Source organism: Etheostoma cragini, chromosome 8, assembly GCF_013103735.1.
Source record: "Etheostoma cragini isolate CJK2018 chromosome 8, CSU_Ecrag_1.0, whole genome shotgun sequence".
Classification (NCBI taxonomy): Eukaryota; Metazoa; Chordata; class Actinopteri; order Perciformes; family Percidae; genus Etheostoma; species Etheostoma cragini.
The window spans coordinates 25,955,526-26,026,565 of record NC_048414.1 but is presented as its reverse complement, the minus strand read 5'-3'; the positions used below and the strand labels follow the sequence as shown (position 1 = coordinate 26,026,565).

Sequence of the window (71,040 nt, the reverse complement as noted above, 5' to 3'; positions counted from 1 at the left end):
ATGTTGTGCAGAATCTTGGATTGCTTCATGGTACAATATTTAATGGTTTATGGCACACAACAGGAGAAGGGCTGCTGTTTTTATGGGCAGTGGGAATCCATACTGTCAGAGATTCTCACAAGGGGCAGATGACAGATGGCGCAGAAATGAAAATCCATTCCAACATTTTCTTTGAAAAAGGAAGCAGATGTTTATGTGTGGTCATGTTTTTTTGGATAGACTAGAGAGAGAAGGCAGTCATTCTTAAAAAAAAAAAAAAAGACAAATTATATACTAAAAGAGGTTGACCAAAGTTTAAAGTTTAAAATCTCCCTCAATCTGGATAATTTTGTGGTAAAATGAAATAAAATCCCTATTTAGGGACTGTCAACAAATTGTAAAAGCGGGAGGAGAAATTAAAAAAGGGGAAGATTATTTTGCATTTTGCATTAGAGACGTTTGAATAAGAGAGCTTGATTTTCTGGGAGTCTACAGAAAGTCCCATGTGTTTTCTAACACTCAAAAATTATATATAGGGTTAGGAAAAAAAAAGGAATCACATGATCCCCATTAATCCCCATTAATGCCGTGGTTCTAACGTGGCCAGTGGGTCATAAGGCTGCTGTATCTACATCTCATCCACTTATCATTAGCACTGAATGAATAAAAGTCAAATCCAAATCAAATCAAATCAACACCTGGTGTGACCACCCTCTGCCTTCAAGACAGCATCAATTCTCCTCGGTGCACTTGCACACAGTTTTTGAAGGAACTCGTCCGGTAGGTTGTTCCAAACATCATGGAGAGCTAACCAAGATCTTCTGTAGATGAAGGTTTCCTCAAATCCTTCTGTCTGGACACACTGGATAATGTGGGGGCGGTACCATCACTTCCGGGTCATCTTCATAGAATATATTTACACTGAAGACAGTTCCCAATGACCTCGGCTGTATGTTTGGGGTCCTGGTGCAGAATGCATTTGGGGCCATCATGTGCCTCCCTAATGGTATTGCATGATGGATAAGTATCTGTCTGTACTCCATTTGCAGAAATGCAGCCCCAAACTTGCAAGGAACCTAAACCATGCGTCACTGTTACCTGCAGACACTTATTGTAGCGCTCTGCAGCCCTTTGGCCAACAAACTGCCTTCTGCTATAGGCAAATATTTAAAAGTTTGACTCATCAGTTCATTTTTCATAGTTGAGTCGCTTGGCCTTGTTTCCATGTCGGAGGTCTGGCTTTTTGGCTGCAGCTCTCACATGAAGACCACTTCTGGGCAGACTTCTCCAGACAGTAGATGGGTCTACCTGGGTCCCACTGTTTTTTTCCTGGTCATCTTCCGGTTCCTTAAGGAAAAATAAGTTACCTTGGCCGACCACTGTGTCTACGATCCTCACCGTTGCCCGACTTTTTGCAAGTGTAGCTATAAGAATTGATGCTGGTTCGAAGGCAAAGGGTAGTAACACCAAATGTTGATGTGATTCAGATTTTTCTTTTGTTTGCTCACTTTGCATTTTGTAAATTAATAAGAAGGCAAGGTAAGGCAGCTTTATAGGGCAATTCAAATTGCTTTACATAAAAATGATTAAAAGAAAAATAAAAACAGGTACAAGACCTGTCCCAGACCATCTGAGAGGTCTGGGTGGGTTTACCAGCAAATCAGAAATTTATTTTGGACCTAGACCATTTGGTGATCCATAAAGATTGGAATTTGATCTTTGAACATGGAAAAGTTATTGAGTTACTGACAATGATTTTGTGATATACTGAACTATTATGAATTGCAGAAAATCAGCTATACTACATGTACCTCTCAACTACGGCTTCCAAGATCAATAATGAAGATTGCAACCTCAGAGATAGATGTAGTCTTTGGTTGTCCAAATGTTTAGGAGTCTGGCTTGTTTCGCACCATCCCGTGATGCAGTTCTTGTCCTCTGCCCGCAGATGGCACTCTTTGCTACACCTGAGCTTTGCCTCACACCACTGATCTGTGCTCACATCAAGATCCTCAGGTTTCTTTTCAAACTCTGACAGATAGTTACTTCGTTCCCTCCCTGTGTGGCTGAGTGCTCGGCACTCTGCTCTGCACGGATGCACCACACCACCTCCCAGAAATGCTCTGGCCGCAGTTTATCATTGACTGTATTGGGGAGCGTTTAATGGCACAATCCTGATGGATTCTGAGAACAGTTGATTTATTGATCCCTGTCCTCAGCTAAGCTGTGAATACTCAAATAGTTACCAATCACCTCCAGAAATCCCCCCCCCTCACACACACACATTAAGCCTTTCTTTTCTAAAGTTGTAAATGCTTTTTGTTCTGCGCCACAGGTGACTTTGAGACAATTGATTGACGTTTTGTTGGGGATTACACAACAACAACTGAAACTGTGGGGTGTTCTTGAGTTGAATGTGTCCATTTGAGGCTGTCAGGGTCTTGATGCATTCATCATAGAGGAAGAGGAGGGTCGAGGAGAACGACAGTGGTGGAGAGGAAGAGGGGCGAGGCAGAGGGCGCCTGACAGATGGGCTTAGTGAGTGAATCATTGACAGGGGCCTGCTAGCCGATGCTGGCACCATCAATAGCTCAAAGCCCGCGTGATGAATTACTGCAGACAAATGCTGACTAGGCAAATGCGTTTTAAACAAAGCCAGGTGGAAATATTACTGCTTCTTTTCAGAGCTTCAGACATCAAAATAGAAGCTGTATTCATGTGTGCATCTTTTTTGGGGGAACACAGAATGAGAGCACACTGCTAAGCAATGGCAAAGCATAAGGCGTACCATTTTTATTTTTACATCACATATATTTCTATATTTTTTAATACTTCTAGTTTTACTCTTCTTGTAATAATATTTCTTTGTTGCACACTATACCTTTCAGCCCCGCTTTATAGGCATCTCACCTTGTAATTGTAACTGCACCTACTGTATGTGAAAAATAAAACATTTGAATCTTGAGCTTTATTTAAAAATGATCTTAGAGGATTAAGGTTGTAATGCACCTACTTTTCTATTGACTTTAACATTATGTAACTAAATGTGGTAATAATACCTACAATTTAATGATAATACTAAGACTAAAATACAACAACAACAAAAAAGCACTATTTTCTATTGTAGATTCAAAATGCCAACTTATGCATACCTACTGTGTGTTTGTTTGGTTACACTTTCAGCTACTTGATCTATTGTATTCATGATAAAGCCGCTGCTCAAGGAGTGTTTGTTGCCCTCAGGATTGTGGGACACGTAGTATGAAAGCAAACTTGCACCACCAGTGACCCCACGTGTTGAAAAGATTCTTACTCAAACAGAATCAAATGTCTTGGAAATACAACAGAGAACTAATATCAAAATTCAAACTTAAGTTTTGTTCCAAATTCAGAAGTACTAGTACTAGTAGCCTAGAAAATGTTGACACCTCCCTTTCCAAACTAATCCTCTCCTCTCTCTGTGCGTCTCCTCCTCCCCATTACTGCAGCCTGAACTCCACCAGGTGCTCCTGGAAACAATGGCTGGCCCATGCAGGGATCAATGCCAGGCCACTGATGGGCTCTCATTCCTTCACCAGCAGATGTGATAAATGACAGGGCACATATGTTTCAGCAGCCTAGACTCTTGCCGCCAGCCTCCTTTGTCTCCACATCTATAGGGAGTTGTGCTGTGAAAAACGTAAAGCTCACACACGTTAAAACAATGCACACTTGGAAACACACACGTTTTTTGCTGCATTAACTGTATTGTGTATCTCTGTTTAGACAAGAACTGATGACAAAGACTCACTAATTGGAGGCAAATCCCCATTGTTTATAATAACAGATTTTTTACCAACTTCAGTGTGTGATCCTTTCGAAAGAATTGCATATGCTCTCCTCCTCCTCCTCCTCCTCCACACTTCTTTCTTCTCCTTGGCAGCAGTAAATCCTGATGTCTATACAGGTAGCAGTGCTCTGGCCCCTGCCTGCCGTGTCCCAGGTGTCTTGTCAGCTGTCAAAGACGTCCGACAGCAGACAGGGATGGCATGACCAGCGGGCCGGGCCGTGTTGGACGGGTCAGCCGTCAGCGTTGTGGACAGATAGGCATGTGGCAGTGATCTCCCCGTGACAGGCTGTCACAGCCACCGGAGAGCCACCAAGTAGCACTCGCCCCCTGTCATCCCACCTGACTACAGACAGAGGGGAAGCTCTGAATTCTCAACTTGGCACCCAGACTCCACTGCTTCCTCCCCCGCTGCTGTACAGTGCATCCATTGTGGCTTCTGATATTCAGTAGACTTTATCTGTGAAATACATTGGTGTGTTGGCTGGCTCAGTAATATTTAGAAATTCCAATTGAATATTGTGAAAGGGTGATTTAGTTCGAGGGCTTTTGCCTGCTTCACCTCTTGAAAATGTATAACTGCAGGGCAGACATGGTGAAGAAGACATTCTACAAGAGGAGGAGATGCAAACCTGTCAAATAACATAATTGCCATTTCATAACAAGACTCTTCAGCTGGTGATCCTTTACCCGTGATAGTGGTTGCTTTTAGTGTGTGTGTGTGTGTGTGTGTGTGTGTATGGATGTGGGTGTTTAGTCCAAACCACTCTCTGTCCCCCTTCACTATGTCCCTTTCTGACAGGTGACATTTGGAGCAGTTAAGGAGATGTATGTGCCATTTGTATCCGTGGTGGGGTCAGAGCACGTTACATGACCTGCAGGACAGAGAGCTGGAGAAAAGATACTAATCTCGCCCAGGGAATCAATAGGTGCACAGAGAGGCACTGATAATTGACCACTGTCAATCAATCGGCCCTGTGTTTGCACAACCATTAAAACTTCTCTTTGTGCGAGGAGAAAGTACTGAAGGCAGACCAAAAACAAGGAAAAATAAAAGCTTGGAGATTCTCTCTCACCAGTTATGTGTTCCAAACTGTAGTGGCAGAATGAGTATTTAGATCCTTTATGTAGGTAAAAGTAGCAATACTGCAATGTAGGTATACTCCATCATGAGAAAATGTGGAGCAGTGGGGGAAAATACATTTTTAGGCACTTTTACTTTATTTTAGTAATTCAGTTGTATGCTACGGTATTTTATACTTTGATTCACTATATTTGTTGTTTAGTTACTAGATTTAGAATCATATTAATAATACAAAATATAATCCACAAATGAAATATGTGCCATTATTATAGAAGTAGTTCCAATGAGTTCCAGCTTTACCAGATGCAACGTTTAAGTGATCATCAGTAGTTATAATCCAAAACTGAGAGTACTTTTACTTTTGGTACTTCAAGTATATTTCGATGCCGACACATATACTTTAACTCATGTAGCATTTCCAATGCAGGAGTTTGTCTTCACTGTGGTTTTGCTACTTTGACCTAAATAAAAGATCTGAGTTCCTCTTCCACCGCTGCACACTAAAAGTATAAATATATTAGGTAAATGTACTCAAAGTATCAAAAGTATTCATAATGTGTATGCATATATTGTCTATCATTTATATTTATATTACTGGATTATTATTACTGATGCTAATAATGTGCAAGCAGCATTTTTACTGTTACATTTGGACTTAATTTTAACAATGTCCTTTACTGTTGGGCAGTTAATTTTAAACAATGCATCATATCTTAACAGCTGACTACATGTTTTGTTTATCTATACCTCAATCTGTAACTAGTAATTATAGTTTAGATATAAATCTAGTGGAGTAAAAATTAGGATATTTGCCACTGAAATGGATTTAAAGTAGTTTAAAATGGAAACAACAAGTAGCCCAAAAGTGTAGTTAAGTTCAGTATTATGACCTGAATGTACTTGATGACTTTCCAGCAATGAAAATCAAACAGATTTATGGCTTAAAATTGCCTGAACCATCTTTTTATTTTTGTTTCTATCAAAGAAATGTCACCTCAGAGACACATGTTGTGAAACTCACAATGGGAATTTCAGAATACAATTCCAACATTGTTTCATGATTTGATAAACACAGTTTCTCACTGTCGGGTTTGTGTAGGACAGAACCTCAGTCGGGGGTTTTCGTCACTAATTATCTGAGGAAAGATGCTGCGTATACACTCTGCAATCATGAAGGCATTACTTACATAAACAAGAGCATTTCCATAAACATGTCTGTGACAAGAGGGATTGAACACCGGTCTGTTCCAGCTCGTATGTCTGACTGTGTTAATGTGTGGTTTAGCCAGCTATGGCTGCAGTGTTGTAGGACACACAAATGTAGACCTGCACAAACAAAAATGCCAACACACTTGGACATGCACACACGCACACACAGACGCAGGCACACAGGCAGGCAGGCACGGACACACACAGAAACACACACACACACACAGAGTACACCAGAGGCGTGGTTAATGCATGTGATGTTCAGAGAAGAGGTGACATCAGAATATGCAAAAAAGACTTTGCCGCAGGCCAGAGATTTTTAATGACGAATCCATTCATTATAGAATAAGGTCATTATGCTTTTGTTGTCATCAAATGTACACATTCATCATGGGTCTACCCAGGACCGAGTCCATTGTCCCTCTTCTAACGGTCGACCTTGAATGGAAAATGTATAAAGCGAAAAAATAACAAACACACTCAAATACAAACACAGACGCAGCACAAACAGGAATACTATATTGCACGCATCAACATCCCCAAGGACAACAAACATACACACCGTGAAATATTTCACTAAACCACGTTCATTTCATCAGACCGTTTATGCAGCGAGAGAAGAAATGCAACAAAAGGGGGTGTTGTTTGTGTGTGTTGTTCAGCTGTTTCCCATCCTTACCAGAGACTAAACCAGATCTTTGAGCCTGTAATGAAACATTTTATGCTAATTGTATTTGTTTATGAGCAAATTAATGGCAGCCGTGCAAAACGGATGATGATGTGAGCACATACACAACATGATAGGATTCCTGAGGAATTCATTAGCTGTTTGCAGGTAATTAGAGTAAATAATTAAGGTGATTACAGTGTGTCACGTGCACATATACACACACACACACACACATACATTAACACACACTTATACAGTTTACATCAAAAGATCTCCCCTACAACCCATCGATGGTTTTCTGCGACTCTTTGTAGAAAGTGCTGACAGTGCTGTCTAGAATAACCCAATCACTGAATACAGAGAGATTTTGATCCCTCTTTCTCCCTTCATCTTCTCCTCCCTCGTTGGTCTCCTGTTTGCAAGGTTCCCCTCCAGTTACAAATCCCTCATACCGGGCCGGACCACAATCTGACACATGCAGAGGTGGCATATTGGTGCACCAAAGATACAATCGAGTGGCGAGCTCTGGCAACACAATGCAGGAGTGATAAATCAACAAGCTGGAGCTCCCCAATATAGTCAGCACATCATCACAGACAATAGTCCACTGTCCATCTGAATAGCAGGGCGGTAATATACGCACACAAAATATATAGGTGTGTGTGTGTTTGCATGTGTCTGTGTGTGTGTGTAAATATATATAACACACACACACCAACACAACAGAGACCTTATTTATTGATATTGATTGATTTCAACATTCGATTCAACACCAAAGATTCTTTTTTACGTTAAAATACAAAAAGGTTTCAGTGGTTCATTGACTCGTTCGAATTAGACATGAGAATAATGGTACTGGTAACAGTCATACACAATTCCGCTTCCAACCTGTAGGGGGACCAAAGAGGAAAAGTGCTTGTGGTGCCTACTGTAGAGGTGCTGGTTGACAAGTAGCTGATGCTAATGTGCTTGGCTTATAATGTTAGCTAATTAATGGTGGGTAACATAAGATCACATCATCGTTCAACATGCTAAGTTTCAGTATGATTGTTTTGACCAACAACTCTGGGCTAACCCACAAATTCATCAGTAACGTTACTTGCATAGAGAGATGACTAATCTAATGGTAATTTAGTTGGCTAGCATACCCCTCAGTCTCCCGGAGCTTCAGTCGAGATGAGAGCTGACAACAGCCCAGGTCGGGGACACATCCACAATCAGGCCCCAGCCAGCTAGCAACCATCCAATATCATTACAGACCCGCCACAGGGACACATCCACAGTCAGGTCCCAGCCAGCTAGCAACCATCCCCTATCATTACAGACCCGCCACGGGGACACATCCACAGTCATCCCCCAGCCAGCTAGCAGCCAACCCAGTCCGCACTTAACTCCGGTGCTGAGGACGTTAACGGTAGTTTACTGATCCGTCGTGAAACAGACCCAGGTACTCGAGTCATACAGCGGAAGAACAGCTGGAAGGGTTGTGTTGCGATTCTGCTTTCTCACTGCGCAATACAGGTTCGTGGATCTGTGTATCGTGATTTTGGTTTCATATTGCATATCTAGAATATATGTTAGGGCTTTAATAGGAAACTGAAATCGCAACACGATCCACAAACCTGTGTTCCAACTCTTATCCTTCCCATCCAGATCCAGTAATACCACATCGGTAAATTTCTTTTAGTAATGGTACTTTTTGTGCCTTATCCGCAATTTGTCGGGTAAATTTAACTAACTGTAAAGACGGCTAAAAACGGAGACTGCTAGCCGGCTGGGGGCTGATTGTGGATGTGTCCCCAGGCCTGGGCTGCAATGATAGTGGCTGGTTGCTAGCTGGCTGGTGACTGTGGATGTGTCCCCCGGCCCGGGGTTGTTGTCTGCTATAATCCAGACTAAAAGCCTTGCAGTGCCGGAAGACTGAGGCAGACAAACAGGGGTGTGCTACCTGGCTAAATTACCTTTATATCAAACTATATGGTTAATGTTACTGATGATTTCATTTATAGACCAAGCACATTAGCATTAGCTACTTGTCAACCAGCACCTTTACAGACCCCCTATAGGTTGGAAGCAGAATTGTCCATCACTGTAACCATAACCATTATTCTTACGTCTCATTGTAATGTGTTAATAACCACTAAAACGCTTTTGGAAACATTATATTAAGGTACAAAAGAATCTTTGTTGTTGGATCGATCAATATCAAAATCACTCTACATCTAGTGGCATGTAATCAATGACAAAACAATGCATTGAGGGGAGAAATAATAACTCTCTCCAACACATGTATGTATGAATGCAGCACTCAGTTATGCACGTCCTGCAAAAATCCAATGTTCATGTGTGTAGCAGGAGCTTTAACATGGAGGCTAAAACCCGCTGATTATCTGAGTGTAATAAGCAAGCAGCCTCTTCTCCTGTGTAATTGGTCTGCAGTGGATCTGCAGCCGAAGCTCGTTAGTGTCACAGCAGAAATAATCACGCAGTAAAAACCCCTCCTGTGACTGATCACCATATATCATACACATACACACTTACAGATGCATGAATGATTCTCTCTCTCCCTCACACGCACACATATACACACACACACACACACAGGCTCTTAGGTGGAGCTTTAGTGTTTCAATGCAGATTGGTGCATTATTGCAGGATCTAGAGAGCGAGCGTAATAGGTTGCCATGTGAGTTGGTGGCAATTTCATTTAGTTGGATTGTTTGCTTTTTTGTGTTGCAAAATAGTTTAAAATACTGATTTCCTTTTGAATCTCAAGCCAGAAGTGCCTGTGCAAATGCAATTTTAAGTTTCATCTTTTTCCCCAATAAAAAAATCTTCTGGTGACATAGAGTGTATTTGATTCTCCAAAACAGTCAAATATCTTCTGTCCTTCAACTTCAAGAATATGAGATTTTGTTGATGTATGACTTAACACTGCCACGCATTCCACCAAACTAAGATGTATTTCTCTCCTTTTTCTTTCTTTATTTACTTCTTTCATATTCTTATTCTGAAAGTGAATGTCATTTATATCTGTAAGGATGAAATTGTATGTCAGTACCTTAATGAGTGTGGAGAAATTCCTCCCAATAAATTAAGGTAAATTATTTATTTTCTTTCTTTTCAAATGCACCCTCCTACATGTAAACAAGTTATATGCTCCATCTGGTTGGACTGCTTCAGAAATACCTCTGCATGTATCTGCATGATGGTCTACGTATGGGAACAATAAGAAAAACCTGCTCCCGATCCCAGCCTTGCAATTGCAGAAAAAAATCACGGAAGCCGCTGATGTGCCTTAGAGAGAAATAGTTCTACGCGAGCGCTCCTACGAGAAGAAATACTGAGTAGACGCCACTGGAGCTATTACAGTTAAAAGAGTGTAGACCATTTCATTGTTTAAGATGAAGGAGAAAGGCAGTAAGTGTGTGTGTGGGCGGTGACTGATGATCATGATTTAGAAAGGCGACCTACACACCATCTGAAACAGAATCAAACCCAGGCACCCAGGTATACACCACCTGCAACAGAAGTCATTTAAATTTCCTCCCGGGCCATCGTAGCATCAGGAAAATTCAATCACCCTGTCTGCTGTTAGAGGGGGGACAACGTTCTCTGAGATTACTTGCAAAGAAACTTAATAGCTAAGAGCATTAAATGCTGGTTGTTGCTAGCACTGCTGCCAATAGTGAATAAATGATTTTGGCAGTGTGTACAGACAGGGAAATCAATACCAGAAGGTTTTCTGTGGCGTTGTGCTTCTGTATTCATGTAAACATGGGAAGTGGTTTTCTCCACACCTCAGAGTGAGATTACCTCTCACCACTGGAGGTTTGCCCGAGTGCAGAGGAAGATGCAGCTCTCAGCTTGAGTCTGCCACCGGCAGGAATATAATATCTGAATATCACCTATTCCAATACGAGGCATGCAAATATCAGGCAATGCTTTTTTTGTTTTTCCGGTTGCCCTCACTACATGTCAATGTTCTGCTTTGATAAGTAAGTGTTCAAGCAGAATAACTGTTGAACAGCTGCCTAGAAGGCTTGAAAACGTGTGATCATCAGTAATAAGCTAAAGCAATATTTCCTGAAGTGTCTCTGTTTTATCAATGTTTAGTCTAAGCTGTTGGCTACCTTGCTCCTTTGCTGTCCCTTCCTCTGTTGTGACCCCTTTTTCCTTATCGCCATCCAGACATCAGTTAGGGGGCAAATGGAGGAATGGAGACGGGAGGCTGAGAGGAGGAGTAGAAAGAGGAGGAGGAAGAGGAGTAGGCGGTGGTGTGAGGGGGCTACTGCTCAGCCATAGTGACCGGGTGAAAAGGCAGTGCAGATGTAATTTGTCCTCAATGGCTGTTTGGGAAGAGTAATTGTGGTGACATTGGCGGGTCGATAGTATGGATTTTTTGTTTGGAGTGCCCTGTGTGTGTGGTGCTAAGGGGAGGCCAGGAAATATAACACTGCTGCTCAAATACAATAAAAATGGATCGAGGGTGTGGTGGTTGTTTGCAGAGCTGGTAGCCATCGTTTGGCTGTGGATGTCATACTGTAGCTGCTGCGGTTATCAAATACACCCCGCCGTTCTGCCCTATTAACACCAAATGTTCGAGGCTTCAAACCGGTCTTTCACACAGGTTTAAACGCAGGAACAAAACCATCACTTAAGACGTGTTTTACAGGAGCAAATGTGTGTCCAAATAAACTATACAAAAAAGCAGCTGTGCGCTGAAACCAATACAGATTTGTTAAGGACTTTTAAATGTACATCCCGGGAAATCACGACACATTGATGAAGACACATAGCAGTCAAAAAGTCTGTTGAAGAAGTGTCTGCATGTCCAACTCTACAGTGTTTTGTTAATGTACAGAATGTTAGACTTTGACCCTTGTTCCGGTAAATGTACAGTAGCAGTAGAGGGTAAGGAAGAAGCCTCAGGGCAGGCCAGCACAATGTGTTTTGTCCACCCTAAGAAATGTAATGAGGGAGAAGAAAAGGGGTTATGACACAATGGAGAGACATACACTGTCTGTCTGGCTTTAAATGAAGCCTCTTGGGGGGGTGGGTCAGCATGTACACTATTGTGCATTTAGAAATGCTCCCAATGAAACAAAAACAAGTTAAATTAACCTTCCTTTAACCATATGCATTTATTGAGCAGCTCTCTCTTGGAAAACAGATTTCATTCTTAAAGAGATCTGGCCAAAAAATGCACATGCCGGCTAACTCTTACAACAATCTGTGACCATGACTGTCCTTCTGCAGGGTGATTCTGTGTTAGATCTGTCTGATGTATCCCTTTTAAGATGACTGTACCTCCTTGTTGCCTCCTCAGTGCCCTCTGCTAATCTTGAGGATTCAGCAACACATTTGCACACCTACAGAGAGATCATTTCTTTGGCATACATCCTGGTTAATGCGCTCCATCCCTTTGATAATGAGCAATGTGTGCCCTGTCTTGATAGGGCACTTCCGACCGAGCCAGGGCCACCTCGGCGAACACAGCCATGCCAGTACCGTCTGTGTCACCCCTGTCATCTCTCATCAGATCCTGTTTCACTCCGTAGCAGTGCTCTTTGGGTAAAACCATTAACCGAGTCAACAGACACAAACAAGACCACATTTTGACACTCAGCCGCCGCCCTGACGTAACCGAGCACGACACCTGACGTGGAGAAAAGGTCACACGACTCACCAAAGAGACAGGGGTGCCTCAGATAGAGGACGCAAGGACTCAAAAACGGACGCCTCCCGACGGTGATGATGGACACATGGCTGAAGCATGGCCTTATGGGAGCGGTGGGAGGAGTGGATGTCCTGCCGGGAACTGTCCCTTCAAGGTTCCTCCGGCCTGCTGACGAGTGGTGTTCTCGCTGATCTCACATGATGAGATGCTAAGAAGGCAAATCAAATGTGGTTAAGTGTGGACAGTTTCACAGAGTAATCAGAGCGGGTATGACTGTTGTCAGTGCTGGCAAAAGTTTGGAAGATATTACATGGTTGCTAATCAACCTTACCAAACAGTGCTTTTCCCTAAAATGTTAGATGATAAACATGATTAAGTTAGATTTATTGCTGTAATTTTTCCATTGTTGCAGCTTGGGTAAAACATATGATATCCCACAGACCTGCAGCAGCTTAGCTATTAGCTATTGGCTAAGCTAGCTTGGCTGGTTGTAAAGAGGATTTTTGAAAGTAATACTCACATACCCGAATGTGCATGTATGTAAAATAGATATTCTTTGAACGGTTTTCTCAGTTTATTTATGTTTTTGTCTTCTTGGCCAGTTCTCTCTTAAAATTAAATTTGTATATTTATAGACTTTTAGCTGGAAAAAAAATACAAGGAAGGAGATATAAGATTATATGAAAGGGGAAAGTGTGAAAAGTTCAAATATTTACAATGCTATTTACATTTTGTCGAGAGTTAAATGAGAAGACTGTTACCACTCTCATATCTGTCTGTTATATGATTGTAGAGTGAACAGTTAGTTAGCTTAGCATAAAGACTGGAAACAGGTAACCAAAGGTGCTATACCAGCATCTCTAAAGCTCACTAATTAACACGTTATGTCTCATTTGTTTAATCCTCGCAAAACTGAATTGTAAAAACATCACAGTGCAAGGTTGCAGGCAATTTTGTTACCTTCAGAGCCAGGCTAGCCACTGCTGCTGCTAGTTAGCTTAGCGTAGTGAATGGGGATCCTCTATTGCCGGTTAGCATGTTGTGAGTAAAAGTGAGCTAACAAAAAACAACCTAATTACTTCTTATGGCCTGCATATTCACAACGAGTACAAATAGAAATGTGTATTAAGTCTAGATTATTTTACTAGTCATTTTCTGACTCGGGACAGTGCTTTGGCTGTGCTTCCACCCAATATAGTCCTATAGTTCCCAATATAGGTCCAGTCACTACGCTAAGCTAACTAGCGGTGGCGCTGGTGGCGTGTTCCTTTCAACATTCACTTCATGGCATCTTTGATCGTGGGCTTTGCATTGTATAGCTATAGTTTTGTAATTTACTGTAATGGTAGATTCACAAAGTGTAAAAGGAGTATCAGGGGCAGATGACACAGAGAGACTGGCTATAAAGAGCTAGTGAGGCAGGGAGAGAAAGAGAAAGAGGGTGAAAGAGAGTTAGAAAGTCCCTGGGGCCCCATTAGAGGCAGTTCTGAGGGCCTGTGACATCTGACTGGATCAGTGTTCCTCAGTCAGAAGCTCTCCTCTTATCCACTCCTCTACTGGAGTCAATAAACACATCACCTACGCACAAACACATACACACACAATAACCAAGCCTCTAGGGTGAACACCAGATTAGTTCATTTAGTGAGGGTTGGATTCTTTCTCCTTGAAGGTACACAGCTTACTAAGTACTTAATGAGAATGAGTCAGTACTATTGCATATATGTGCTGCACCTGGAATTGGATTTTCTTTAAAAGGCGTAGTCATTTTGGAAATTGTTTTGTTCTTTTTTGCCTGTAACTACAAATCTGTTTGTGTGCTGTATGGGATGTAAATGTTTGGGTGAAACTTTTCTGTTTGTGTAAAGAAGAGGCAGTTAGAAAGGCTCGGCTAACTTGACAGAAAAACCAACTGACGAGCCGTAAACACTTTTCTCTCCGCACTGACAGTGCGGTGGCACCAAACAGGGTGAAACTTTGAAAGTCAAGCGGTCCTTTATCCATCCCTGCTCTGACCTTTCTGCTAGGCTGCCCTGTATTCACTGGCTGTCAGTGTGAGTTTGTCAGGAGCCATCCGTCTCTGTCCACCTCCACCCCCCTCCCTAAATCCCTGCTGACCCATTAGCCGCTAGGATCCGGGGGAGCGGCGGCATGGCCGGCCTATGGGGGCCTCTCCTCTATCCCTCCCTCCTCCCGCTCAGTGCTGGTATCCACGTAGCACACAGCTCATCCAGGTACCCCAGAGAGACAGAGCTAGCTGGCTATATATATACAGTATGTAACAAAAGCATCAACACAGCACTACTGGCTGACGTGTGGCCCTTGGGAGCTGCAGAGAGGCTGATAGCTGCTGGGACAGAGAGAGAGCTGGTGGCATCACTGCAGGGGTAATGCTGTTGCGCCACACTGATCTGTAGTGTCTCAACTCTAACAGTCCACATCTTTATGGACCAGACACCAGTGGCAACTGCTCTTTGTAAGTTCAAACTCACCCCAGAATTAATGGACGTGTTTACAAGAGATTTACTAACCGCACAAACCAGTTCTTAGGCAGAGTTTAGTTCTCTTTAAATATTTAGACTCAGTAGTAACTGCCAGGTGAACTGCTGTGTAATCTCAATAAACAGATGTCTGCATATGGATGTAGAATGTGTGACATGTCAAGATTTTAATATCAGAAGTCTTCTGGCTTGTAGTCCATGTGTAGTCCAAGAAGTATTGACCAATCATGTTTGAGCAGGCATTGGTTGCATGCCGGTAAACAGTCCATGTGGTGTGCAAAAGAGTCGGAGCCCATTGGCCAAAATGCAATCTCAGTGTCCTTCTGCTATCGTCTGATGATGATTTAGCTTTTTATTAGCGTTTGTATTCATTTATCTGCATTCATGTGCAGATTTATAGAGGTTAGCTGAAATGTTGTCTGCCCGGGAGAGGAAATCTTGGTTCAGATTTCGGCTGGCTACACCGGAACCCCCGAAATATTAGCCATGGACCTCACATGCTAAATGGTCGTCAGACCGATAGCCGATGCGTTCTGAGATTGACTGTTGTGTAGTTATCTGAACTAGTTAACTGACAAAGCTAACGTTAGCTAACATTGAGCCGCTATTATGAGATATATTATCCAATTATTGACACTTGATCAAAATGTCGATGTCACAACTATATATATTTTACACTCATTCTAAACTGCATAAACACTACTATCTCTGAAACACATATCCATGCATACAATAGATGTATAAATAAAACAAATTAATACCCACATTTAAAAATGTATGTTACATAAGGTGAATATTTCACTGGACATCCTAAAACTATTTTCAGATGGGGTTATAGTTTGTGACTTCCTGTTTATGTAGCTTGATGCTTTTGATTAGACGGTGGCACATAAGTTTCTTTTACTAATAAGACATACGTTAAATTGTGGTGGTGAAATGGTGAAACCCAATTTAGCAAAGTGAAAGTAACGAAATCACAAAAAGCTTGTGCAATCCAATCTAGTAGAAGAGTATTTTCTTATTTATGCTGAAATAGAATGTGATATTAAAGGTTAATTCTGCTTACATAATGCCATAGGCCTTAATATTAGGGAGGAAGCAGCCAACTAGAGACAGTCAGGACTTAATAGGATGATAGAAAAGGGGTGTGTGAGGAAAAGAGGGAAGTGAGAGTTTGTAAAAGTGATGCAATTGTGAACGATAGAAGGATAGATGGATAGCTGGAGTGATGGAGGAGGAGTATAAAGGTGGAGGAAGGAGAAATAGACAGTGAGAGAGGGAGGGAGGAGGCAGTAACATGTGATTAATGGATGGGTGGCAGTGGGGAAGTTGAGGCAGACTGGGAGAGAGCAGAGTGACAGTAATAAAGTGAACCTGCCTCCCATTCATCTCCCTCAACCCATCTCCCATCTGACTGGTAGGGCTTTACACACTCTGACTAATGCCACGCTACGCATGCACGCGCGAACAGGAGTGCCTCACACTGCTATACGCTGCCACATAAATGAACACATACCTGTCCATTGGCCTCCCATCGTCGGCTTCAAGCCCGTCCCGAGCTCAATCCTTCATCAGCGGCGATAGCTGTCTGAGAGATCAACACTACCTCATCGCTTTTTATGGCTTCTAAATCATATTGTGTATCAGACTCATCTGGCGTAAAACAATTGCTATCGTTACTTTAACAGCAGGTCAAACATGGCGGTCGGGATCGCGGTTGGGACACCCGCTTACGACCTCAAATGGAATGTGAACCTAGGTGCTTTTTGTATCTGAGTCATACCAACAGCGTGATGATTTGCTGGTGTTCTGGAACATTTCGCCCTGCTTTTTCAGTAATGAGTCTGTTAAGCGGCGGGCTAAGGTAAACAGTGGTGTTTAGTGACCTTCCCTCTGGCTGTGGTAATGAGATGCATATCCCAAATGTAGCCTCATTAACCTGTCCTGAGCTGTTTCAGGTCCCATGTTTTACATTGATTCTGCAGTGGGGGAACATAACCCCACGGTAATAGGGTTATGTTGGGGTTGTTACCTCTGCTCATAACACACTGCCTTCACCTAGACTTTCTGTAATTATAATGAATTAGACATGGCTCACAGTGGAGAAGATGAACCTAAATGTTCTTCCCTCTGGGACTGTACGTTGCATTTAAAGCGAACCTTCCCTGACCTTGTTAGTGAGCCGAGAGCCTGCACCCACATCCCCCAACCCTGCCTGCCTGCCCAAATGAATGTAATCCTAGAGTCGCTCCAGCATATGTGCAGGTGTACGCAATGTTGAAATAACTAGTAGATGAGCAATCATTCATCTTTCAGTCTGCTTCCACCACGCAGCAGTAAATCACAATGTTTGAAACCCTGAAGCCTCCAGCGAAAATAAAACGTATGACTAAATTGGTTAAATTACTTTGGCAATGACTTGATAAAAGACCCTGTATGTTATTTCAATCATTAGCGGTTTTAATTGCTCCAAGGTATAATGAACACATTACTAATTGATAAGGAAACCAGTAACAGTAAAAATCCCTCTCCAATGGGCCCCACCTGCATGGGGTAAATCTGTCTTCATATCAGCCGCATGACTTTTGCCCGGGCAGACAATAGATTAAACAATGAATGAATGATTTATTAGCTGTCGTTGTCATGCTATTTAGATGGATGGGTGTACATGCGGCGTGACCTCACTTCCTTGTTCTCTACCTTGTATTTGAGGGTATGAAGAGAGGAGGGGGGTGGACGGGGAGATGTTGGCAAGGCGGGGCGGGTCAGGCACACCACTGGCCACTGACAGGACCCAGCCACTTGATCAATGATCCCTGGATTCGATATTGTGCCGGGGTGCAAGGCAGCTGCGTCTGAACTTCAAATACATGGAGGGACAAAGGTGTGTGTCTGTAAACTGCATCTGTCTGTGTGTGTGTGTGTGTGAGTGCGTGTGTGTACATGTGAGTGCAAAGCCAGAAAAGTAACTACCTTTACTCTCTCCAACCTTACCTCCCCTCTCTTCCTCTTTCTCCCTCTCTCGAATGGGTTATTCTGGCGATGGCCCTGACAGGCCATGGTTTGGATTTTGATTTATGTTCCTGTGAAGCTCAAATCAAAGATTCCATCTACTGCTGCTTTATGGCAGCTGGGATGATGAATGGTGCAGTCTCTCGGTCAAACCAAGCCTCTGTGTCTTTGCCCCACATTTTAATTGCTAAAGTAGCCAGTCATCGCTCAGCCCTCCTACCCTCTCCCTGCCTCCCAACCTCATCCTTTCTGTGCTTTTCAGCCCATTGTCTCTCACCCTGTCTCATTCACGCACAATAATGTACCTTCATCTCTTCAAAATGTCTGGACGGCATAACTTTCCTTAACAAAATTTCCCGTTTACCCCTAAAGAGTAACCATGTGAAAAAGACTCAAAATCAACCCAGTTTATTCAGATATTTAAGCAGTCAAGTCTAACCGATATCCCTTAATATTAAGAAACAGTATCTGTCTTTTAATCTCGGCTACATTACTTTACACCTCCGGCGTTAGTACATGATATACAGCAAACAAGTCTGATGAGGGGGAAAATTCATTCCTGCATCAACATAAAAAGCCACTTTATTTGGAAGGAAGAATGCGCAGATGTCAAGCTCTGATAGAGTTTATGTTTTCTCACTATTTTTCAAAAGTAAACACATTCTGCGGTACATGACATTACTAAGTAGGTTAAGTATAGCCCCGGGCAATCATCCATCAGTACAGAATGAAGCGAGCATATTCTGCTCGATGAGAGGTGAAAGTTTTCCACTGTGCCACGATGACATTTAATTTTTCACATCTCCTGCGTGTTCCTGGGATGAATTTTGGCAGACCTGGTGCAATTTAGCTGCTTGGCAGTTTGAAATTGGGCGATGAATCACAACGTGGATTCAATGGGAGCCAGTCAGCGAACAATATTTTCTCTGTGTCAGAATGGAAAAAGAGAGAGAGAGAGTGAGATACAGAGAAAAACAGAGAGAGAGAAAGTGAGCCGCCGAGGCTTTAGATTGTGTTCTCCAATCATCTTCCGCTCACACGGCCTATCATCCCTTCCTCCCCCTTTCAAAAAAACAAAGAGCAGGAGTTGACCATTAGAAGAGGAGCGGCGTGTTGCTGCAGATGTCGAGCAATGGCGGAGGTCTTTAAGGTCTGCAGTTGGATATTTTGACAAAGAGCAGTGAAGAAAGAAATCAATAAAGTCAGGACTTTGCCAGTCACTGAGCAGAGCGGTGGAGAATGCAAAGCTCCACTCCGACCCCGAGACAAACTCAAAATGAGCAACCAATAGACTGACACTGCCTCTGACACAAGCCATTTATTAGCCTGGCAGCAGAATATGGCGGATTGCACAGCTGATGGTCTGTATCTGGGAGGACCACACCTGAGGAGGAGACGTGGTGGAGAGGACAGCTTGTGTTCACTGTGCGATAATGACTTAAAGGGAACACTGTAGTAACCAGTACAAATACCATACTACAGCCTAATCTATATATCACAATGCACTGTAGTTGGACCTAAAGGACTGTGTTTAAGCCCCCCGTTTGCATCATCTGCTCCACTGAGCACTGAAAAATGATCACCTTCAGTGTTGTGCGTGGGACTGTGCCCTTTGACCTGTCTGTGGAAAGGGCGAGAAAAAGCAGCAGAGCTTTTCTCTGGCAATCACACACATTTTAATGTTGTTTTTCTTGTCATAAGAGAGAAATGATCACAAATGGATCGACAACCGTGCAAGTAAAATAAAAGTTAGCAATTAAACAGACACATTAAACAAGCAAGAAGAGTAACACATGGGTTACATCAGAATGCATAATTTAGTACAATGAGCACAAACCAGGTGAACAAATGAAAGTTTTAATCTCTTACACTGATTATTTAGTCTAAAATCCACATGTAAAGCATCTCGAAGCCTGAGCAAATTAGTAGTCCCTAGTCTATACTGTTTCTTTTTGGGAAGACATTTGTCCTCGTCACATGATGTTCCTTTCCTTTCAATGTATTCAGCTAAATCTTTAGGTTACACCTTACTTGAAGGTATCTACATAAGAGTGACGTGACAGTGTCATGAACGTGTCATGACAATTATAAACATTTCATAAACGGTTATGAGTCATGACATAACGCTTCTTTTAGTAAGTGCCATTCAGTTTGGTTAGGGTTGAGTTAGGGATGGGTTAAATGTATTCGACCGGGATGGGCGCTACCAAATAATTAAATTAAATTAAATAATAAAAAAATATATATATATATATTTATATATATATAGAGAGAGAGAGAGAGAGAGAGAGAGAAAGAGAGAGAGAAAGAGTTATATATATAAAGAAAATGCCCGGTGTCACAATACAAAAGAAATTCTATTTAAATATGTTAAAATCATTGATTGACATAAAATACATTTAAAATAACATTTAAAAGTTCTAAAATACTGTCTGAATTACTTACACCCAAGGATAAAAAGTTAAATAAATAATTAAAATTATTAAAATATATAGAGAGAGTTAAATAAATAACCCGGCGTCTCAATACAAAAGAAATTCTATCTCAATATTAAAGACATGTTGTTTAACCCAAAAAAATAAAAAATAAAAACATGTAAAAGGTCTAAAATACTGTGAGAATTACTTGCCCTTACTTGAGGATAAAAAGCAGGGTTGTTAGGGTTAGGGTTCATGTGTCATGACTGTCACTCTTATATAATTACCTTCAAGTAAAGTGCTACAAATCTTTATATTATTCTTCATTTTAACCAAATTTTTTTGAAAATTGAAAATAAATACAAATAAATTATCACATAACATTTGCATACATAGTCTATTTTCGGATGTTGTATATTCAACTTAACTTTATTACAGACACACAGGTCCATATCAGTAATCAAAATATGTAAAACACAACAACACAATTACCTGTTTTATTATAAGCAATATTTTTGTGGCGCTTTTTATATGACTACTATATTACCCGCATATAGGCTACCTTTGTTGTCGATCAGCTTCTAACTACAAGCATTGGTCCTATATGAACACAAGATTTTTCCATGAAACTACATTTTGGGTTATTTCATACAAGAGATTTCTGTGTTTGTATTTGTATCTTTGTGTTCTTTTCATGTACATTTGAAACAGAATCAATTCAGATGCTGGTGTTTTGTTTCTTATCAAAGTACTGATGTGAAGAGATGGTGTGCGGGGTCTTCCAGTGTTTAGCTGTTATTTAACACGTAAGGATGTTTGTTGAACTTTAAATTTAACTTGTTGCTTATCTGGTCGTGAATATTTAATTTTATAGAGAAAAATTAAAGAGTTGAAACAACAGGTTTTGAGGCCCTTAATTTAGAAGCTTGCGGCATAAACCACACAGTCATCATCTGAATAAATGTTCAGAATTGAAATGTCCCATTGACGTAGATGGCAAATATAGCATTCGCATTACTAAAAAAGGAATTTTTGGTCTCCTCACGTTCACGTTTTCTCCTCACATTAGACACAAAACATATTGGGACAATTTTTTAACGACTCTCTCGACTTCCACTGAGTCGGAACTGTGCATTATACGGCTCTGTGAATTCTTTTGGAGGACCTCAGTGAGAACAGGAGCCACCCCATTCGCTGTTATTTCTTGTAAGCCTCTCAACGTGTTAGCCACATCTGGCCTGTCTGCTCAGCTCACTGATCCCCCAGACCGGGATGCGCGAGAACCTCCACCACCACTGGGTAAAATCACATTTCCCTAAAGGGGATGCCGAATGAAAGGATAGTGCTGTGGAATGGCCATAGACCAGTGAGTTGTCAAAGCCATTTATGTTTGGGCGAGAAAGACAGAAAGGGTAAGCGAAGATGGAGAGAGGAGGGAGATAAGAAGTTAGTTCTTTCCAATAATGTTATCCCTTCTGCAGATCTTTCCAATTCTAATACCCCAACACCGGCATTTATGTCTCTCCTTTGAGTGCTTGTATATCATTGACAAACAAGGCATTACTCCCCACACCCTCGTCCTACAAAGTGACCCTGTGTCTTCTCCCCACCTCTTGTACTTGCATACTATATATGACATCGGGCTGGAAAATGTGAAGTGAAATCTCATTGTGCGTGCCTGTGTGTTTGGATGTGTTTGCGCGTGTCATTGTGCGTATACACGTCTGGGGACGTGAGGATGATTCAAAGTGCCATTTGGTTGCGTGAGGACAGCCTTCACAAACACACTCGTCATGCAGAAGATGTTGTCATCCTCCGCCTCATTGTTTGTGTAAGTGATGTCTCCAATCACCATCAAACACGTGCAGGTTTCACCCTCCCTCTGTCACTCTCCTTCTCTGCCTCCTCCTCCGATTGTACAAATTGTCCGATTGTCCTTCTGCTCCTGCAACCTCACATCTCTTCTATCGCTAAGAGGTTTGACTTGATGAGGTTCATAAGAGAAGCAGTGGTGTACAGTATAAGGAATGATGGTAAAGTACGGCTTCTTTATTGACCACTGTGCGTCTACGTTTCCTGTACTGGAAGGCCTACTTGGGCCATGGCGCCCGGTATGAACATGTGCACTATGACAGATAATCATATTCATACGTGCAGTCCAGTTCAAGTGTCTTTGGACTTCGGGATGAAACCCAGGTGAGCAAATTTCACACAGAAACAAACTCTTTACCCTGAGGAGACACGGCTAAGCACTGAGCAACTGTGTCGAAATACAATAGCATCCTATGTACAGTACGTTCACCTCATATATTTTCATATGTACAATAATAACTGTGTACATATGTTGCATGTAAGACCACATGGGCGGAAATATACAAAACAAGAATAAAGATATCATGTTCACAAACATATATATCAGTATACTTAAGAATAAAGTACATTGGTGTTTACATACTGCATGAAGATATACTGCAACAGAGCTATTAATTTACAGCATATTACAGTAATTGCATGTATGGCAAATATACACACCATATATGCATGCAGCATACTGTATATTGCAGTTACACTAGATATAACATATGTGAGTAACAATAAAACAATCAGATTTAGATAAAAATATGCAATATTTGTGATTTAATGAATGTATAGTAGTAGTAGTTTAGTGTATAGCCATGGTACTGTCTAAAAAACCATGCATCTCAAGATATAGACATTTGGTATTTTTCAGATTAAGGATTAGGATGTTTTGATGATTTGAGAAAATTATCCTATTCCTTACATTAAAGCATTGAAAAAAACAGTAGGTTAGGAAATATTTCACTTTGCACTCCACTACATGTGTCAGATATACTGTATATAGCTACTGTACTTTGCAGTTTAGATTTTACATATGCACATGAATGCAGTTGTCATATCAATTCAATAATAGGATATATAATAAGATAACACTAAATCCCTTCCATTCTGATGCATAGTGAGTATATAAACATACATATGTTGCAGCGTAAGTGGACAATCCCTCTATGTTAAACTGAAATTAAAACATTTTGTCATTTGTGGATGCTTTAAAAACAGTCTGGTCCTGTTTTGTGGATGGGGAAAACTAAATCCAAATGAAAAGGCTTATGTATGATTGGCATATGATCTTTTGTTGATATTCTTGCTGGCACACTCCTTCATTTGCTAACATTTTAAAAAGGGGGGAAGGCAGAAATTGACTAAAGCTTTTTGCCATGTTGCCAGTGTGTGCCCAACAGCAAAGATTGGTCTGGTGTGTTGGCCTTTTCCATGTGGTTAGCAGATTTCTAGATTGCAATTTGAAAATGCAGGTGTCCACTGACACATAAACATTGTTTACAAATGCGTCGCGTTATGGGCAGACGGCGGGGGGTTGAATTGCACTAAGTTTAATTGGTAATTGGTTTGCGGAAACATTTGCCGCAAAAAGGTGAAATATTCCAGCCGTATGCTGTTGATTTCACTGTAGCTGTTTGTATCTCTGTATAGGTGAGTATTCCATTAGCGCTGTCTCTAGTCATTTTAATGGAGCAAGTGAAGGCTTTTGGCAGGCCCATTACAGCCCCAGTACCCCCCACTACACATCCACCCACCCAAATATCTCTTCTCATTACCTGATCGACCTGTTAGCATTCGTTACCAAAAGCTGTAGCCGCTCCCCGCAGAGTACTTCAGATAGATTTCCCATTTTAGATCAAAGCAAAGTGGAGTCAGCTTCGATTGGAGCCAACGTCGAAGGAGTTCTTCAGGGCAAACCAGCTGTGACTGGGCTGATGTGTAGCTGTCACTGTGTCGTGACATGATATAATATGAAATTATATTGAACAACGCTGGTTTGGCACTAAATTGTTAGCAGGGCTTCAGGTCTGACAGCAGCCAGTTTATGGCTTTAATCCCAAGGTCCTTTAAACCTTGTTTGACATAAATTGAGTTTGGCTTCTTGACGGAGGAAAAAAAGAGCAATGACAGAAAAAAAAATCTTTCCGTTCTTCCGTCCTGTTTGGTTCAAATGGAAAGTTTTTCTGTCTGTGAAGTTTCACTTAATCCTGAACCACAGTGAATGTAGATGTTAACGTCAAAGGAGTGCGGTGGAATTTGTTACCGTTGCTATCTGTAAAACCGCAATTTTGACTTTAAACTGACACCGTCTCCCAGATCACATGCCTATATCCACATACTGCATCATCCAGATCTTATATTATAATACTGAAGCTGAACAGCTTTTGACGGTCATCTCATCTCATTGTTAGGACGCTGACATCAGCTAGTGATCTGTGATAAATCTGCTATGTAAAGCCCAATGAAAACCCCGAACACAGTTCTGAGGGAACCGTTACCATGACTAATGCCCCGACTGACAGCGAAAGATAAGACTCATCCTTCACCTTAGCCGAGGCCATTTCTCAGCAATAATGTTCATAATGGAGTGCTCCGGTGTCGTTATTGTGTGAATAATTTAAATGGTGGTTTAGGTTATTGGGCACCGAGGTCGCAGCCACAACACCTACTGAGCCTGATCCAGATGAGATACAGCTGTCCTGTACAGTAAGTTGAGACACCTCTGAGAGGGACTTTCCTATGTACAGAAGTTAAACGGCTGGATAAGACCGAGAGGCAATGATTTGGTGTGTCGCTTAATTAGATGTTCCGGCAACATCTGTTTTTAAGGGGAAACTGCAACTCTGGCACATTAATTCACTTTGTAATGAATGACTGAATGTCAATGCAGGCCGTGAAATCACCAAGAGGGAAGTATGTGTGTCTGTGTGTGTGCAACACAGTAATGCTTTTCCATCTGTTTGGCAAAAACATTCCCCCTCCAACACTGGCACTATCGCTGCGCAGTAGCCAGAACGAGGAGGGATTCAAGATGGCCTAATGCTGATTGGAATGCCTTTTGAATGGGAAAAAAATGAAACAAAGATGGAGTGGACATTACGCCGCTGAATCTTAGTTAAGGACGCTTCATGAGTGTGTGACAGTGTCATTAATCTCACGAAATTACAGACAGAGAAACCAATACAAAATCAGTGGCTGCTAACAAAAAAATATACATAGAAAGATTTTTAGAAAGAACGTTGCTGTACTGAAATCCTTTTAAAATGCATTCAAAAGGATGCCCATATTCATGCTCCCATGAATAATGACAAATTACAATAAAAGTCATTTGAAATAAAACCTATATAATGTAACCAAATATTGTTTTCTGTGTTCCAGTTGGAACTAAAAGATGTAGCCATGCTTCTCTTTCCAGCAGGATGAAAATGGGACGGTGTTTCCTCCCTGGGTGACTGACTGCCGTCCACGGAGACCACTTGGCACCTGGAGTGACAGGCTGCCATCAGCATGTAAAGATGCTAATATGAATTCTGATCACCCACTCGTATAGGCAAGGGAATTACTGCCCATCACCAGCATCTAGTGATTCTCCACACATGGCAAAGTCAAGGGGCGCGCTGTAAAACCCAGGTAAATGGAGTTGGCATGACAGTCAAAGCCAGATTCTGCTTGACACTTCCTTTCTAAGTGATAGCGCAACATGATGTGCTCTATAATGTAATAAATTGGGAGCTCTGCCCTCAAGATTTCAGGCTGATGAGAAATTCCAATGACAAATCCATCGCTTAGACTATCTCTGTCCTTCAGTCTTCACGCCTGCGCGAGCCCAGGAGGGTCAGAGGCTAATTACCAAACAGAAAAAGAGGCAGAGTGGGAGATAGACAGAACCTGCACATGTTTAAAAGGTGTAAATTTATGCAGATTAGGCCGGAATGTCTTTTGACCGTAATTGAAAACGAAAAGGCACATAACCTAAATCGTACGCAGACATGAGCCATGTAACGTTTAATGTCTGCTTTGGAGCTTACCTTTGTTTTATTCCAAGTTAGGGATGAATAAAACAAGCACAAGGTATATCCAAAGTATTACTGTGTCATACCACCTCACCTGTTGTAATATTCTCAAAGCTATAGTCTCAATCTACTCATTACATTCTTAGGAAGAAACCTGATAAAGCTATTTCCCAAAACTCTTCCTTTAACAACATTTCATATGCATCAATATCAGTTTGATGTATCAGTTGGGTATTTTAGTGTGTTGTTAAAGGTTATTGTTGTACATGAATGGTCAGATTACATGTGGAATTGCCTAAAACTGATATTTACATGCAATTATACATTTGAGTATCAAAGAATAAGCACAAGGTGCAGGACAACAATGAAAAAAGCCCAACCTGACTCAAAGGTTAGGCCAACATTGCAGAGACGACGCCCGCTCTGCACCACTGTCCCTCCACCTCTCTCCTCCCTTGCGGATTCTCGCTTCACTCGGGAGAGTGAGGATACTGTCTACTCTGCTAAGACTCCCCCCTGCTTGACATCTCGACACGAGGAGAAGGATGTTCCTGTCTGTCTCGTCACATCACAGCCGTCCTGATTCGGATCCCTCCCATCCAACACCCTGTGATGCTTCTCTTTAAAAAGCTGCCCGTCCATCATAAACATCCTCCCTTTTATGTTCCCCGCCCGAGAGGGAAGGGGAAAGAGAGAAATCAGCCTCTCTCTCAAACACAAGCTGACAGCACTAAGCAGACTGACGTGACATCAGAGGAGCGGTGTGCCAGACGTAGCTTTGAATTTCCATAACAAGGTAACACCACAATTATTAGTCACTCAGTGAGACCACAGCTCCGAAAAACGTATTGAAATATTCCTGAAATTGCTCAGAATCGAAAATCCCAGCAATCTGCAGCAGATCTATACTGGAGTTACAACTGATCCTTTAATTTTTTCTTTTGGCTGAAAATTGTTAATCATATAAATCATTGTCCCTTAATCAGTCTTCTAAATATTCTCAGTAGTTCTCCAAGAGTCTTGAATTAAATCCCTCACCTTGACTCCATATAAATGTAATACTGTCAATAAAGGAGATATAAATAGATAGGGGTGTAACCATTCATAATCTACCTGAATATTTTAAAAGGGTCTTTTGGGCAATGAGGCAGGGAAAGAGAAGAAGAGAGAGAGACTTGATCAATCTTCTGAGTTCTGCCTCTACAATCAGAAGTGCGCTAATTGAAACGGTGTGGAGTCATCTCCCTAAAGGATGAACCTTATCAGATTTCTCATGATAATTTACCATAAAATTATTATTAAAAAAAAAGCTCTTTCGTCTCACACGTTGCCTCTCTTCTCCCGTCTGGACAATGATTGAGAAAGAGTTGCTTATTGGCCGTCTGGGAAGAAGCAGCGAGAAATGTTAAGGAGACCTTTTCAATGCCCGACCCATTCAGTATGTGAATGTTAATGTTTTCTAATGAATACATGAACTGAAAACTGAACTATAAGGCTTGATAACAAGCGGGGATGGTTAAAAACAAAGAGGAGAGTGACAAAATTATAGTTGAAAAGTGATTTTTTTTTTATAGAGAGCAGTTCGTGCTTAAGGACACAAATAGCCTTAAAGGGAAATATGCAGCATGTCAAATGCTTTAAGAAAGATCATGAGTGTTTAAGGTGGATTGGTGGACATATTTTAAAGGTGCTTACTCTGAGCCTTCACCACACGTCCACCTTTCCCTAAGCTTTTTCTATTTTCAGTGTGAAGCTAATGAATTGGGACCTGGAAAAGGTTTCTCTGGAGGCTTACAATGAGAAATGATAAGAGATTATTTTAGAATGAAGATCAATGACAAAGTCCAAACGTTATGAGGAGCAGCGGCAGGAGGAGGTGGAGGAGGAGAAGCATGTGCCCTAATGTAGGATGAGTGTAATGTGCAACCCAAGGCCAAAGGCAAGAGCTTCATCTCACCAATTCTCTTTACAGGAGTGGAAATTACTCGATGCCATACATAGCTGATTTATACAAATTAATGACCTGGGTTATTAATAGTCAGAGATGCATATATTAAACACTATGAGTAAAGGTAGCTTTAATTATGCATCCTTTATAAAACCTGTTTGACTTCAGCGCCTGGTGTGTAGGTGTGTTTTCAAAATGAATCCGATTTATGAAAAATGAGAGCTAATATAGCAATTGTGCCTCTCTCTCTCTCATTTTGAATCACACATTGCCACTAATATATCTATTCTATTCATTTAAACAGTGACAATACATTATGAAAATGTGTCTTCAAACAGATAATGGAAAAAGGCTGTTCTTTATTTTTATGGCTTGGTTTAGCTGCATTGTCAGCCAAAGTACTCGCAATAGAGTTTTCTGCATATTATTTATAGTGCAGTTATTGTTTGAGCATTACTATGGATACAGCGTATTAACACAGACGCTGTTCACATATCACTGGACACTTTGGGGGCACCGTATGAGCGAGGGTTCCTGCCCCTTCTGTTGTCCGAGGGGACCGCTGCACTGACAATGGTGTCACCTCTCCCCCGGGGGGGACACCTCCGAGTGATTTGTGGTCGGGGAAGACTGATGAACTGCTATTGCCACCCTGTTTCTTTGGAAGATCAATTCTACATGTAGGAGTGTGCTTTATGAATGATGGAGACCTCCTCAAGCCATCCATACAGCTGCCCAAAGACAAGCCCTGGCCCCCACAGCACCTACATGGCAGGAATAAAGCAATCACTCTTCACAACAGGGCCATGCATTACGCACACACACCCACACATGAACCTACCCGCATGAATACACAGATGATGCACAAAGCACGTGCACAGGAAAACACTTGTACGTGTTTGCAGGGAATCAATGGAAACCCTATTCAGTGTCATTTCGCTGCCTTTTGAGATTATTCAGAAGCATTTTCCTGAGGTGAAACTTTGCTACATTGTAGAAGATTGTTCCTTCGTTTGGACAAAGCGCTGCTGAACATCATGGGAACTCTGACGCTGCACCGTGTCTGCCTTTCTGGACAGGCCCATAACTGGGTGCATGCCAATAACAGCGATCTGATGGTATTGAGGGATCATCTGCAGCACACATATGAAGGCTGAATAGCATTGTGAATAGGAGCAGCATACGTAGATGTCATGCCTCCCGCAGAGAAGCTGAAAGCGAAAAGTAGAGCGCAATGAATACTTGAGTGTTCTGGAGGCTATGAAATTGAAAGGCCTTTCCCATTTTTTTTTTTTGCCAAAAGATTTCAATAGGAAAATAAAAGGCAGCTCGTGCTTTTTAATCGCAACTTTGAGATTGATTGGGTGAAGTTCTGGTGCGGGGTTGACAGATGCTCCCTTTTTTTATAATAAATCCTGGTGTCAAGCACAAGAAAAGGGAAATAATGCAGCAGGGCAACCTGATATAGAGTTTCACACATAGTTCTTAAAAAAAAATGAATATTTCTTTAAATAGCCACACTTTCTGTATCAAATTGCCTTTTCCAAAGCGATGGAGTAATCCACTCTGTAAGAATTGTTGCATTCGTTTTTTTTCCTTTAATTAGAACATATTCTGTTTCACACTTTCATCAGCACAAAGCACTAAAAGCATCCAAGAATCAATTTGCATTTCACAAATTATTTGCATAGAGTCCTCTTGTTCACGATGTGCTAAACACCCAATCAGGTTGCAGTCCCTTGGTATCAGTGTTTCAGAGCAAAGCAAGACAGATGCACAGCTGAGATAACTTCCATTTACAGTGTAAGCCTGGGAGAGCCACAGTGTAGAGGCCGTATAGTATTTATGGGTTAATCAATACAGTAGCTGGATGACACCATGTCCCCGCTACTTTCTGTCATGATGATGGCTCACTAATTTTGGAAGAGCTGCTTTCTCCTCCTGCCTTCAGCAGCCTGCGAGACGGTTTAATTTGGCTGTAAAAATGCCAATCACCAGGCTACTTCTTCTTCCTGGGGGAGGTCATGATGGGGGCAAGTCCATAGGAGGAAATATATTCACATAGTTCTCTTAGAGACACTGCTAACCCCTGACATCCCATTTGGGTTGTAATTCCATGTTGTTAAAGTGACAGGGACCCAGGCCTCTGTGCTCTTAGAGACGGGGAGGCGGGGGCGAGTCTTGATCAGAGAGGTCTTTAATTCTTGTTCTCTGAGTGAGGACGTGCGTGTGTGAGAGAGAGAGAGATAGAAAGAGAGAAAGAGAGGGGAAAAAGAGAGTGTGTGTGATGCCATTTATGTGTGCACGTTCTAGATTTGTATCTGAAAGAGTAAGAACACCCTTGACTCTAACCACTGTGTGTGTGTGTGTGTGTGTGTGTATAATATATGTGCAGCATCGAGCATCCACACGCAGTGTGTTTTGGTATTTGTATGTGTCTTCTTGCTGGCAGGGGTCAGAACACATCAGAGGCACAGAGGGAGACCCGGGACCATCCCACTCTGCAGAGATACTGCTGGCTCAAGAAAAAAGCAATACGAGTGGCGAAAAAAACTCATTACCTTGGCACTAAGACTTAACGCTTCTTCCTTGAACCGGCTTTGATCTCCTTCTAATGTGGATATACGGGAGAAGTGATGCTTTTACTGTGATGAAAGCTAACATTTAACTGCTCACATTAAATTAGCAAGGAAAGGACCTCAGGCGTATTTGCATTTTGGGGCAGTGGTGAGAGGGGTGCTTAACAAATCTTTGCACCAGTTATAATACAGACTATGTGAGCATTTCTTTTTTTTTTTAACCAACAAACACATTTTACACCCCTACCAACAATTAAAAAAATGACTTACAGTAACATAAAGGCCATTTCACCAGGGCTCATTGCCTTCTGTATTAGCATTTCCTGTTACTGTCTATTAAACTAATTGCATTTAACTCTATTTTTAACAGTACATTTTGTCTTTTTTTAGATGGCATGTGTACCCACCCATCATTAGAAAACATTCTTCTCTATATAGTATTTTTGGTTTCTGCCTAATAGTAACATAAATGACATTTTAAAGCTTACTACTATGCTTTTTTTGCATGTTATTATATCAAAAATTCATCCTGTCTTCAACACAATATCACATTGATGCATTGTTCATCCTGTAGGTTACATTTGATTATCTTTGAATAGCATGTGCACTTATGCTACTGTTCGCACTGCCTGGGTGGATGCTAAACTGCAGTTTAATGTGTGCGATGATATTAAACTGCAATATCTAGTGTGCAATTTCTAGTTAAATTTAATTAGCATAACCAACCTGAACAAAAGCTTTGAAAACGTGTGACATTTAATAAAACAGTAGCCTATTAGTGGGTGAGTGTGTTTGCATATTGATGCATAGCCTGTAACAAATGGCTTTTTCTAATCACTTAAAATACCTTCAAAAGGCCAATTAGAGTAATTAGAAATAAATACAGGGAAGTCACACATTTCTGTAGAAATATCACATGGGGGATTACAAGGAAACATGTGATGATGGATGACGGGGACACATATGTGGGGACGTTATTTGGGATATTATTCCGATAATTGGGGTTTGGTTGGTGATTATAAAGCCCGAAAATAACATTCAGCTATAATTCCCATGAAAAGCAGAGGTGGGAGGACACTCGTGCCTGGTGTCCGCCCCTTTCTGAGAAGTAAAGAGTTAACGGAGCGGTGGGTTTGCCCATTCTCCTGCTGTGAGTGACGCGATCATCTCCCTTATCCCTCAACTTTGCCTGTTGCCAGACCAGGCAGCCGATGTGGACGCTGGCTATCACTGCTGACATTTCTGAACGCGATCACCCCCCCCCCCGAACATAAATTATTTCCCCTCCCACCTTGTTTTATATATTTATTTTTTTCCGCTGACTTTTCCCCGCAGGCTGCTATTCCGTAACGATGATTTTGAGTTTTTCTTTCCATCGGACTCCCCGATGTTGTGCAGTCTACTACACGAAGGCGTGAATCTTTCCTGAGTAGAGGTGGATCTTCCCGGATACGTCGAGGGGGTTTATTAAATAAGAAGAAGAAAAAAAGAAGACTTTCACGGAAATCTCCACAAATAAACATGCCGCGGAGGAAACAAGAAGCGCCCAAGCGCGCAGCAGGTATGTGTATCCAATGATAATGTGCGTAAAAATGAGCTTTACTATCATAAAACTGCGGGTGTTACCTTTTGTTTTGGAGAGCTCACTTTACAGTCACTGCATTTCCGTTTCCACTTTGTGTGTTTTTGCTCTCTAACGATCCGCTTTGTCACTCTTGGCTTGTGAGACATCATAGGAACTGGTCCCTTTATTGGACAGTTTGGATAAAACAAGCTGCGTTTTCGCTCTCCGCGCGGTGCGAATGTTCCGTGGTCCCATCGGATGAGTTGCCTGCTGTAAACTTTCGCTTCCTATTGTTCCCAACTTGAATCCCAGACAGTTTCCCGATCCTATAACACATCTACCTTTGATCTGTGGGAGTAAACCCTGTGAGGGGGAGAGAAAAAAACAGTGTTTTCATGATGGTGAGTGCCCGAGGCGTGCCATAAGGGGGACATAAGGGCTTTGTGCGCATTTGATCCGAGCGCATAACTTCTTTGCACAAGCTGGGGGGAAAAAAAGGCACCTACCTCTGAGCTTTTTTTTTTCTTTTCTTGGGATAGAATAAACAATTTGAGAGCAGACAATGGGGTTTCGTGGGCTGGAAGGAGCCGTAATCGACAGTTGCCATGTCTGATTTGACGGTTGATTGATTGGCTGTCATGCGGCTTTGATCTGATCCTTCCCGATTTGCATCAGAAAATCACTTCCCACCATGTGCTGCAAGCCCCTGACGTCACGTTTAAACCACTTTGAAAGGCCCTGTGTACTTTTTTTCTCTCTCTCTCTCTCTCTTTCTTTTTTCTGATGGCCAATGACTACGAAAAAGTAAAGGGGGGGGGGGGGGGGGGGGGGGGGGGGGGGAGTGGTTTCACAGTAAGACATCACACACAAGCAGACACACACACATGTACACATACATACTTCCAGCAGAAAACATCACACTGCCCTGTGCATATGCTCACTTGTTCACTTTGAACACACACACACACACACACACACACACAGTGTGTAGAGGAGGCGGGAGGAGTGGGTTAGAGGTTGTAAAAGGAGCCGTGTGCTATGTAATGGAGGGGAGGAATGGGTTTGCTCTGTCAGACCGGGCCGTCACAACGGCTTTGTTTCATGTTTGATTTAATTGTCTCTCCCCTGACAGGCCCATTCATCAATGGCTTTAATGGTCAATCAGAGACAGGCTGAGTGAGTGCTCCCATTCTGTTTAGCCATAAGCTGGCCTGGGCTTTTATTTCATCAAAATGCCCCAGCCTAATGTACATGCTCACTGGCTCAGAGTGGCCGCGGGGACCACATAAAGAATGACTGAAAGCTTTCTGATTTCAGATCAGTGAGGAGGTTTTGTTTTTTTCATCTCCTCCTCTCCTCTCCTCCTCTCCTCCCTGCTACACTGCTGTTTCTCTGTTGACAAAAGGGAATAAAAGGCTGTAATATAGATCGTTTTGTGTTTTTAGAAAACAACTTTTTCTCCCTGAAACCACGCTTCTTTGTTCATTCATTCATCTAGTCATTTCTTCATTTTTTCATGCTCCCCTTCCACCCCTGTCAGTCAGCCCGTGCAGCTGCAAGTTATAAAGTTGTCAACTGTTCAGTGGCACACAAAGGGTGATGATGAATTGATTGCAGGCAGAGCATGGTGATAGAGAGAGCAAAGAAAAGGATGACAGATGATGGGCCTTGATTAGGGACTTAGGGGGAGAGTCAGCCCACCGCAACCTTGAGACTTGCATGAAAAATCTACCCCGCTACACACACACACGCACATACACTCTGATTTGCTCTCTCATTGTCTCTCCAACACACTCTCCCAGCTTCTCCCTCTCTTTCTTTCCTTCCTCTGGCTGAGAGGGTTTCTCTCTCCACAGTACAAAACTTGTTTTGCCTGCTTCATTAGCGTTGGTCCAATTAGCCGTGAGGCTGATGGAGTCCTGACAGCCCCTGTGATTGGAGATGACAAGCTCGGGGTGCCCAACCCAATGAGGTTTGCCACCACTTTGATGTAATCAACTTGATATTACACAGAGCCACTCGCCTTTGGTTGCGCTGTAACTCAATTTTCCGCTGCAGGTGACAAATGGGCCTGCCTACCTGGGTCAGGTCTGAGTGCTCTTAACAACCGAGGGCAGCTGGCCATGTAAACAGTCGAGCAAACATGAGAAAGGGACTCTCCCAGCTGTGGAAATACAGACCTACTTCCTTCATGGATGGTGATTAGCTTCGCCACAAGCCTGAGGCCTGAAGCTGTTGAAATGGCTGCAGAAAGTTGAAATACTGTGCAGACTTAACACAAAGTCGTCTTTACACTCATCGTGTGGGCAAAGTAAGGTCTAACCTGTACAGTATGTCTGCAGAATGGTGTCAGTGTGTTTACAGGATCCAGAGTGTTGCATTAGTTAGCGCACTGTTAGTCCATGTTATAACAGCGATCTGGTCTTGTGTGTGTTTGTGTGTGTGTGTGTGTGAGAGAGAGTCTGACACAGAAGGTGGGGGGTTAGTCTGATTTGAACCAAGCTCCACAGCAACAGTCTCTTCTTTCTGCAGGGTCAGGACTATTGCTGCCAGACTGGCAGCCATCACTCATGTCTCTCTGTATGCGTGCGCTCAAATCAGGGAGCAAAGCATGCACTTTATGATTTGTTGTGTTTGTGGGGTTTGTGTGTTTGTGTGTGTGTGTGTGCGCGCGCGTGGGGGGTTTGGCTTGTGATAGTGATGAAAGGAATTGTAACAGTAGACCACCTGCTGGGATCAGGCCATAATTCTCTGAGCTCTATAGGCCCGTTCCATGTTGCTCAGTTTCGTCCTTCTCTTCCCTTCTCTCTGTCTTTGCGCACCACCTATGCAGCATATTCCAACGTAGAAACACAAGACAAAGCACACAAACAGGCAGTGTTGACGCAAGTAAAGATAGGAGCATTAACAGCACACATTGCAGTCACATGGGCCCATGTTGTGACTAGGTTGTTAAAAGCAGCAAGTGAGAAATGAAGTAAGCTGTTTTTATATCCATCTGCCTTCCTGTTGTTTATGTGTGAAAAGCATGCCCTTATGGAAGCAGCAGGGGAGCGCGATTTGGGACTTAATTGTTCGGCCGACAGTGTTGGCGAGATTTAACAACAATACGCCTCCGCTGGCGTTGTTTGCAGGTGTGAGCGCGGCAAATGTTTTGTTTTCCGGCCTTGCAGGCCCTGTTGCTAATGAAAGTCCTGTGGCTGGATTCCGGCGAGGTTGAGTCACGTCTGTGATCTATGTGTCTGATAAGTGCATACCTAATGAGGCTGTGAGCACCAGTGGAAGGAGGAGGAGGAAGGCTGACAGAGTGTTTCCCACAGGTATTGACAGATGCCTTTTTGTTTTTGCCATAGGCCCTGACTCCATAAATCCTGCCTGTGTAATGATAACAGTGCCACCCTGCCAGCAAGTGAGTGAATAAGACAGTGTAGGAGAAGAGAGAAAGAGGGCAAAGGTGGGAGGAAGAAGAGGAGGAGGAGGTGCTGGTGGTGGGGACGATGAGGGGATGTAGAGCGGGGGCGGTGAAATGGGCCTCCTCTGCTTTTTAACAAACACTTGGCAGATGTCAAGCCATTGGGTTGGGCTTCGGGAGAGAAAGAGGAGTATAAGTACTGTTGTAGTGTCACAAATAGAAAACCGTTAGCCATCCAGTCTTCCCTTTCAGCTTTCAGTGTGCTCTCAGCCGAGGTTTTCAGCCAGGACTGCTGTCTGGCCACTGAGTCAGAGGCTTTGTAAAAATAGTCCCACCGCTGTTGTGATAGACGCAGCTGTACTGTAGCGACAATTGGGACAGCCTGGATCCCCACAAGCCCAGCTCCCACCCACCCTCTCTCTGTCTCCCGCCCCTTCCTCGTGGTAGAGAGTGTCAGAGCCTGTTGGGATGTGTGCTCTTTTCGGGGAAACTGAGCTGCGCCGGTCTTCAGGGGTCCTGAAACCCAATCCAGGAGGAGAATAGCCCGGCCATGCCAGAGAGCCGATTTCCTTTTCAACAGAGTCATTTATCACTGACCCACCCTTCGCTTCTGACACAGTGACGTGTGTCATTTATCAAACAGGCTTTAGCAGACACACAGAGAAGGGAGGTGGATAAGGGGCAGAGAGAAAGAGAAAGAGAGAGTGAAAGAGGGGAAACAAGACAGAGAGTGGACTGAGAGAAACAAAGGGAAGGAGAGAAATGGAGAATGAGCTGCAGAGTCAGTGGAGAGAAAGAGAGGAATGGAGAGCTGGGAAAAGTGTGTGAGTGTGTCTGTTTGTGTGCTTTTCCGGGGAAGAGTGAGTTTTCCTGAAACCCTTTTGGTAGGTGAGATTTTTTCAAGATGGGTTGAGTTACACTGAGTTGTGTTTTGACGAGTGACAGAATGTTCTTCCATGACACGTCTCTAGATGTCTGACTGAAAGGGAAGAAATATGTTTTGTGAGTACACAAAGTCCAACAAGTGTGTTGGTGTTGTTTACTCATAATATATTCACAGCGAACGCACCTAGGTGCCGTAACGTTGTGTGTGTGCGTGCGTGCACGCATGGCCATATGGTGTCAATGTTTAATGCTGTGTGTGTGTGTGTGTGTGTGTTGCTCCCTGATGAGCAGGGCTGACAGGTATCACTCATGCAGCAGCCTGGCCTTTAAATGAACCCGAGCTTTTCTGCTCCCCCGTGGCCCTAACAGGCTCTCTCCAAGATGGATGCTTCTTTAAAAATCAGATTAATGATGGATACCAGGCTTATAGTGCCATTTATCATGAAGAATATTATTTAGGCCGACCGTGTATGGCTGTAACTGGAGAGCCAGGACGAGAAGAAGCAGGGTGGAAAGCCTTAGACAGACACTCACTGCATGATGGATGGCTGAGCGCTCTCTCTGAGTGTTACTAGACACCAGTGCCGCAGCAGTAGGCCATAATCAGATAGCCCAGGGATGTTTATCCCGCAACTACACTACCCAGATTGCCTTGCCTGGAGGGTTGCTTTATGAAAGGTATCGTCTATCATTATTATCATCTTTAAAAAGTTAGTGGAATCATGAGAAAACTCTAGACACTGAAGGGCACGTAGACGCCTCAGTGGAGTTTATTGCAATTGTACATTATAAAATGATCCATTGGATCCAATCTAACTGACTGTAATGATTACCTAGAAGTTTCCATTAAGCTTTGCCCAGAAGAGTCCCCTGCCCCGTGTCATTCCCCAACCATCATGAATAAAATAGTACAGTGAGAGGTCAAGCCAAGGCCAGGCTCTGCTTCTGCTACAGAAAAGGGAGAGAGAAAAAAAATCTGTTGTTTTGTTTTTCGTCCTCTTCTTGTTCCCTCTCTCTGTCTCCTACCTCCTCCTCCTCCTCCTACTCACTACTGTGATTTATGGTGGCCATCCATCTTCAGGCTGCGTCCATCACCTCCTCGTTGCTAGGCGATCATGGCGGCAGCTGTGTGTTGTGAGAGGGGTTTAGCCGTCCCACTCCCAAGCCCGACTTTATTCCCTTCACCCCCAATTCAACTTTACACACAGTCCCAGTTTCAGACCTGAACCAATCCCTTTTCCTCAACCGTATGCCCAGTTTGAGCTCCCGATGTTGTGTGTCAACTCTAATTAACAGTCTATGATCAAGTCTAGACTTTTACAATAAGCCTGGTTTTAGACCTGAATTGTAGAACTACAGTAACCCTTGTTTAACCCCACCCTTAAGATGTTAGAACTTTTTTTTTTTAGCTCCGATCTTCACAGTTATAGCCTCCAATCCAATATGGCATGATAACATTTAACTTAACCTACTTTAAAAAAGGCAATGAAACAACTTTGAAACATGCACTCCCTGGTTTTACACAGTAATGATTAACTTTGACAGTTTGGTTTCATGGGACAAAGAAAACATGAGTAGATCAGACAGCTTTTAATAGATTTAGTATGAAGCTGCTGAGAAAACATTCCGTTGGCGGTGAAAAGAAATCTGAACTTTCCATTAACTAAACTGTATATATTGTACTTAGCGTAGTTTGAGCACATGTTGTTTTGCAATGCAGTTGACGACAATAAGACACTGCAGGTACATGAAGTTCCACTGTCAAATAGTTTGGATTATTGGCTTAGAATTGACATGTATACACTTATGGTTTGTCTCTCTACTGAACTAGTGTTTGTGAGTGTGTTGTGAAGCTGAAAGTTAAATAGCTGAAAGAGGGATTTCCCACTGCCGGATGACCTTTTTTAACAAGATTGAGGAGTTGTGCTTCGTGGAGCTTTGCTTGACACCTGGCTGAGTAAAGCTTACAGAAAAGAGTGAGAGATAGAGAAGGAGGCTGAGATCTGGGATAGTTGTAGGACGTCGGCCTGACTACATACAGTCGAGGCAGGCCCTGTGTGTGCATGTCCGACTGAAACACCGCCTTCCTGTGGCATCTTGATCCTTACTGCCCTTGGTTCTGCACCTGTGGAAGTTGTTTGTGTTTTGTTTGTTATTTTCCATTTTTTTATCGCTTATTATGGCTGCGTCAAGTTTAAAAGAGGACTGGAACTATGAGTCACCTCGTTCTCTTGTACATAAGAGTTAGTAACGGGAAGGCTTTATGTGTCTGTGGCTCGTCTCATGTCAGATAGACAAGATGAATTTTCAGGTCTTGAAGGTCTGTATGTGCAGCTGGCAGCTCTGAGGTCCACTAATAACAAAACAATCAGCAGAGGGTTGAATCTATTCAGTCTCTCTCTCTCTCTCTCTCTCTCCTCTTACTATGTGCATTGACAAGGTCCAGCCCTAAGCTTTGCCTGGGGCCAGAATGATCTCTCTGTTTTTCCCATCTCCCATATCACACATCCTGCACTACAATCAGCGGACACAATGTATTCACAATGCCATCAGGGGGTAGAGAACACACACAAATAAAAAAATAAAAAAACCTGACAAAGGCATCCACGGTCGCTTGTAACATGATAGCCTGCGTAAGCATAATGTACTGTAGCAGCAGAATTCTGTATTAAAAACACTCCAAAAAATGAGTAGCACAAGATTGCCTGGTCATATCCGGAACAAGCGAATTATGTCAGGACTTATTCGTATTTCGGATGGCCGCAGATCACCTGTTACATATTTTCTCGTGGGACTTTCAAAGCAGCCTGTTAGGATCAAAGGGGAAAAAGGAGGGAGAGAACTAAGTTTGATTGAGTGTGTTGCTTTGACAAATGTGTGCAACAGAAAGGCATTTTAGGTATGTTTCTGATCCGCTGCTATTTTGACAGAATGGGGCTGTTTTGGACTAAATTATTGTAATCTATTTAAAGAGTTTTTAGGCTGCTGGGAAACTTGAGAGAGTGAGTGGAAGTTGGTGGTTTGTGGGTTTTTTGATTGAGACTAAGGTAACTTCCTGTCCTGTAGCACTCTGGAGCTGTTTCCTGTCAGTAAGAGCCACCCCCCCGTGAAAGTTTAAGGTCCGGTTAAAACACATGTCAAGAAAAACTCGTCATGTCGTGGCACTGTTTAACCCCCCCCCAACCCCACCCTGATCTGATCACAGACTGACTTCAAATATCTCAAACTGCATGCGATCAAAGATCAAAGATCTTGGCGACTATGCCTAACCTCCTTTCCTCTGTTCTTCACTTCAACTGGATAATAGTAATTATAAATTATTTACTGTATATGTTATCTTTCACACAAGAAATGCAGCTCACTGTACTGTATATAGGACATTAAATGAGCATGCATTTTGCATCTTAAACCGTATACAATAGCCTGCACTTTCTTTTTTCCTGTTGCTTGATTCTTTTGTTGTCTTTAAGCAACACCATAAAGCTTTTTTTGTAATCTTGACAGTAAGCTATAAGGGACCACCCATGTAGACAATTTCCGCTCCCCTCCCTGTATCCCTGTAGTTGCTTCTTTGTGCACGGTACAGTTATCTATGCGTGGTAATCAAGCTATGGAACCTATATAAACAATGCTTTTGCAATAGCATTAGTTTCTGTTTTATTTTCTTAAAGATCCCCGTAGGAAGTTAATTAAGCGTTCTTATTCCTAGCTTTTACTGGTGTAATGCAAAAAAAAAAAATACACATTGAATTGACATTATACATTACATTTCTTTATGAAGTAGGCGGCACTTTATTGCACATAGTAGCACAGTCGCTTTGTGTGAATTTAAACAGATCCTCTTTTCAGCATATCTTTGCACAACCGTCTCAGAAAAAGAAAAAAAACTTTTCTACATACATCTGTCGTCTGTGCTATTTTTATCGTCAAAAGCACAGAGGAAATGTTGTACTACACTGATGAACGCTCAAATGGCCTCACCTTTATTTTCATACCGCGATGCCTGTGGCAAGGTTGTGACTTTCATTTTTTTTTTTTTTTCAGAGACCAAGCAGTCATTTGAGTATGAGGGTCAGAAACGGGTTTTTAATGACACATCCTGTTTACCCCACTGCTGTTGGGTGTAATCTGGCTCACAGACTGTTTTCCCAGCTGTGCAGGCCAGACCAGGAATATACACTGTAGTCATCAATTAAAGACAGATTGAAGAAAAGGGACAGGACTTAGTAGTAGCTTAATGAAGAGGTACAGGTAGTGCTTTTCACAAACATCTTCAAATGAATTTGCTGATTTGAGCGGAGATCATCCGGGAAGTGTAGAATTGCATAGATTTTTACTTGAGAAACACGTGATTGATTTTTTTATTTTTTTTAGGTCCTCCTCATATTATCATTACGAGGCCTATTTAAAATGCAGCATCAAAAACAGACAGCAGGAGAAATAGCCCATGGGACGGAGGGAAGGAGACAGAGAAAAAACACACTGAGAGGCTCTGCTTTAGAGGCAGCCACAGCACCTTCCTGCTTAATCACCCCCTGTCCCTGCCCTGTCTGTTGTTCCTGATCGTCAGAGCAGCACTGCAGTATTTCTATCAGATGATCTCTCCCTCCTCGTCTGCGGCCCTTATGTTTATGAAAATGATACTCCACAGGAATGCCTCCTGCATGCCAAGGTGTCACTGTCTTTCCTCATCGCTTGCATCTACGTGCGTGTAGGAGTGTGTTTGTGTGTTTTGGGTGGGGGGGCTGGGGCTTGTGTGTCATAACCGACTGACTAGCTTTATTTATAATTACGTGGGGGTGTAGTTGACGTTGCGTATCTTAAAGTGAAGTGTGTGTGTGTGTGTTTCTGCATGTGAGACTTATTTTCTGCAGCTTTTGGGCTTGTGTGAAGTGTGTTACTGCTATTTCTGTGTGAGCCGTGACTGAGATGTTGATTGTGTGAAAGTGCATCTCCTACCCTTCTACCCCACCCTAAGGAATCAATCATGGCACCTAATGATTTTTGTCTTTCTCCCACATGGCATCAGCTCACTTTATCATAACATGAGCACACTCTCTTTCTCATTTACACATACACACACACACAATAGGAGCATTCATACGTTGGCCTTACACCATATGCTTAGATATTACTTAAGACTGCAATCCAAGACTATTGTTGTATTCATAATCCTCTTCTTTTTTTTATTCTAAGGGAGCCGCAATACTCCCATCACCTTTTATTAGCTTGATAAATCACCTCTGTTGTCAGTCAAGCCAGGGAGAATAATTGGATGTGGTTGTCGCCCTGTGTGATGGATTATCAGTCATTGGGGATTAAATTAACAGATAGTGCTCTGACATAATGGTTTTTGTTTTGCATTTTAAATTGCCTGGAAACATGGCTAGACTCTGTAGGTATATAGCAGGTCCTTTTGGACTTCTCTTCCCCTCTATGTGCTATTTAGGCTTAATGACAAATAAACAATAACATATAGGGTCGCAGTTCTATTAGTGTGAAATGTAAAACATTTACCGGCAAGTTATGTCACAGAGAGAGCCCTGGGAGAAGGTTAACGAATGTGATAACATGACGTGAAATTGGAAATGGTAATAGTTTGATGGAATAGCTAGACAATGTGAAGAAATATGTGGAATAAGAGAAAGGTGACCTGACAACTTGGTCAAGCGGTGTTAGGCTCGTCTGATGCAAGCTGACATCCGTGACCAGCTAGTCAGGACACAAACACATTAACTACCTCATCCTGGCTGGATTTCCTCTTTCAAATGAGAGTCTAACAAGAATTGCCTTCCAGAGGAGAAGCGGAAGAGAAAGTAAAGGAAAGAGGGTGTGGGCAGTCGCTTGAGCGCTGGTAGCAGTGAGATATCTCCCCTGCGTGTTTGCCTGAGCGTGAGCGATTTACCTCCTCGACCCATTCTCCATCCTACCAGACCCCTCCCTCCCCTCCACATTCACATTATCATAATTGTGTCCAGAACATGAGGGGCCGGGGAAGTGATCATGTCATTTTATTTACACCCTGCTTGGCCTTTTTTACAAACGACATGCCACTGACTGCCAAGCGGACTGGGGCCCGACGACATCTTTTGATCAGGGCTGTCGGGGCCTATCAGCGGAGAATGGCAGGTAATGGATACCCAGTGACAAACCAAATCTCCGGGAGAACGGAGAGTGGGCTGCACCTGCCAGGTCTCCATTAGGCTGGCCTCTCAGTGGGGCTGCCTGCTGACTGTGCCCCCAGGGCCCAAATCAGACCAGCGCCAGCCGCATGGCTGCCTAGAGATTGGCTGTTAGCACTGGAAATGAGAGTTATTTTAGCTATGACATTTTTGTTTAGACTGGACGTGAGTGCATGGGGTGGGTGGGGGGAATGAAGGATTTAGTCACAGTTTGTGTGTGTGTGTGTGTGTGTGTGTGTGTGTGTGTGTTTGCCTGTTTGTCAACATGCCCAAGCTCAACTATATGAGTACAGAAACTATTAAAGCGTATACCTACAGCTTTCTCTGGCATTTGTCTTAGTTAACAATATTGTCCACATGGTCGCGGACCTGTCCACAGGCTATTTGCTGTTTTTCAGAGATTATATGTTTTTCCTTAAGTTGAGCGTTTTTTGAGGGAGGTGGACAGAAAATGAGGGAGGGGTCATAGTGACACTGTGGGACGAGTAGGTCAGTCGTCGTTACTCTAGGTGGGTGGACACAGAAGTTTGTGTGTGTTTGTGTGTGCAGGGCCCAGCAGCACATGGACACAAAAACAAATGCATGCACACTCACTTATCATCTCTCTCCATTCGGTGAGCACCAACATGCAAAGTGACAGATCGCTTATGTATTGGCGTCATGTTGACGCTCATTCTCACCTCGTCCCCTTTATCCTTCTCCTCCCTCTGCCTCATTGTCTCCCCCCCTTTATTTTGTTCATTTCTTTTTTATGATCAGTAAAATGTATCTGTATTATGTCTGCCTGAAATTCTACACCTGATTAGACTGGCTGAGATTTGCTTTTAAGAATGCAGCTTGAACCCAGAGTATTGACTGCTTTCCCCAGATTAAGGAGCTAATGAACTCACTTCTGTCTAGATGACACTTTAGAATGTCTATTTCACATGTCAAACAAAATTCTGACATCCCTTCCCTGAAATTCTTTGTGTGTGTGTGTGTGTGTGTGTGTGTGTGTGTGTGTGTGTGTGTGTGTGTGTGTGTGTGTGTGTGTGTGTGTACTTGTGTGTGTGTGTAATCAGAGAAGAGGCAGATGAAGAGGCGTCAGACATATTAACTGACAGATGGAGGTTGATCCAACTCATTTATTACCCCAGAGGAGAATGCCACAGTGAGATTGGGCTTCATTAATTTCAGATTTAGTTTTCATTTCAAGCTGTTGCGCCCTGAGATAAATAAAATGGCGCATTATGTTTTTGCCAAGATATTTCTTTTTTGTTTTTCTCCAATAGAAAGAGTGAAAAGAGGGGAGGCATAAGTTCTGTGTGGCTGGGGTAGTATATAAATACAGGCTCGCCTAGAGGAAAATAACACCTCAACGGTTGATGAGGTGAAATGGGATGACTGTAATTTCTCAGCTCAGCTTTAAAGGCTCCCACACAGATGGCTCATTTATCCCTGGGAGTCCTCGGGCACACATAGCAGGGAAACTTTTTTTCTCCAGTTATTCTAACATAGCGTGTTCACTCCCTGCAATTTAACTCATCTCTTCCTTTCTCTTTGTCTCCATTCTCTTGCAGCCTATTCTCCCGAGGAGCTGATGGAGAACACTGTGGAGGATGGGGAGGCTGAGGCAGATGACCTGCCCTCAGCCCCTCAGGATGACCTCCCCATGAAAGATGAGTTTGTGGAGCAAAGTGACGGTCCGGCCAAGGACCAGGCATGTGACCAGGAATCAGCTGGTGCTGCGGAGCTCTCAGGACAAGAGATTGACAGTGAGTCACATGTCAGTGAGACAAGTGACCGTCTCTCAGACTTTGAGAGCCCCTCCAGAAAAGCTGAGGGCAACTTGGTCACAGCACCTCTGAATGGTGGCACTAAAAGCCCTCCCATAGGCATGGACACCTTAGAACAAATGAAGGTTATCTACTCCAGCTTCCTGACCGGCCCCTTGTGGTCACCCCTTACTTTTAATTCCACACCACCACAGGCGCAGGCGTCTGCTTCCACAGAGAAGCCAGCTCGCAGCAACAGCACTAGTAGCAGTAGTAGCTGTAGTAGCGGTAGCTATGACTGGCACCAGTCTGCAGTGGCAAAGACACTACAACAGCATCCTCCCCAGAGCCGTCACCCTGCTCACTCTGAGCCCAGCCTCTTTAGTACGGTCCAGCTCCACAGGCAAAACCCAAAGCTGTTTGGCTCAATCTTCACCGGGGCCAGCAAATTCCGCTGTAAGGGCTGCAGTGCTGCTTATGACACCCTGGTGGAGCTGACAGTTCACATGAATGATACTGGCCACTACCGCGATGACAACCAGGACAGGGCAGGCAGCGGCGCAAAGCGCTGGTCTAAACCTCGTAAGCGATCCCTGATGGAGATGGAAGGGAAGGAGGATGCCCAGAAAGTTTTGAAGTGCATGTATTGCGGCCACTCCTTTGAATCGCTCCAGGACCTCAGTGTCCACATGATCAAGACCAAACACTACCAGAAAGTGCCTCTGAAGGAGCCCATGGCCCCGGTGGCAGCCAAAATCATGTCTTCTAAGAAAAGGGGACTCGTGGGGTTGGACCTCATTACCTCACCACGTTCTAGAGAAGGAACCCCCAAAGTTAAGCACCCACCACAGGCAGACTTGAGGGAACATTCACTGAAGCCCTCCTCCAGCCCCTACACTACTCCTAATAACCGCTACGGCCACCAGAACGGTGCTAGCTATACCTGGCAGTTTGAATCCAACAAATCTCAGATCCTCAAGTGTATGGAGTGTGGGAGTTCCCATAATACACTGCAAGAGCTGAGAACCCACATGATGGTGACAGGACACTTCCTGAGGGTGACCAGCTCGGTGGGAAAAAGAATCAAAACACTTCCTGAGGCAACCTCCCCCAACCCTAGGAGGGTTACCACACCTACTGAACAGAGGGTCCAGTCTGTCCCACTCGCACCCTCCACCTTCTCTCCTCCACCTCTTCAAACTACGACAACTTCCCCGACTACCTCCCCTCCTCTTAAAGAAATCAAAAAGGAGGAGGTAGAGGAGGAGTGCACTAAACAAGAGGCTGTTGGGAATGAGAAGCAAGTTTCTGCTTCAGTTGGGAAGGAAGAGGATGCTGAGAAGGAGGAAAAATATGACATCTCAAAGTATAGCTACCTTACTGAAGAGGACCTGAAGGGGAGCCCTAAAGGGGGCTTTGATATTCTTAAATCACTGGAAAACACTGTAACATCAGCCATCAACAAGGCACAGAGTGGGAATCCAAGCTGGGGTGGCTATCCTAGTATCCATGCAGCCTACCAGTTCCCGAGTGCCCTCAAGCTCCAACAAGGCAGCATGGAAAAGAATTCCCCACTGACGTTCTTGTTTAACGGAGAGGATGGAGCATTGTCCTCCTTTGCCAAGAACCAGCCCCTCATTTCCCCACCTCTAAGTCAGTCCTCCCCCTTCCCCAGCAACAACTTTCAGGCAATGGAGGATTTAGTGAAAAAAGTGACCGAGAAAGTAGCAAAAGTAGAACAAAGGGTGAAGCAATTGTCTCCTAAGATGGAGAACCACCCCTCTCCCTGTAGTAGTGAGGCTGGAGAATCTCTCAAGGGAGGAGAGGCTGACTCACCTCGGGAATGGAGGGCAGTCACCCCAGCCAATAGCGACAGGGGAAGCCATAGCGACAGAGCATCCCCGGCAACAGAGCCCAAAAGAGACACAACAAAATCCCAGCTCGCCTCTACGTTGAGATGCAGTTCCGCCATTATCACTGGCCATACTCCTCCAGAGCAGCCCTTTGTCAACCCTCTAAGTGCTCTTCAGTCAGTAATGAACATTCATTTGGGGAAAGCAGCCAAGCCCTCCTTGCCAAACCAAGATCCCCTGAGCCTGCTCTCCAGGCTTAGCCAGAGCATGGCTGAGAGGGCTGCTGTGGCCGCTCCTCCCTCACAGACCAAAAAGCCGGAAAGTGTAGTTGATAATAGCTTTTGCCAGCCCAGTGATGACCAGCCTATGGACCTCACAAAAGGGAAGAGCGATAGAGGAGGGTCTTTAGGCTCAGCCCCCCTAACCCCTTCATCCACAGCCTCCTCTATCTCCCCCTCCTCCCTTATCACTCCTGCAAAGCTAGCAGTGGTCTCTCCCTACACATCCAGCAGCCCTCTGCATGAAAATGCATTGTCAGATATCTCAGACATGCTGAGGAACCTGACACAGTCCCACCATGTCCCAAAGGCTCCCTCACGGCCCAGGGTCACAGACAAAGCCGAGATCGTGGGCTCTACTCACGATAACGACGACGTGTCCCTGCATGGCCACAAACGCAAAGGCCGTCACTCTAACTGGAACCCCCAGCACCTCCTCCTCCTGCAGGCCCACTTTGCCTCGAGCCTGAGGCAGACATCAGAGGGCAAGTACATCATCAACGACCTCAGCCCACAGGAGAGAATGCATGTGTCTAGATTCACAGGCCTCTCCATGACGACCATCAGCCACTGGCTGGCTAACGTCAAATACCAGCTAAGGAGAACTGGCAGAACCAAGTTCCTCAAGAACCTGGATTCCGGACAACCTATATTCTTCTGTAGTGACTGTGCAACACAGGTCCGCACCCCAGCAGCGTATGTATGCCACCTGGAAGCCCACCTTGGGTTCAGAATCAGGGACCTGGCCAAGCTGTCCCCCAAACAGACTGTCAGGGACTCCCACACTCTCACAGAGAAGCTAGTGCCCCTGGAGTCCTTGCTATCTCCACAATCACAAGATGAGTGCAATGGAAATGGGGCAGTGTACCGCTGCCAACTCTGCGTCCGTAAATTTGCCACTAAGCACGCCATCAAACTTCACCTTAGCAAGAGCCATGGGAAGTCTCCAGAGGACCATCTGCTATATGTGAGCGAAGTAGAGAAACACTAGATTACTCTCAGCAGTAGACATACTGTAAAAACATGTGTCAAATCAAAACAGAATATTTGAAAGTGTGATAATGCACAAGGATGGCATGGACTACTGTTATGAAATGTCAGCACAATGTGTTTACATCGATTCAGTCTATAGATATTTCTAATTTCTCTGTATTTCAAAAGACATTTATTTCACATCAAAATATACTGTAGGTCAAAGATATTCAGCCTGGTTTGTTGTTCGCTTTGTTGTCTTTCTCACTCTATGTACACCTTTGGTAATGTGAGACAACAGAGGACGGATTATTTCATGATTATGGTGAATCTCTTGACTAGAAGGTCAGCTAATAACTTGAAATGTATTAACTTTATTGTATTTATTTTGTATTTTTGTGAGTTTGGTTTTAATTTGCTGGTAGACTGCATGTTCAACAAGTGTTACTGTTACATTTGTACAGTCCTGTCCTGTCCAGATTTTAAAATGCCCTTTCAAACTGGTCATTTTTTTAACACCTATAACAGCCAAATGCCTAGGAAAGCTTCTTAAAAGAATCTGCGAAACAGCAAAAGTTCATTGCTTGTTTTTGTAGTTTTCTCTGTACAGCCTATTGATTTTCTTGCTGATTGTAAAAGTTGCCTTGTTCTTTATCATTGAGTAAGGGGCACTTAAAATCCAGGTCTGTGTAAAAATGTATATATAGTGTATAAGCTTACAACTTTGCTGTTTAAATTATGCATAATTGTTATATTTCCTAATTTAAGAGGACTATGACTATCCACTGGTGCAGAGCCTTTGAAGAAGATTAAAAGGACATTGTTTTGCACAATAGTTTTATAAATGTTATTTGATTAAAAAAAAATACAAATATGTTAATGCCTTGTGCTTCTATGATTAAATTGAATTAACTGCTGCATAAAACATTAGTTTTCTTTCATGTTTACCAATCAGAGAAATCTGTAGATCAGGGTGCATAGTGAATTTTGAAAAAACAATATTTCAACAAGCAACTGACAGTATTGTCCAAAATGTCGTTTACAAGCTGTTATCTGATTTTGTTTTCACCTGGCTTGCAGGAGAATGATACATCTTCGAGGAAAAACTCACCCCTCCCAAATTATTGTCCCACATTGTGATGACTATGCATTTACAAATCAGCTGACAGATTGCTCACAAGGCTACTTACATCTGCAAAAACACTGAGCACAACTTAAAAAACCCTCCGCACTTTTATCTGCACTTCTCATTGCGACTACAATTTGTCTAGATATTCCTGGTGATTTCTGTGTCGTCGCGTTGTCGTGGGGCGGACTCGAGAGGTGCGAGCGGTGCCACTGCCTGCGAGGCGTCTGGCAGGTGGTGTGTGCTGCATGTAAACCACCAGATGTTTCTGAAACGAGCCACTGGAGGAGGAGGAGGCAGGCGGGCTGCAACAGCAGGCAGAGTGGGCTGATTACCACGGGGGCTTGGATGCCATCAGGAGCCCTGGGCACAGACAGAAGATCTGGCACACACCTGGACTCCAAGACTGTCCCTTGGAAAAAATAAAGCGGATCCTATATATGCGCGCCGAGACAAGCTGACAGTGGTGCAGAATGCACCAGACAGGTGCTATTCCCAAAAAGCAGGCTTTTGGATCTAACAATATTACTGGCAGGTGTTGATGCTATCAAAGTAGTCACAATTCAGGCTCATTGCCATGTAATGATAAAAACATTTTTTTTTAATGTATGCATGATAAAGAAACACACTCACACACACATTGCCTTCTCAGATTTTCTCCCATCAACCTTTGTCTTATTTGAACATGCCTGGGGACACCATGTTCTTTCTGTTTGATGTTCCCAGGCCTTGCTTGTCATGATTGACTGACTGAGTGACTTGGTGCCGGGGAAGTTATCTGGTTACTATGGTGACGGCCATTTGCCCAGCCTCTAACCCTGCTCGCTCACTCACTCAACAGAGGACAGCTCGAGTGCAGCACACCCATTTACTCTCTTAAATCTCATCATCTCGCTTCAGTTCCTCCCACCCGGGAACAGATTAATTAACACACACACACTGTGTCCTGACCCCGTCTTCTCACACAAACTCATTACCGCCTCAGACTTGCTCCCGGCCCTCCGACGTTTAGGATACATTGGTCTAACGTTGTGGGAGAACCTAGTGATGACTCACATCTGACAAGCAGAATAAAGCCCTTAACAAAGGATGATAATTGAAAGATGGGATTCAGACCGGTAGCCATTGATAATGCAAATGAAAAAGACCGGGTTGCCTTATTGAATATGTGGTGAGTTTTTGAAAGCTTACTGAGTCCCTGCAGATATCCCTCAGACATGATCGCGTTTTTTTTTTTACAACACTGTATGTGTTGATGAATGCTTTAGTGATGGACTCAGGGTGACGATGGTTGGGGGAGTTAATGAGATAGTTGACACTTTGGGGGTTAATGAGGGGCTGGAGGGAGAGGGCTAAATGATTGGACTTCTGCTTGGATGAGCATTATAGTGGCTGCTGGAGGAGAGCAATGTAGCCACTGTGGATCTGATGTAGCCAATTATTGAACATGAAAGACACAAAACTCCTCTCAATAGTATTTTTCCACAATAATCAAGAGGAGATTAGATGTGTTATCCATTGTTCTTTTGTCCTGACTATGCTTTAGGGATGGGTAGTTATAGACGCCGATGCGCCTCAATGCTCCTAAAACAAAGTCAGCAGTGAAGGGGGAAGGAAGGAGGCGGACAGGACAAGGATGGGATAGGAGGAGAATGAGTCCCCCCCCACTCCTCCACTCCACAGATCTCCCATCAGCTCGTGTCATCCCTCTAATGAATATCAGTTAAATTGCTCTGTGGATCTGAGGAGTTTGGATGTCAATGTGATTTGTGTGAGTGTGGCGGATGGAGGGGCCCAGACTAATGAAAGGCGAGCCTGGCCTGACAGAGTGATGAGCATCAAGCCCATCAGACCAATCACACAAGAGTGGCTGACAGTACCGACAGACAGACAGCTGAGGAGGAGACGCAAAGTATTTAGGAAAACAAAATGGCTGCCAAAATGATTGCGGATGTCTTTAGAGCACGTTGATCTATATCACTTCTGTCTCGGAGTGCTTGTGCAGTTGTGTAAACCGCTACAGGCAGCAGTGTCACACGCAGATATGTGATTCCGCAAAAAAACACATAAATTGTGATTTCAGATTAAGATTTATAGAAGCCAGCTCTCTCTCTCTCTCTCTCTCTCTCTCTCTCTCTCTCTCTCTCTCTCTCTCTCTCTCTCTCTCTCTTGTGTGTGGTTTAATGCCTCACGTTAATCAGAGAGAGTCTTAAAAATATCAACAGGTTAAGAGGATGAAATGGGTAAACTGCTATTAAATAGGAACAACAAATCCAACGTCTCTCCAAGTGTCTCTGGCTTGACATTGTAATTTGATAAACAACCGTGTTGTTGGCTACAAATAAGCTTCGAGCCTCCCTAAAACCCTTGCATGCCAAGATGGAAGACAATGTAAGAAGTGTTGTCCATTCATGCAGCCTGCATAGAAAAGGTGACATGATATCTTCTGACAGCAGCGGAGGAGTCGTGGGTAGAGCCAAGTTAGCTTCACCTTGGACCTCTGACCCCTGTCTCCAATGTATGGGAGGAGTCACACACATCTATGACAACCAATATAAAGGTCATTGGCCCTGTGTCCATTTAGAAAGTATCACCTTCACTTTTCCATCGCCTTTCAATATAATTCATGTAATTGCCACACAGGATTTAAGCCAACAATAACAGAGCAGAGATTTGTGAGAGAGCAAGGGGAAAAGAGTTTGAGCTGCCTGAGATAGCTGTCAGAGGCATTTTGGTGTGATATCTGACAGATTTGCTAAAGACACTCGTCTCAGGGCACTACTCTATATATCGTTAGTTTAATGCACAATGACATGACCAATTATAGCGAGCTCCATGCTCAAATAGCATGTCAAAACCTGTGTATCAATCCATTAGATCCTGTCTCCCATCACATTAAGTGGTACCTTTAGCTATCTGTTCGGCACGTAAAGGAAAATGCTGACAGAATGGTAAATCTGCCTGTGCTGTTCACAGAGCTGATGTCTTTTGGAGAAGGAGTTTGCCTCTCTCTTCTCTCTCTTCTTCGTCTTTCTGTCTCTCTCTTTTGCCGCTCACTTGCTCATCCCAGCCATGGAGCGGGAAAAAAAAAATGCATAAACAAGTACATCTAGAAGAGATAATGGCCTGCATTGTTTACTTAGCTCTGAAAATGTGTTGTGCAAAACTCTAAAATGCATTTAGGAGGAATCATTCACTCAGTGTAAAGCCTTGCTGACATTGGGGTGCTCTCAAAAGCAGGGGAAGTGTCATAACAACATCATATATCACTGTACCAATTGGAATAAGAGGATGTGATGTGTATTACTTGGAACAAACCAGTCGATTCGACCAGTGATCCGCCTCCCACTAGTATTTCTGCATCAACCTGCTTTGTCGGCCATGACAGTGGGTGGGAGGAGGTATGTAATTTAGTGCAGTTGGTCCTAACAACCTCTGTGTCCTTGTGACGAGGACACGCAGCCTCAGGGCGCTGGCATGGAGGATGTGCCTTGGACCGCCTGGCACCTCGCCTGGCACCACGCGTGGCAACACGTCCACAGTCTGCCACCGTTCTGATGGATCGGCCTGTCTCTGGTGCCACCTTCATGAAATCACTATTTGATTTGTTGTCATGTTTTTCTCCTTTTTTCCTGCTACTTGGGTTTTTTTCACGGGTAAGAACACCCTCTGGTCAGGTATTACAAGAGTGATTAAATTAACCTTGAATAAATCAGCATAATAGAGCATTACCTGTGAGCGTGTGTGCGTGTCTGCCCGACGGTACGAAGGTGTGCGATCAGGAGGTCAACATCAAATGTCCATCCATGACTACTGCACGAAACCCAGTTGCCCCGTGGCTGAAGCTGCTCTTTCCAATGTGCCATTTCACAGGAAACACATCAATAAGGCGCGATTACAAGGCTGACAAAATTAATCTCGACTGTCATTTCATAGAGCTCCGGTTTGAGAGTGCTCTGATCAAGTTACATTAGTGGGAAGCTACTGAATGATTTGGAGAGGAATCAAAAACCATTTGACTCCCCTTCTGTTTGCCAAGGGGCTTATTATCATCAAGAAGCATTTCGTATCAGAAACAAATGACATTTATGAGCATTTTAATCTAGGTTCCGTCATTTAAGTCATTTAAGACATATACTGCTATAACTGCGGAGCTCTGTTTTATTAGCTGGTAATTGACATTTGAAGCAGAGAACCAGTAGCATGACTTTTCCATTTAAGGTGTAAATTGTCACCTGCATCACCGTGGATTATTATAGGTTAAGAAGTGGTGGAAGAGATATTTTACATGCGTAAAAATCAAAGTATATACCACACAGTTAGATTGTTAATTACATGTAAAGCCATGCATTCAAAATGTTTTTTAAAGTTCTAATCCTTAACATAAGAATTAAACCAAACCCTGTGATACTGTTCATGAACTGTGGGTTGTTGTTGGGGGGGGGGGGGGGGGGGGGGGGGGGGGGGGGGGGGGGGGGGGGGGGGGGGTTCAGCGATAGTCTTTCAAGCTGTTTTAGATTCCGACATTACTACTTATAGTTTTCATTGTTAGTGGCAGACTCCGTTATTCCCGCAGTTGATTAACATTTCCTTAATGCTTAGGAGGGATTCACAGGAAGCTAGCTATTTATGTATTTCAGTGGTACTATTGTATTTCTGTCAAAGAAGTTGCTCAAGGAGTGTTTTATGTTTTATTAAACTGCATTTGCCACCAGTAACCACAAGTGTCACCAAATCAACCAGGATTGCAACTTTAAGTGCATAGACATAAATGTTACCAGGAAAAATGACCAAAAAAGTAAAAAAATGTACTCATAATGCAAAATGGCACCATTCAATTGTTATATTATAACACATGTTAGTGAAATATTATTAGTGATGCTTTTAAGTACAAGTGGCATCTTTATGTTGTCCAGAAGAAGAGCAACTGTTTTAATCAGTAACAATACATCAAACTCATTTACATGTTAAATCTCATGTCACATTAAAGTAAAGTACAATTACCTTAAAATAATACTTAAGTACTGTTCCTGCGAAAATGTACCACTGCGTTTTAGTGTCATATCCTCTATGTTTTTTGGTAAAGGTTCAAATTCCAAGGGATTCCTACAAATAGATGTCATTGGGTGGGTAATAGATTATGTTGATTAAAGATATCATGGCATGAAAGTTTCACTTCATGAGTTTTTTTTTAAACATTTTATATGCGTTGCCCCAGCCTGCCTTTGGTGCCCCAGTGGCTATAATGGTAATAGGTGTAAACCGAGCCCTGGGTATCCTGCTCTGCCTTTAAGAAAATAAAAGCTCAGATGGACCGAGCTGAAATCTTTCTACTTAAGAGGTCATAAAGGTTACCTCCCCTTTCTCTGCTTTCCCCGTCCAGAGAATTTGGCCCGCCCATGAGAGAGAGACGTCATGGCTTACAAACAAGCAAAATGTTTCTCTCTCCTCCTCAATAGCTACATGCTCAGAAATGGCACATACTAAAGACAGGACTGGCTCTAGTGGCTGTCATTCTGCACCAAGGCTACATTTTTGGGAAACGGACTTCAGATATGGTATTAGGGGACCACTAAGGCCTATATAAAAGCATCCAAAAATCACCATCTCATGGGACTTTTATGCTATGTAACTTCATTTATATATATAAATAAAAGGACTATTGTCATTTGTTAAGATAAATAAATCCTGTTCCCAAAAATCTGACACCATTTTCAACAGTTTCTCATCGAGAAACTTCTTCCTGACAGAGAAACAAGCTAAACCTCGAACAAGTCATTCTTTCCGATCCGAGTCTTCGGTGTCCTTCACGAGCAAATCTTGACAGCTCTGTCCAGAGGAGGAAGGCAAACTCAGGACATCTGCTTCTCTGCTTCACAGAGACATGGCAGGGATTTTGACACAGGGTGTCAGGGTAATCTGACAAGACAAAATGTGCCGCCGTCGCTCTGGCTCGTGTCTTCTGTACATCATTCTTTCTTCTCCTTGACTGTTATGCATTGCGTAGGTGGTGTTCAAATGGAATGTCCTGTAAAACAGATGAAAGAGGGGATTGAAGGAAAGAGAGGGACAGAGAGAGAGAGAGAGAGAGAGAGAGAGAGAGCGAGAGAGAGTCAGACCCGTGACCTCTTCGGCCGTGCGATGTGTCTGGAGCTGGCAGGGGACGCAATTGAGAGTGACACTCCTGGTTGGAGCTGCCAAACTGCCACTTCCTGTCCTCTTTATTCACACATAGCGGGAGTTTAAGCTGGACGTTTGAAGAGCAGAGAACAGACATGTGTCTCCTTGCACAGCGTCGCTTCTGACTGTCATTATTGTGGTTCACGACTACTCCGTCAATGTCACAGTCCAACACCCATCTGTCAAACAAGGACGGGGAAATGGGGGAAATGGAAGGAAAGCAGTGTAACGGGTCGAGATATAAGTTTGTGGTTTTCTCCTTGAAATTGACTGAAATATAAAACTTTCTCTGTCATCATCGCTCCTTTCCTTCAACTCTCAATGCCTCCTCTGATGTATCATTGGATTTGGGAGTCCTCAGTGGCTCAGCACGATCAAATTGCTATAGAATTGGAGAAATTGAAATCATAATTTTGATGTTTTCTGTTGAATAACCCTTTAACTTTGTTAGGATCAAGTTTGTCACTCTCCCTCCTCTGCTCTCTCATTTAATGGCTTTGTTTTTCTCCTTCCCAGCATCCCTAATAGTGCTTTCGCCTGAGATGGGTCACTTTCACCAATACAAATAAGATTCAAAGTCACGTGTCCAGCTTCAGGTTTTCATTGAATTCTGTCCCCTTAGGTCAAGTTTGTTTTATTTCCCTGATATTCTTGTCTTTCCTGCCTTTGTCTTACCACTATATCCATCTTGGTTTCTGCTCTTTTCTCTTTTTTTATTCGATCTCTCATGAACACACTCTCTTACTTGCACACACGCATACACGCACACATTATCCTTGGGCTATTACCAGGATAAGTCAATTTGATCCATCCAAGGCAGTGGATGTCATTTTATTCATATATTTTCAAGCCTAGTGACTTTATTAAAGGCTACTGCTTCAATCTATCCTGAATGGATGAATGCACCCACTGATGAAACACAGGGAAAAATGAGGCCCACACAGCCTGAAATGACCACAGCCAATCAGCCTGTCATTTCCAAACATGTTCTCAAATTCTGTGTTCTATATGCAATCGAAAACAGCTTGGTGATTCCGGAGCTTTTGGCACAATGTTTTCTATTCATCTGTGAGTGTAGAGACAGAGCGATGCCTGCCCGCCTTCCAATGACAAGAGAATGGCCGTTGAGACTTCCAGCTTGGGGGGAAAAAATGAGATGTTACAGTCAGTGGAGGCACGGTGCAGAGAAAGTTGGAGACGAGACAAAAATGTGTCTATTCATGCCAACTGGTGTCCTGACCCTCCTCCAGGCTGCCTTTGCCTTCTGTCAAGAGAGAGAATTAAAGGGCCATTCACCAGACATAAAGAGTGCCACTTCTTTCTGCCGAAGCCTCATCCCTTCCCTCTCACCCTGCTCTTACTCCTTTAAGGTCAGGTCTGATACCTAATAGGTGCTGAAAGAGGAAACTTCCAATTGAGGTTCATTCAGGGGGAAAACAGCAGGTTCTTCTGTCTCTTTAAGGTGAGTATGGCGATGCCAGAGTGCACACAGCCAGCTAGTCTTCCAGAACAGAGGGGAAGGTCATAAAGAGTTCAGTGATGACTGATGGCTGTAGGGTGGAGGGGAGTTATACTCAGTAACCGTAATGCAACTTTTTTTCTGCCACAAGGCATCGTTTTGTCATCGATTGCATTCCACTTTGCAACACACAACAGATACCTTATTTATTGATACTGAGTGATTTCAAGGTTGATCGATCCAACACAAAAGATTCTTTTGTACCTTAAAATAATGGTTCCAAAATCCTTTCAGTGGTTCATCAACCACTGTTCGAATGAAACATGAGAATAATGGTAATGGTAACAGGAATTGACAATTCCCCTTCCAACCTGTGGGTGGACTGAAAAGGAAAAGTGCTTTGGTGCCTACTGTAAAGATAAGGTGACCAGATTTCTCAAACAAACACTTTCAGCTCAGAAGCGGATTTACCTCCAAAAGACGTCATGTTTTTATTTTTGTAAAACTTAAAACGGGGACACTAGACCTAGAGCTGTTTCAACAGACAACATTATGGAAAGGATTTCTAAGGAGGTCGACCTTTCCGTTAAAGATTAAGATCCTTTTTTAAAACCTAAAAGTCTGCGAAATTGCGTTGGCTAAACCCACCAGACTCCATGTAAATAATCAGTAATTTTAGCATTGTAAAATACGGCTTTCTAAAATATCTCTCGCTTGTCTTGAGCAACTATCAGCTCCGTTTGTTCAGTGTTTTCTTTCTTTCATTCCACTTTCGGGTCTGTCAGTCGCGGTGAAAACCGGGGATATTTCAGGGGACAGATCCAGCCGGGGACAGGTCACCAAAACCAGGGACTGTCCCCGGTAACCGGGGACGTCTGGTCACCCTATGTAAAGGTGCTAGTTGACAAGCAAGTAGCTGCTAATGCTACATTAGCTAATTCTTGGTGGGTAACATTAGATTACAACATTAATTTTAGTATGATTGTTTTTACCATGGTTCACAACTCTGGGCGAACCCACACATTAATTTGTAACACTAACTGTATAGATAGACGACTAATCTAATAGTAATTTAGCTAGCTAGCACACCCCTGTCTGTCTGCCTCAGTCTCCCGACGCTGCAAGACTTCAGTCGGGATGAGAGCTGACAACAGTCCGGTACAGGGACACATCCACAGTCAGCCCCCAGCCAGCTAGCAGCCATCCACTATCGTCCCTGCCCCGGCTGGGGGACACATCCACAGTTAGCCCCCGGCCAGCTAGCAGCCAGCCCGGTCAGCACTTGACTCCATTGCTAAGGACGCTAACGGCAGTTTACTGAACCGTCAGGAAACAGACCCAGACACCCGAGTCAGAACAGAACCCCCGCCCCCATTTGCTTTTAGCCGTCTTTATAGTGAGCTAAATTTACATGACAAAACAGGGATAAAGCATCAAAAGGAATAATACTAATAGTATTTTACAGATGTGGTAGCAGTGGATCTGGACGGGAAGGATGACTTCTGCCTTCTCACTCCAAACAGGTTTGTGGATCTGAGTGTCGATTTCGGTTTCGTATTGCATGTCGTTACAGCCCTAGAAACAAGGCCTGTAGAAATACCTGCACCTGTTGTAGTGAGCTGCACAGCAAATCCGCTTCATGTCAAGAAGTTGATTTACGACAAATGGCTACACAGTTTTATTCATTGGAAGGGTCCCAATATTTGACGGAGCGCTCAAAGAATTCGAGCAGAAACAAAGATTCAAATAGGGGAAGTAGGTTTACCCCTCTTAACACTTAATGGTGAACAATCAAAAAATAGCTGTAGGGGAACATGAATATTAAATTGTGGTGCAGCAGCACATTAGTCAATAATCAAATATACTGTAATAATTAAATGATTATACGGCTTTCACACCTACATTGTTTAGCCCGGACTTTCTGACTTTTATTCAAACCAAATTACAGGTGTGAGACCACGGTCCGGACCGAACAGACAAAATTTGGTCCGACCAAAAGAGATAGTCTCAATCTCGATCAAACTGAACCACGGTGTGAAAGCAATTTTTGGATGGTTTTAACTTTTTGACCATTTACAGGACGTTCCGGTGTTCAGGTGCAGGTAGTAATGCCAAAATAATACAGATGTAGTGGCAACAATATCCATATGTTCACTAATTTTTGTAAAACATAAAGAGTACTAGCATGTAAAGTTCTTTGAATTGCTGTCAAATGTCAAACCAGACCAAAACTAATCAAAACATGAACTTTGGTTTAGACCTTGGTGCAACTTTTAGGTGTGTAAGCCCTCTAAGCATTACATCAGCTGTAGTGCTGTGCTTTGCACAAACTAGTGCAGGACTCGCCAGATAACTTTCATTAAACTAACTATTCATGTGCATGAAAGTTTGGTCACATCAGTGGCTCGCTTTCCATGTTGCTCGTGTGCATGGTAAATATGTAGTAGTGAACACAGGAATATGGTTTGTGTCTGCAAGGTTCCAAATGGCAAAACATTACAGATAAGTGACACATGGTGCAGATTTGAACTACTGCAACTATTTGATAAGTGAGAATCGAGTTGTGGCTAATGTCTCTCCACATTGGACATAACACATATAGGAATGTTGTGTTTGTAGCAAATATTTTGAAAGGATTGACAACCTGCACTAACTCAGATTAAAAAATACCTCAACTTGAAATCTGCAGCTGTTTCTGGAATTGGGAGACCAAGTGCAGGAGCTATGCCATTAGTAATGGGGTGGCAATTGGGATGGTTGGGGCTTTTGGTGTTTTGTGGCTGCAAGGGTCGGTCTGATAATAGATGTACATTGTAAGTTCTCAGCAACGCCAACTGTGCCGCCTCTGCTCAACCTGTACAGCGGGCCAGAGCAGCCTCTCATTTCAATACAAACACAGGCTAATCAGAAAGCACTAACGTAGTGCAGGTCACAACCATGTCTAGGATTTTGAAAAATATATTGGGGATCAGTGAGTGACACCTCCTCAAATGGCAAAGCCATTGTTGGCCTATGACGTAAATCCATCAAACACCTTTTTTCCCTTGTCACGTTTGGAAGTCTATCGGGAACGTTAACACAAGTACAAATTGGGCTATGAAAGCATTGCACCTAATCTGTGTGTTGTTCATCCATCACCGGACCTGTGATTGTTTGTCCTGTTTGTTGGGGGGAAGAAATTTAGGAAAGCTTGGACCCCACTAAAGGGTCTAAAATTGCAAATGGACATCACAAAGATGACGCATCCACAGGGCGACACAGATCACATCGCGCTTTGACGACATCTCATTGCTTTCTGTTTGACTTAACCACACCAAGCGATAAACCAGAGGCTCCCACAGTTGTAGGAAAGAGAGATATGTGCGAGTGCATGTGTTTGACAGTTACAGAATCAAAATTCATCCCCTCTTGCCTGCAAAAAACCTCCTGCAGCCCTTCACAGCCCCTTTCCACTCTCCTCAACTATCAGAGCTGTATCGTTTTGCAAACCTCTGCGGTGATGTTGTCAGGCTTCTTTCTGTGAAGTGGCCCCAGCCATAAAACAACAGTGACGTGAGTGATTGATCCAGCAATGAAGATGGCAATACTCCTCTGCATCAATATGAAGGCAGCCTGCGGGACTGGAGCCCTTTCAGACAGCTCTCTGTTTCTCCTCAGAGGAAAAATCCATACACAATTGATGGCAGTTCAAAGAGAGGCTTTATTGTGGGATATCAAATAAAACATCAGAGAACACAGAGAACGGAAGAGAGAGATAGAATGAAAGAGTGCATGTGAGTGAGTGAGTGAGAAACTATGGGTGTGAAAGAGGGGGAGACAGAGAGAGCAATCTGCATTTTGCTTTATCTCCTTTTTGCACCTGAATGGTAATGAACTGGCTTAGATGAAATGGAGAGACTTCGTCGTTTTCCAGAGGACTTGCAACTGTATGTTAACAGTATCTATGTCACAATTACACTATATGATTCTACTCAAAAAACGGTATGCATATACAGAGAGCTGGTGATTGTATGCGAAAGAAAACAGCCTAGATATGCCGGTAAAGGTGTTAAGTATTTATAGGGTTATTTCAAGGTATAACAGGGAAGTGTATGTAAGAGGGCGAGATATCAGTCGTTTCCTGTCTGTTCTCTAGAGCCAGGCCTCCGGCAAACCCTGTTATGATTTCATCAGCACTGCTTCTAATCCACTTACTTAATGAAATACATAATTAACACAGCTTAATTGTGGTAGGAACAGTTTTGACTGAAATCATTTCCTGTGGCCACTGTTGCTGTAATTGAATGTGTTCTTCACACTCGATCAAGACCTTTGGGTCTAGGCTGAGGTTTGTTGGTTTACTCTAATTTGTTTTCCTTTTCTTATGTTCTTTTTGTCTGATTGTTTTACCATCTGTTGCATGTGCACACAGCAATCTGACTTCCCTTATGGGATTTTGATTGATGTTTAGGTTACGTATATGACACATGGCTACACTAGTTAATCAAGGATGGAACATCATTTCTTTAATTTTCCATGTTTTGTTTTTTCAGAAACAACTAATCAGGTTTTGACAAAATGTTGACAAAATTACACAATTCACTGCTGCAGATATAATTGGTTTAAATTACTAAATAGTCCTAACAAGGTAATATATTGAGTCATAATTGGCTGAGTTTCATCAAAACCGTGTTTGATGTCGGCATGGTTTCTATTCATTCTGACTCTTCCTCTCTCGCGCTTCTCTTTCTCTGTCTCTCTTTTGCTCTTTGGTCATGATTGATGGATGTGTCAGGTATGATGGGGCATCATAGCGGGTTTGTAGCTCAGTCATGTGACCGCAGCAGATGGCACAGCTGAGTATTAGAGTGGACTCACCTGCTGTTTGCTCTCCTGCTTCCTGCTTTACTGCTATCAAATACCACCTAGTGAGAGCAAAGAACGGAAGGAAGGAGCGAGGGAGGGTGGAAGGTGGAAGGTGGAAGGTGGAAGGTGGACGAAAACTTGCCAGCCAGCCAGGAAGGTAGAGCAGGTTTAATAAAAGAAATGCAAGAGAGGGGGACGAATGGGAGGGATGGATAAAGAAAAGATGAAAAGACGCAGACGAGATAAAGAGTCAGGATGAGGGAGAGATGTGGGATCCTGGAAACAGAGGGGCTGAAAAAGAAGGAGATGCAGGAGGAGCACTAAAAAATGAATATGCTCTTTCAATGAGCTCTTTCTCTTAATTATCCTCTGCGTTGTTCTCCCTCTCCTCTCTTAGTCATAAGGCTGAAATCATAAGCTCCTAATGACTGGATGTGGTCTAGGATCCATTTAACACCCGTTCAAGACCAGTGGCTGAGTACAGATAGAGGGGCTTAAGAGATACACAAAGTAACTATGACTGATCACTGAGCCTGGTGACTCCAAGGGACATCCTCTTGTAATTCTCTTAGTGTAGCATAATATCATTTATCCCACAAATAGACATATGACCCTGCAGTGCTCGTGTCATTCGGAGTTCAAGACACTCAGAGGACAGGACACACACACTCATAATTACACACAATGCTGCCATAGCACATGCATAAACACCCATTGCATTTTACACACATGCCTGCGCTCGGCACAAATGGTGCTGCATGAGCACAAGCGCACATAGACACAGATAAGAAAGGCCATTCACACAAATACACACATGCTGATTACATATGCATAACCAGCACGCAGCATTGCAGGCATTGCTGACTAATAGAAGCACTTTCAGCGGCCCGCAAACATAAGTGTGTTATCAGTGATGAATTCCACCACACCTATCTACCTTGACAGCAGTCCAACCGACGGCTCCTCGGCTGCTATCTGCCCTCTGCAGCCCTGCTCCTGGGCTGTTTGGGAGTGAGTGGCAGGTGTGTGTAAATGCTGGTGCCGATATGTCACAGGCACCAATCTGCAGTCCCCGGGGATTCTACTGGGAGTTCAGCCTGAGTATCACACCGCGGAGAAAACAATTTCTGCTGCCAATACTCCCGCGCAGATGAGAAATGTTTTAATATTTGCTGCTGCTTTATGGCCGCGGCTGTGACAGTGATGGAGAAAATGTCAGCTTTTTCCACCCTTAAATGCCACTCTTTGTCTCAGTCTGTTTCTTTTCATTGATCTCTGCCTCTGCCTCGGAATCAATAAGGTCCACCAAACAGTCGCTTGTCTGAGAATGCATTGCCACTTTCCTCTCTCAAACCTTTCAGCGATACAGGATTTCGCACTTTACTTTCTTTGCCTAATTAGTTATCCAGCTTGGGTAAGGCAACATGTACGAAGGGAGAAATAGCATTGTAATTCCACAGCTTATTTAGTTGTCAGTCACGGGAAAGAATGTGTGCCCCCCACCATCACCAGAGAATAGCTTAACGCAGACATTGTGTTTGTGGAAATGTGTGTAATCACTTTACTTTCTTTAGCTCTCAGTTGTAGTTGTGTGTGTTTTGTCTAATGGCTGTAACATTTACTCCAGTAGTAGCACCACAAAAAAAAAAAAACGGCAGACAATAGCTCCCTTCTTCCCTTTAGCTACTCCAGAGCTCAGCAAAAGCTTGACGATAGTAACTGACCCAAACTTGCACCCTCACAGGGTGAAGTGTAATTCAGTCAGTGTTGCCACTCAGCTGCAGTCCCTCTTCAGCTCTCCCCTCTGGTGCTGCCGCAACGAGGGAAGAACAACAGAGATAGAGCAGTCACAGTTTAAGGCTGTGAACAGGATAGTTGAAGTTCTCTATCGACCGTGGCCCTTAGGAGTAGACTGCTCCTGGAGCCCCGTGTCGGTCCTCATTAGATATCTGAGATGTCAGTTAAAAAGACACAGGAAGTGGTTTACTGTAAACAGACAAGTTTTTCTTTTTCTTTTCAGTCACATACATATTTCATTACATGACTGAAAGGTTAAGAATAAAATGTGAGCAACAATAGGTCCATTTAGCTGAATCGTTGATTCTGGGGTCATTCAGGGGACGTCAGGGAGAGTGATGATATAATATAACACATCACTTCCCTTACATGTCGACAGGGCAGACAATTAAAGGTTTGTTCTCACAAGAAAATGTCCTCCATTCCTGAGGGTTAGAAGAGGAGGAAGGGGAGGGGAAAATGAAACTGATCCCCCCTGAGACTCACCGGACAATGTATTGTCTTTATAGACATGTGTCGATACACAAATACCCACAGAGAATTCATTAGCTCATAACATGTAACAATAGAGTTACAGTAAGTCTTGAAATTCATCTTTCATTACAAAAGGAAACAGATGTACAATACCTGGAAGCACCAAACTCTATGCATGCTGCAAGCAGATACAGGTTAATGTTTCGAAGCGAACACAGCATCTTACAGCTCACTTTAACAATTGGCATGTTTTCCCCATGGCCTACTACAGTTCAATCAATATCTACAATATGAGCAGCTCTCTCCCAAATTCTTTTTCTGACCTTCCATGTTATCCTGACTGTCAAACCGTTCAAGCAAACAAGTTGTACTCCTTCTGTACAATGAGGAAGAATGAGCTTTTTCACAACAAATGGCTTGCTGTTTTCAAAAATCCACAGAATCACTGTGAGGTCTTATACCAGATAAACATTGTTTTAAACCTTAAAGTGCCCATATTATGAAAGAATAACCTTTTCTGGGATTTGGGGTGTTATAACGCATACAAAACTATTCATGCAGTTTTGATTGAGATACGGGTTTCTGAATGTCTTTGGGTGAGCTGTTCAAAACCTGCACGGCTTACTACGTAACTGGCCGAGACGAGGTGGCTAACCGTAGCATGCTAGAGTTAGCATACTAGCTCGTTCTCAATGGCAAAACACTGCTACAACACACACTAGTTCACCATGATCTCCAAAAGAACTACTTTCTGTCCCTGTTCTGCAGCTAATCCTGCCTTGGACTGACCAAAGTTGGAGAAACAGTTATCTAGCTGATGGGATCTTACCTAGCTACTTAGCATGTGCAACTCCCAACATCATACATGCAAAAATAGTATGGAAGTAAGATTTCTAACTCTGTAGCTAAAACAGAGACCTAATCACATAAGATAAAAACAGGATCGGCAGCAATGTGCAGTACAACAAAAATATGGTGTTTTTTGAAAATGAAACTATTTAAACCAATCTTTGTACAACCTCAAAATACAACTATGAACCTGAAAATGAGCATCATATGGGCGCTTTAAAAGAATCGCTCCACATTTAGTCTTTTTTGCTGAGCTTTGCTAAGTAGCCGGACATATATGAAAGTGGTATTGATGTTTCCATCTCAGACAGTGGATTTCCCAAAATGTCAAACTGTTCCCTTAAGACTTAGCCCCTTGTACACACCATACTTCTAATGGTTTTATTTGTGTAACTGTGCTATACAATGTATCTTGATTCATTTTAAGACAGGGGGTTCTTTTTTATAAATGGCGTCAGTCATTTTAAAGTTGACGTCTGATGTATCATTACACATAACTTCACATAAATTCACATTTGTGTAACTTTACATAGCACTAGTGTTACGTGAACGTTTTCCTGCTAAGTGCTAGTCAGCTTCTAAATGGTTAGTGCTACACATTTCAATCTTTAAGAGCTGGACCCTTGGAGTCACAATTATCATATTTCTCATTGATTCTCAATAGAGCTACACAGAGGTGGACAAATTACAAAAGCAGCTGACAGTACGGCTTAATTTATTACTACACCGCCACAAATTACTTGTTTATAATAATCACCGCAGAGTCAAGGCAGAAGCTCGCTGAACTTCATAAAGGTAGTGTTTATTTGCACTGTGTGATATTATCAGGTTTTTCAAATGTTGTCTACCCCGTAAATCTTCATTTAAATTAAAAAATGAGATTAAATCTTGTCTTGTTTTATGCCTAAATCCTATTTATATTAGCTTTTATGTTACATTGACATATATTAAATGTCACTGACCTTCTTTATTAGGATTTACCGCTAATTTTCACTGGTTGTAGAATGTCTCTGGATCGGCTCCGGTGCGTGACTAGTGCAGGTTAATGCTATTGTGCCTAGTTTCTGTCTCCCTAAGTAATAACAACAACACTGTCGGCATGTCTGTATGATACAAGCCTTATAGGATTGGGCACGCGGCCCCACACCTCCCCCTCATAGTTGCTAGTAGCCAAGGAGGACACGGTGCAGAGTCACTTGAGTTTCTGTACAGAGAGAGTTGTGTGGAGCTGATAGTCTTAATTAGCGTTGTAGCAACTCATTTGGCAACGGCTTGACTGTAACGGACATTCATTAATGTAAAAAAGTTACGCACTAAAGCTTACTTAAAGAAAGCGTACAGCAACAGAGACTACATGGTGGAAATCCTCGAGAAAACATGAGTAGGCTCATGAGAGACTGATGGTATGTGTACACGAGGTCTTCAGAACACTTCAACAAAGGTGCTGCTGCCTGTCAAAGCAGCCCAGTGTCAGGTGACAAGGCAGCACGCCGCCTCAGACAGAAATGGCCCAGTGACGTCTCAGACGATGAACCAGGGGACCGCAGCTTTGTCCCTCCATCACAGCCGAGTCCAAACAGCAGCCCGCTGCTGTCACTGTCTCTTAATGTGTCTCCACATAAACACCTGCCTTAACCGCGTCAATGCTTCCCTTTCATGTGACCCGTTACTGTTATTGTTATCGCCTAGTTTTGGATGTGTGCCAGTCAGCGTTAATGACACGGTGTGACATTGTTGTGGGTCTATGCAGGATATAAAGAATAACATTTTAAAGCCCAAAAATCCTCATCTGGATGAAGTCTGTGTTTTATAGATGTCTTAATATCAACAGTGAAATGATAATTCCAGTTAAATTAAGCTTGAGGCTGATTTTAATCGTTGACACCACTTGGCATACCATTCCTATTGGTAATGATAACATTGTACTGTAACATTGTACTTGCAGAATGTAACTAAGTACAACATTGTAATTTCCCTTATTGGGGATCAATGAAAAAGTAAACTTTTTCAAGTTTAAATGAGCTTATTTGTACTCTCATTGAATATATCAATGTCATGGTACTTTATACTTTACTATATTTCAAAGGTTATTATAGTACTTTTGCTGTTTGTATTTTCTTTTAAGATTTTTTTTGGGGCATTATTAGGCCTTCATTCAGATTCTGGTTTTACAATATTTTAAATTTGATGTATAGATCAAACAACCAATCATGGTATACTACATAGTATACTATGCATTTTAACTTTGCATGAATTAGTTTCACTTCCATCAACTACAACATGAAAATGCAGCTTACGCAAAATGAATCAGTAAGAATAAAGCAATATTTTAGTACATAATCATTCAAGACTGAGAGGGGTCATTTTACGGCATGCTGAGTACTTTTACTCTTTATATTTTAAGTAAATCTTTGCTATTTGTACATGCTTTTACTAATAACTTACTTTTAATGTAACAGTGTATTTTTCCTTGGTATTGCTACTTTTACTTAAGTAAAAGATCTGAATATTTCACCACTGTTGAATTCATCATGCTAATTGTTTAGATTAATATGATGAAGAAGTCCACTGGGTCAAGAAACACTAGGACGATTTCAAAAGCTTTGTAACAAACCCTCAACGTTTGTCAGACTTATTTGAAAGAGAAAAAGAAAGAATACAACTTATCTGTCTGTTACAAACATCTGTTTAAAGTTTACAGACCAGTTTCCTGGTTCAACCTTGACCTACTGTACTTACCGTAGTTGTGCATGCACACTATTGTTCAATGAAACGATGAACCTTCCAGGTGTGCTTACTTTCAGCTTCAGTTTCAGATCATTTGACCATTTGTGTTTCTTGCTCTGTCTGACTTTGCTCATATCATAGCAACAAAGTCCCAAAACGATGACAATCAGACTCAAGTTGTAGCCATAAATACCCTTTCAGGACAATTGTATGTAGGTGGTATTCTGAAAAATAAACTGGTTTTATTGTGTTTACTTGACCACTCACACACCCACAATGGCTAGTGTCAGAATGTGACCAAATATAGTCTTTAACATTCTCAGTGGCTTGGCTGTGAACAACAATATGTTCCATTGATTTTTTGCAGCTAAAACAAAAGGAAACAATAGCGATCTAGCTGAAACTAATTGAGCACACAAATCATCTGTTAGATAAGTTGAATGGCATTTGAATGCAGGTATGTTACAACATGTTTCCTCTGCCACACATCTTCATGGTGTTCTGCCTAATCCAATTTTTCACAGTCTAGTCTGAAAAAAGGCCTTTCACTCTGTGGCCTAAGGGACATGAATAATTGTTGATACAGAGCCTGTTTCATAGACTCCTAACACTGTTATCAGACTCTGACAGAGGTAGGCCTACTACATACTGTATAATCACACACACACACACACACACACACACACAGATTTAACCCCCTTTTTCTTTTCCTAGTGACTCACTGCTCATATCAGCATAATGGCCGCAGACTGATCCAGCCCACAGGGGCTGAGGGTTGGAGCAACACTGGGGCTCTGACTAAACAATGAATGACGTGTGAGGAGGGGCTGGATGTGGTCGTAAACTTTTGTATATTTCAAAACGCAAAAGGATACTCATATTCCACAGAACCTGCTGTTGATTGCAAGGCTCATCTGATTCCAGAAAAAAAATATTTTTGGAGCTGCATCAATTCAATCTGTCACACCTCCCGAAACGTCAAATGTGCTGTTATAGCAACGGATTATGAAATGAATGACATTTGACCAAATGCAGAACAATAGCTCACAACTTAACCTTTTGTCCCTTGCTAAGTGGCAGTATCCTGGTATAGATTCTGCGACGATGAAGCATGAATAGTAATTGTTTACCTGCAGTTGGTACAATGTCAACAGACTAATCCATCACATGCCCCCTGTCTACTTATTTATAGACAGGGGGAATAAATCAGGCGAGTGGATGAAAGTTGAAAAGACAAACACAAGGACACAAATAGGAGTACCGTAGATAATCCTTTAAACATTTTTAATCAAGACGTCAGCAACAGGAAAGATGAATGAAGCATCCATCTATCTGTAATCAAACTTGTGCATCATCTTAATATAGATATAATGTGATAAACAGCCTGACGGTGATATACTGATAATAATTGTGTAGTGAATGATTTGAGCTTCATCATCGCTTGAGGTTCGCTTTGTAATACCGAAGGTAGTTAATTCGAGCTATATTGGCATCATGGTTTTACATTGTAAAACTTCCTGTTGAAGGATTCAAACTACTCTATAGCTTAGGTGTAATTTAGTGTAGCAGAGTGGATGGTTTTTAATTATCAATAAAACACAAAATTAACTTTCTGATGAAGTCAAGCCAACAAAAACTCATCTAAATATGAAAGACAGTTAGGATTCCTGCAAGAATATCAAATTTGAAATATTGCAATATCTTGCATTTCAGTTTAACGTTCATAATCATCTGACCAGTCGGGAATCAACCCTTCCCTGGGAGACGGGGCCATTACAAATACTTCTCAGAATTTGGCAGACACAATTTCCTCCCGTTGAAAATCTGCTTGCAACATGTTTATCTTGTGATCCCATGGACGCCTTCAGCAGAACTGCTTTCACTGCAAACATCTTCGTCATTTACTGGGAACCCCCCCTCCTCATTTGTTTATACATAGGACATAACAAAACACTGTGAACACGTATGAGTAAATCAAGCACACAGCCATATTTTCCATAAGAGCCTCATTTTAAAATTTTAGAGAAGTGCTCTGTGTCACTGTTTTTTTGTGTCTCCCACACACTTGGTGTGTTGTCAGGAGGTGCTCTCTCCAACGTCTTTTTCATCAAATTCAAGGAGCGGGAGACGGCACAACACCTTCAGACACTCAGACATGCATTATGACGGCTGGAGAAGGAATGCGAAGAGACAGGACAACAACAAAAAATCAACCGTTAATCTCTGCCAAGTGTGTTTCCCTCACTGCGGGATTTAAGCGGATGGGCTTGATTCTACCTGCTCCAAAAAACTCCCGGCACAGTACTAACTTTCAATGTCACTGGATTTGTTTGTGTGTGTTAGGAGAAGGGTGGGGGTTGGGGGTAGGGGTTTGGCTGTTGGGCAGGCTGAGATTACAGTGAATGTCACCCTACCTCCTCTCTCAATCATCCACTTTCAATCCATCGCCGTCCCGGGGTTTGCGAGACAGCTTGGCGATGATGCTAGTAAAATGGGATCAATAGCATAGGGAAAAAAGGACCAGACAATCTCTTACCCCCTTGAACTGCTGTACCCGTGATTGATTTGTCCCCTGCCACAGCAGAGGAGACATTAGAGACAAGGAACATGTGTGGTGCTGCACATGTGTGTGTGTGTGTGTGTGTGTGTGGGCCTGTGCACCTGTGTACGTGTGTTGAAAGCATGTTTTTGTAAAAGTGGAATGTCTGCACGCATGTGTGTGTGTGTGCTCAGTGATTGATGATCTGAAGCACACACACATCATCAGCAAGGCATTTGCGAGGTGTGTGAGTCAGGAGCTGTCATCCTCCTCAGTCTCCCCAAGCAGAGGCCTCGGCTGCTGATTTATAGTAAATCATTAAAATCTGCTTATTATTGCAACAGCTCATCACCCCCCCACCCCCCTCCAACCTTCCTCCCTCAGTCCCCATAACCAGCCCCTCCCCCAACAAAAAAAACTTGCCACGCCACTGCAGAAACACACGAGAAGTGATTCTCTGACCAGCTCAGCGACACTAACTTATACACACAGAGTGATGGTCAGCAGGTTCTGGCACATTAAATCCATTTTCTGACGCGTGGTCAAAAAATAAAATATACCAGATGTCTTGTTGGATAAACGAGAAGAAGCCAAAGAAAGAATCTGGCTGTGTTCCTGAACAACAGCTGGAGCAGAGTGGAAGTATCTATCCACACAACCAAAAAAACCTTTCTTATGGGCACTCACGCTCACATAAAATGTGTGCATAAACATACACACACACTCACACACACCCACACACATACACCTGCACACCTCAACTGTCTTCTGTCTATAAAACTGAAAATGTGATGTGACTTGAACAATGACAGGTGTGTTTGTCAAGGATGTGGCTGTCACTTCAAATCAATGGACGGCAGCATCTTCCCAGGGAGACTTTGACTGGTTCCACTGCGCTTCAGTGCTGGTTGTAGAACAGTAAGTTGTCAAAGTGGCATTCACGGAGCCCCCCTTTTTGTGTCATCAGATCAAAACCCAATCCAAAAGTAGCTAATTTCATATCAGGAATAGTTTGTATAGGTTCCAGTGGCCGGTATGCACTGACAAAGAAAATCAATTGTCAGGGTGTTTATCCATTTGAAGATCGTAAGCATGAACAAATCCCAGAATCGTTGTCTTAGAGATGTACTACTCAGGCAAGTTGTGCAGGACACAAGAGTAAAACGATGATAATCATTTCCACTGAATAACTCAAGTGAGAATCATAGCTTGTCTATTGTCGCTTTGCGGTGCGTGGTTTGTCAAATGCTTTTCAATTACGGCCTTTAACTTGAGGCACTATCACATCCCCATGAAGTGTTTTTAATGGAGTTTGGTGCAATTGTTTGTTATGCGAGACAGGTCTTTTCAGCGGAAATTAGAGAGA

At 42.8% G+C, this 71,040-nt stretch overlaps 1 protein-coding gene across 1 annotated transcript; it reads left to right on the top strand.

The window, feature by feature from the left end:
- The first annotated feature begins 31,896 nt into the window (after positions 1–31,896).
- Positions 31,897–48,603, top strand: tshz3a (teashirt zinc finger homeobox 3a). Its single transcript, XM_034878326.1, has 2 exons — positions 31,897–32,339; positions 44,381–48,603. The coding sequence occupies exons 1-2, from the start codon at positions 32,300–32,302 to the stop codon at positions 47,695–47,697; spliced, it is 3,357 nt and encodes a 1,118-aa protein (XP_034734217.1). The 5' UTR covers positions 31,897–32,299; the 3' UTR covers positions 47,698–48,603.
- The last annotated feature ends 22,437 nt before the right edge of the window (positions 48,604–71,040 follow it).

Coding starts and splice junctions, on each gene's coding strand:
- tshz3a (XM_034878326.1), top strand. CDS start 32,300: ATGCCGCGGAGGAAACAAGAAGCGCCCAAGCGCGCAGCAG. Junction 32,340..44,380: donor AGCGCCCAAGCGCGCAGCAG/GTATGTGTATCC, acceptor ATTCTCTTGCAG/CCTATTCTCCCGAGGAGCTG.